This window comes from Anopheles merus, unplaced genomic scaffold (assembly GCF_017562075.2).
Source record: "Anopheles merus strain MAF unplaced genomic scaffold, AmerM5.1 LNR4000008, whole genome shotgun sequence".
In the NCBI taxonomy this organism is placed as follows: domain Eukaryota; kingdom Metazoa; phylum Arthropoda; class Insecta; order Diptera; family Culicidae; genus Anopheles; species Anopheles merus.
The window spans coordinates 339,409-411,497 of record NW_024427588.1 but is presented as its reverse complement, the minus strand read 5'-3'; the positions used below and the strand labels follow the sequence as shown (position 1 = coordinate 411,497).

The window sequence follows — 72,089 nt, the reverse complement described above, 5'->3', positions numbered from 1 at the left end:
ACCGGCTATACAAGAGAAACGAAAGCAGAAGAAAACGATCCTAGAACAGATGAAAAAGATGGATACCCAAAGCAAGCTCATCGAAGCTCTTCTGAAGAAACTGAAAGAACCAAATGGAAATTTGCAGAATAATAAGAATAACTCGACGAATGAAGCCGCTACACAAATAAAAAAACAAAACTCGATCCAATCCAACAATGTCGGCGAGAGCAACAACAATGCTGAAGCTACGGAAAACCCGGAATTGGACAACGAAACAAATGACCAAGAAACGATGTCTACATCCGACACAGAATCAGAAAATTCGGCCACATCCGTCATCTCAGCACAATCCCGCAAACGAAACCACAACCTGGAAAATGCCTCATCGGAAGAAGAATTAAGAAATGCAGTGAAAACATGGGATCCAACGAAATCGCAGTCATCTCGCCCATCGCTTCTCCCACTCTTCCCTCCGAACAAAGATCACCAACTGCCAAACCATCGAAGAAAAAACATCGCCGCTGAACTTATTCTCCTTTCCTCTTACCCTTATTGTTTACTGACTTAAACCATAATAATGCTCTCCACAACCAATAATACTAATGACACAAACAAACCATTTATATTAAACTGGAACATAAGAGGAATGAACACTAACCTCTACGAACTTCAACTACTAATTAACGAATACAAACCTGCCGTAATAACACATCAAGAAATTTGCGATCCACCAAATACCAACCACTCTCCACTTAACCTCTACAATTGGTCCTACAAGCTTTTTTCCAACTAACCCACATCACAGTGTTGCAATAGGTGTGCATAAATCTATTCCCTTCAAATTAATAAAAACTGACACAAATCTTTCCGCAATAGCAGTCAACATAAAGTCTCCCATAGACATGACCATCGTCTCACTGTACCTACCTCCTAGACCTACCTTTAACCAATCCGAACTTAACTCATTTCTTAACCTTTTTTCACATTCCTTGCTAATAGCAGGATACCTTAATGCAGAAGATAAGAACGTTAGAATCTCCCGAAATAACAGAAAATTTAATAAACTACATAACATTTTTACTAACCATAATCTGTCTTTCATTTCTAACGCAGTGCTCGAGAAGAAATGAAAAAGGAAAAACAAGAATCATGGAACCGATTCAAAGACAACATAAGTCTCGAAATGTCAGGAAAAGACATGTGGAGAAATGTTAATTGCTTAACAGAACGCAAGCAAGACACCGCTCATATCATCATCAAAACCGATGATGAAACAATAGTCCCAGTTGAGTCAACACCAGAGGTACTTGCCACTCATTTTGCCACCATACCCGCCACAAATATTTATTTGCCAGAATTTAAGACCATCAAAGCAAAAACCGAATCCATACAATTACATTTCAATAGCAGACCCAACATACATGACAATAGATCCTTTTCCATAGCCGAACTGAGTTATGCTCTTGCCAAGTGCAAAGGCAACTCAGCCGGACCAGATGACATTGGCTATCCACTGCTAAAAAACCTTCCTTCTGAAGGAAAATACCTGCTCTTAAAGCTATACAACTAAATCTGGCAGAGTGGCAAAATTCCTCCTCACTGGAAGAAAAGTCTAACAATACCCATCTTAAAGCACGATAATCCTGAACACAGCCCAAATAGCTACAGACCAATTAGTTTACTAAACTGCATCGGAAAAGTGTTGGAAAGAATGGTAAACCGACGTCTTACCCAAGAACTGGAAGGCAGGAAGCTCCTCAGCATTAATCAACATGCATTTAGATACGGATTAGGCACGGAAACTTACTTTGTGCAATTCGAAGAACAACTAGCCAAAGTAAAATCCGATAAACATCATGCCGACTGTGCTATCATCGACTTGGATAAAGCTTTCGATCGGACATGGAAGTACGCAATCATGCGCCAGCTAGCCAGATGGAATTTCGGAGGTAATATGATCACATTCCTCGATGATTTCCTCTCAGACCGTACCTTCGAGGTGCTGATTGGAGCGAAAAAATCTAGCACCAAAACACTCGAAAACGGAGTTCCTCAGGGAGCCATTCTTTCTCCGACATTATTTCTAATCAGCATTGAAAGTCTTCTCCACTCACTACTACCATCCATTACTCCATTGGTGTACGCTGATGATATCGTTCTGATATCGAGCAATGCAGATAATGGAGTTGCGCGATACAATCTGCAACAGGGACTGAATATCCTATGGGAATGGTCAAAGAACATCGGTTATGACATCGCTGCTGAAAAAAGCAACATACTTCATATCTGCAACTATCCACATCCAACGGTACCACTTTGCTTAAATCAAAAACCAATCCCAGACTGCAAAAAAGCAAGAATACTCGGTATTACAATAGACGAAAAACTCAAATTTCAAGCACACATTCAACAAGTAAAAACAACAGCCATAAAGAAAATAAACCTCTTTAAAATGCTCAGTACAGGGACACACAAAGCTTCAAAAGATACACTCATCTTCATTATAAATTACTGGTTGCTTCCAAAACTACTGTACGGAATAGAAATAGTATCAATTAAAAAGAAACAATTTGAAAAGGAAATAAGCCCCATCTACCATACTGTACTGAGATATGCCGTAGGCGCCTTCCACACCAGCCCCATCGTTTCCATACTGAATGAGAGTGGACTTCTTCCACTTAGCCATATAATTACAGCTAAATTAGCCGCAACAGCAACAAGAATAATGGAAATGAACATCCAAGCACCATCTTTCCTCCATAGAGCCAACTCCGTATTTTTATCTCTGACAAGCTGCAATATCCCGGACATCACCACACTATTACACCTCGGCACTCGGCCGTGGTACCATGAACCCCCACAGTAGAGGATTCCCTGGGCTCAGATCTGGAGAATGTCATCTTCACCGACAGTGCAAGTGTACTCTCAGCACTAGAACAAGGGTCTTGTAGAGACCCAAACATCAAAAAGCTCTACCAGATCACTAGCCCACACATCAACCAGGACCAGCAACTCACCATCTGCTGGATACCTGGTCCCACTGGAATAAAAGGCAACGAGACCGCCGACCGCCTCGCCAACAAAGGCAGAAGGAAAACATCCACCTTCAACACTGCACAGGCCAAGAGAGACGCAATAATCTTCATGAACGGAAAAATAAGAGAAGCATGGGAAAAGGAATGGTTTAAAACCAAGAACAACTTCCTTCGTCTAGTGAAAACAACATTTTCACCATGGCCATCAGCAATAAAACATCGAGACCAGAAGATTCTTACTCGAGTAAGAATAGGCCACACTAGACTGACCCACAGCTATCTCATCGAACGATCCAGCCCTCCTCTCTGCCAATTCTGCGGGACCACTATAACAGTCTTCCACCTTTTAACAGAATGCCACGGATACACACAACTTCGAATTACTTACAATCTTGACTTTAACATTGACTCAATATTATCAGCCAATCCACAGAAACAGGAAAATCTTCTTAAATTCCAAAAAATGTCCAATCTTTACCACCAAATGTAATAGTATAACTTTTTCTCACAAAGAGGCGAAAGAACTCCGTTGGAGCCAAAGCCTCTCAAAACTATTCAAACAACAACAACACATTCTTCCATCAGTGGTCAAGATGAAAGGACCATCGTGTCTAATCGGAAACCTTATAATTAAATTAAGGAGCATATAAATAAACCTCTAGTTATAAGCAAACATTAAATGTGACGTAGACGCAATTTCTCCTTGAACGTGGAAGTAGACATACTAAAATCGAACAAATCTAACACTTCATTGAACTCGAGGGACATACGTATAATGGGGTGTCCCTGGCTATGGTTGTGCGGGTACGCGGTACTCGGAGATGGAAATTAGATCTAAGAATCCGACAGGGAGCGAACAAATTGATGCTGGCTAGTAATGCCGGAGAATCGATCTCTCCGTTAAGGAGCCGGAATATAAAAAGGCATTGGGCGTTTTTGCGTCGAGAGCAGAGTGGTTCAAGTCCGAGAAGCAGACACCGCTGATGGTTGGAGGGCCGAGCATGGTGGGATTGCCATGAAAAGAGTCGAACCGCGTACCTGGTGATTCTCGGTTGACTTCGAAGCGATTAATGTCGCCAACGCCAAGCGGGCACCAGATCGGGCAGCAGTACTCCAGGCACGACCTTACGATGGCACAGAAGATCGACTTGACGCACATGGGATCGGTAAACTTAGACTGTTGGAGCCAAAGCCTCTCAAAACTATTCAAACAACAACAACACATTCTTCCATCAGTGGTCAAGATGAAAGGTTGCTATTTGAAAATTCCACAAAATCATCATGGGTCGCGGAAAGCACTGCACACCAGAGGAGCGAAAACACATTCAGGGGCTATATCGTGAGAACGTGCCAATCAAGACAATCTGCAAGGCGTTCGGCCGTTCGCGGACTTTTGTGGACAACGCCATTCGTAGCGAGGCTACGGGTAAATCGACAGGTCGTCCGAGAAAAACAACGGCCGACGTTGTCGCGCAGATTGTTGAGATGATCAGGGCGGATCCTTTCAAAACTTGCGCTCGTATCAAGCAGGAGCTTGGATTGCAAGTTTCGGTGAAAACGGTGTCTAGCCGTTTACACGCCGCTGGGTTCTGTGCCCGGAGACCGCGGAAGGTTCGTAAGCTGCTGCCGCACCACATAGAAGCGCGCATTCGGTTTGCCGAAGAACATTTAGCTGCATCCATCTTTTGGTGGAGCAAAATCATTTTTTCGGATGAGTCCAGAATCAATCTGGATGGTTCGGACGGCATTACATAGGTCTAGCGCCTTCCTAATCAGGCGTATCATCCGAAAAATACGATAAAAACCCTTAGTCACGGAGGCGGCCATGTAATGGTGTGGGGTTGCTTCTCCTGGCCCGGCCCGGGTCCTTTGTTCCGTATCAACGGGACACTGAACTCGCAAGGGTATAGAAAAATACTTAGTCGTAAGATGTTGCCATACGCCCGACAAAAAATCGGAGACGAAAAGCATTACATCTTTCAGCATGATAACGACTCTAAGCACACATCGCGAACAGTTAAATGTTATTTGGCAAACCAGGATGTGCAAGTTGTACCGTGGCCTGCGTTGAGTCCTGACCTCAACCCGATTGAAATTCTGTGGTCAACTCTCAAGCATCAGCTTAAGAACCAGCCTGCACGTTCAGCCGATGATCTATGGACACGCTGCGCGGATATGTGGAAACGCATACCCAGAAGCGAATGCCGTAACCTCATCGGCGATATGGCCAAACACTGTCAGGAAGTGATAGCGAATAACGGTCAACACATTGACCTTTAGAATGTGTTTTCGCTCTGTGGAACACCGCAACACCACCTCCCAACAACCACTTTAACAGTCCTTTTCAGGGCTACCAAATATTTCTGACAAGAACTATGTCTTTCGGTCACAGAAAAAAGTTCCTATTTTTGTGTCCACCAGTGTATCATGTATTGAGACCGACCATGACTGCTTCATAAAGAGGAATATAAGTTTTGTAGCCACCACGTTCTTGAAATACTTACTTGCTTTATTATTTGATTATTTGCTTTATTACTAATTTACAACAACACAATTATCGATAAGATACAAACGATCCTCTCAATACTATATCGGGATAAGAGGTGGGACTCATCATAATCATCATCACTTCTCAGTGTGCGGCAGTGGCGGATTTTCCTATTAGCGGACTGAGCGGGCGCGGGGGGCCCCGGCCTAAAGGGGGCCCCGAGCTAAACCTCCACATGTTAGTTCACTTTTATAAGCGATTGATTTTTTATTATTTATGCACAAATGGACGGAAAACTAAATCATTCTCAAAGTAGTACATTCTTACAAGTAAGAGTGTGGAATGTGTTGATAACGTTTATAGCAATTAAAAGTTGTTACGAATTTTGGAGATAATTTTTGAAGGCCAAAACATATTTTACATACTTTTGCTCTCTTCCATATTAAAAACAATACATCATCTCCTGATCTACTGAAGGACGAAAAGACTAAAAATACGTGCAGGATAATCATTGTCGGACGCTTGGATTTCAGGCACATTTTATTTATCTGTGAAACAGGAAACACACAAGTTTTGTTTAGTGGCTCATGTACATGAATGAGCAAACAAATGTATTGCAAACTCTGCTCTAAAAATACAAAAGTATAAGAAGTAAAATTCAGATTTTTTGTCAGGTTTTCCAGATATGCCATTATCTAGATATGCCTAGATCTGTACTGAAATTCGGAAAGTCTGGAGTTTTTATAACTACAGTTTATCATTTCATTGTTCATTGATTCATTTCAATATAAAAGACTCTTAGCTTAGTAAAACGACATTATGCATTCTTGTGTTGAAAAACTACTACATATAATGAAATGCTTCTTTACACCAAACACTAGTAACACTAGCATAGCTAGTATGTGAATATAGTTTTTATTTTTGCACTACCGGAAATAACGATGATGCACATCCTAAAAATATGCAAAATATGTTAGCTTGATTACACGAAGGCTATAGATGCTATTTGGGCCGGTCTGGTGGTACAGTCGTCAAATCGTACGACGTAACAACATGCCCGTCATGGGTTCAAGTCCCGAATAGACCGTGCCTCCATACGTAGGACTGACTATCCTGCTACGGTAACAAAAAGTCACTTAAAATCAAGCCCACTTCACTAGTGGGTACAGGCAGGCCTTGACCGACAACAGTTGTTATGCCAATGAGGAAAAAGATAGATGCTATTAAAATAATTAACTAACTGCCATAAAAAACGACAGAAGAAAATTAAACCCTAACGAAATCAGGATGACATGTTTGGTATTCGTAACAAGATATTAAAAAAATGCGATATAATTTTCTGGACTTTTAAGGAAACCAAGGGCCCTAATTCTATCCCCCGCTTAGGGCCCCGAGATGGATGAATCCGCCTCTGGTGTGCGGTGCACATTTCGCACGGTGCGCGCTCTACGCACTTTCAGCACAGTGCGAGCACACTCCGTACTTTTCGCACACTGCGCACAGTGCGAGCTCACTCAGCACTTTTTCGTGTACGTTCAACATACATTTGGCAATGTTGCATTGGGATTTTACGAATTGGAAATGAAGCTTTGGCTGGAAATACGCGATCCAAGATTTGTCATCCACGCGACCGACCAGAGTCAATTTTTAAATAAAAAATATTTAAAACTGCGATGAAAATAAAAGTTTTATGTTTTAAGATTAACCAATATCAAGGAAATTTAATTCTGAAACACAAGTATTATACATAGTTTATGGAAAATAGCCAATGAAAGTTCGAAAAACTCTTGAAGCTTTAAATTGGAGTAACATTTCCAAAAGTAGAAAATAAAACAATATGTAAAATATATTTAATTAAGTTAAACATATGACATGTATTTATTGTCTATGAAATCTACGTTTCTGGCCATTTTAAATCATAATTACATTTAGTTTAAAGGCTATTATAAGGGTGATGAATTAGATTAATAAATAAATGTACACAATGATTATAATTTCAATATCATAGTTATTATTAATTTATTTATTTCATATACATAACCGACGGACCATCGTGTCTAATCGGAAACCTTATAATTAAATTAAGGAGCATATAAATAAACCTCTAGTTATAAGCAAACATTAAATGTGACGTAGACGCAATTTCTCCTTGAACGTGGAAGTAGACATACTAAAATCGAACAAATCTAACACTTCATTGAACTCGAGGGACATACGTATAATGGGGTGTCCCTGGCTATGGTTGTGCGGGTACGCGGTACTCGGAGATGGAAATTAGATCTAAGAATCCGACAGGGAGCGAACAAATTGATGCTGGCTAGTAATGCCGGAGAATCGATCTCTCCGTTAAGGAGCCGGAATATAAAAAGGCATTGGGCGTTTTTGCGTCGAGAGCAGAGTGGTTCAAGTCCGAGAAGCAGACACCGCTGATGGTTGGAGGGCCGAGCATGGTGGGATTGCCATGGAAAGAGTCGAACCGCGTACCTGGTGATTCTCGGTTGACTTCGAAGCGATTAATGTCGCCAACGCCAAGCGGGCACCAGATCGGGCAGCAGTACTCCAGGCACGACCTTACGATGGCACAGAAGATCGACTTGACGCACATGGGATCGGTAAACTTAGACTGTAATTAGACCGTGTAGCTGATTTCCCTTCGCAGCACCCCCAGATCACGGATACATGTCGTGCCAACCAAAGCCGTGTTGAGCATAGTGTATGTAAACGAGATAGGGTCAGTGGTGGGTCAAGCCTCTCCGAGGCCCTAGGCGTTATGGTAGACGGGGCCTCTTCATCAAATCCATCGACGGGAGGGGGGGGGGGGGGGGGAGGTGAAATGTTGTACGAATCATACACTCCAAATTTTCTAAGTTTGCTGCAGTTACATTTTTTACTGAAAGCTATTGAGTAATACATGGTTTTGTCGTTTCACTGAATATCAGTAAAACAAATTACTGAAAATGCAGCTATTTATTCTGTAAAAACGACATGTAAGTCAGTCTCAGCCTCAAAAGGAAACATAATGCGGTGCCCGCTTACTCGTGATGAGCAAAAATTTGATTTGGTAACCGCTTACACACACCTCGATAAAATTTAAGGTGCGTATTCGGCTTGCGGGATTAATGTTTTGGTTGAGAAAAATCTTCACACCACTTTGCTGTTCTTGCTGAAATTTCGTGGCAACCGTGAGTGCATACCAAATCAATTAACTTATTTCGACAAAATACAGTTCACATCTGTATAAACTGCCATCCTGCGCATCAATAAAAACCCCAATTTCAATACTTTTTTTTCGCCAATTTTTAATCGATATCAATGACTCAAAACAATCAGTAATATCAGAAAGGCTTTGTGGTATGTTCAAATTTTGGGTACTGTGGATACTGTTTCGAAGCGGACTTTCGACACTTGATCGTCTAGGCGGTCATAAAAACCTTTAGGACGTTGGAGTTTAGAGGCCTTACCTTAGGTAGGAGGACATAAGTAAACTCCTCAAATGAGAAGTCGATAGATAATGGATGGGCTTAGTCCTATCTTGACAATCCGAACAAATCTGACCTGCCATGATCGGAGTTGGTTTTATTTATACTCAAAAAAAGTTAAGTTAGCTAGGTAAGTTAGGTTTCGCATTTTTAGTTCCGAGTTGTAAGTCGGAAAGTTATCGTTTTCGCTAAGCGTAACTAGTATTTTATTGACAAGAACGATGGTTCTAAACGATATTTGCTTTCCTACTTTACAGTTTCCAGCTCGTGTTTCATAGTACGGACGATTTGATTTAAAATCGTCATCGTGAGCATAGCATGAAAACAAAATTTTGCTTTTACGTTGGTGTTTACCTTTACAATGAATACTGAAGTACCGTCTTGCTTCGAATTACGGTCACTTCATTTTCAATCGGTCAGAGCGATAACTTCTTGCACGCGGAAAAACAATATTTTCATTCGAAAGTAGCTGGAAATACCCTGTATTGCAGTATGTTTGTCTCAATTGATCCGTGGACCACAGGTTACAGACCACTGCTTTAGATCAGCTGCTTTCTAAATGATCCAGCGTTGAGGGCCAGGAGAATGCATTTTTTACACATACTTTATTATATTATTACAGTTAATACACAAAATAACTGGTTTATCTCACTATATATAAAATCGAAAATCGCCACAATGACGTGAGAGTAAACATTCAGCGAGAGAGAGAGAGAGAATGAAAGCGATGAGAGTAGAGCTCTCTTAGCAACGCGCGTTGCTGCGAAAGGACTTGCTCCATGCACCACTGCTAGCCCGCGGGTAATGAGGGCAATGGTTACTTAGATTTTTTGTTTACACAAACCGATTTGAAATCACATGGTATTGGATATAATGATTTTTTTAATCATTGAAGACGCAAATTTGCCACTTGATAACAACGTGTCCCATCTCATACCCCTTCTCATTATAAATCAAGATATTCAAGACAATATTAAAAAAAAAAAACATGTTTGAAAACTATGCAAAATAGCTTAATTGTGAAATGGTTGATATTCCAATTAATTCAATCAATAATAAAGCCAGCCATACTCATTATTGGTGCTTAAGCACCTCGAATACTACATACACCGTCGTCATCGGCAGATAAGTGTGGTACAGAATATCCTGTAAAACCGGTTGCTACACCCAGGACGTCGAACATGTACACTCCTTCAAATCTTCTATTTGGCGTATAGTCCTTTGCGGACATGCCGGCCTGTATAGGCTTTCGAGACTTAATTCATTGCCACGTAGCCGGATAGTCAATCCTTGCTACGGGGGGACGGTCCATGGGCTTGAACCCATGACGGGCATGTTATTGGGTCGTTCGAGTTGACGACCACGTACCACCGGACCACGTACCCGCCCCAAATCTACTACTCCGCAATATTGGCTGAGTCGGGACAAGGAAAACGCACGACAATAAGAGGCGGATGTAGCCAATACACCCTAAGCGGCCTATGCTAAAAAGCCTTGCTGAAATTCCGAGCAAGAAAGCGGCGGATGTTGATGGCTTGAAAGATAAAATTGAATTTGTAACGATTTGCTCGCGTACGGGAAGAACTACTTATTTCAGGATGTCCTTCCGGAACAAAGCACTAAAGGGAGAGATGGTTCATTGCGTAACATGACAGCAACATACTGCGCGTTAGGTGAGACAACCGTGCGCACTGCATTTAGCCGGATCAGCATCAACTGCAGAATGATCCACAATGAAACTATGCTTACTGTAGCGTGCCCAAGAGGGCTGAAAAGGTTCTGACTTTCGGCCTCAGCACAATTTTTCGATCGAAAACATTCGATCGATCCGGCTGTCATTTTGGTGTCATTTGACACTCGTTTCGCCGCCAAGGTGTTCCTTTTACTGGTCATTTTGAAAACTGGTATACCATGACACTCACGAGCAAAATGAACTATGCTACAAAAATTCGATCGTTCCGCTTTGTATGGGGAAAAATCCGCGACGCATTGATCTGCGGAAATTTTCGAATATCAGAATAATTCCATAAATCAAGGTTGATGGTTTTGAAAAACGTTATATAAAAGCAAGTTGGTAAATGTTTTGGTTCTTTTTCAATATTTTGGGTGATAAAAAATAATTTATTAAATATTCAAAAAAATGGTTTGCCTACACTAAATACTGAACTCGACGGGAATCGACTTCATGTAGGATTATGAAAGAAATAGTTATACTGTCAGTTTTACGTGAGCGCTTATCGAATTTTTTTCAATCGGAAAATTGTGCTGAGGCCGTTTATCTATCTAGAGTGATAGCTATATCTACCATGTGAAGCTATCACCGTACTATGGTGTTGAGTAAGAACAACCACGTTATAATTAAGGACACGTCAAATTAGAAGCAAAATCTGAAAAATGTGGGGCGGGAAGTGTAAATAAAGTAGTTTTCAAGTAAACGCGGATTTAGTTAATTGATCAAGAAAGGCTATAACAGTGTTGAACCATTCTCTTCTATAACAGTATAGATATTAGAACTACACATTTGGAATGGTTATATGAGGGTATATGTTAACTGTTGAAATTTGATATTTGGCGCAACAATAACAATTGTCTCATACAAAAATACCAATTCCATTCAATACTTCAAAACAAGTTTCAGAATAATAAAACAAATTTTTGACGGTTTTGGAAACCTTTTTGAAATTTAAGACCGGGAAAATTTACATTGACAATGTTCTAAGCATCTATTACTTATTACCTAACGTATGAAACATAAGTCGAAAAAAATAGTAGACATGGAATCCGAACCATGTGCGATATCATATTTTTATAGTTCAATCTTACATTTATGGGCACAAAAAACACAAAATGGATTGAAGCAAAAGTGAGCATTTCAAATATCAATACGTTATTCAATGAACACGTTGTTGAGGTTACTACTAAAAAATAATAATCAAAAAACTATACATTTGTATCAACAGAGGTATGGAACGTATCAGTTTGAAAATTACAAAATTGCGTGACTTGGCACAAAGTAGCCTCATCGATATTTAACGGTTCTGCAAAGTACAGTAAGAACTGTCCAGGAAGTTACAAGGTTAACACATCTGTCACCACAAATGCTTTAACGCATAAGAACAAATAGGAGTTATGGTTGTTGCAACGTGTAGAGTTTGAAAATAATTCGAAATTTGAGGACATCCGGTAGATTTTACCGGGCCTTAACTAGTGATATTAAACAATGCGATTGGTCATATTGTTGTTTTTCTTAAAATATTATATCATCGAAGCAAGTTTCAAATTCATTTAATCAACTTACAAAAAAACTAAAATACTAAAATTGATTGTAAAGATTCTTTAATTAAGAGTCAGCAGCATAGTGTGCAAAAGTCATAAAAAGTTCTAAAGAATCAAGCAAAATCGCAATATCGCTTCCTAATGTACCCTTCCTTCCATGTTGCAATTTTTTCAGGATATATCTGAATAATTCAGAATATTTTTTTCTGCTTCTGATAGTAAAATGCTTCTGATAAATAAAATAAATATGCTTCTGATAGGTCTTGTAGTAATAGTAAATCTGATTGTAAACATAACCCCCGGGGGGAAAATGGGGGTATATTGGGTTGACAACACCAAATGGAAGGGGCCCCCAAATGGCCGAGGCAATGGAGATTGTTCTTCGTATTATGGATGTATATGGCTGTATGTAGATGCAGCTGTAACGGTTTTTGGTCTTGTTGTATTCGCAAAAATTTAAATGGTCGATAAAAACCATATATATTGTAAATGAACATGGTCCATAGGTTCCTTTTTTTGTTGTCTGTGTATGATGTGTGTCTTTTTTTTTGTCTGTGTATGATGTGTGCTTGTGGCTGTTGTAACGGGTTTTCTTTGTGGTTAAACGCAGCGTTCTGTTCTGTGTTCTGTGCATTGGATTTTAGCACCAAGTGTCTCTGCGTTTTTTTGGTGAGCTCGTGCACCGACCATCCACACCAAGACACCAAATGCACGGGACCCCTTATTGACGGGCCCCTAATTGACGGGGCCTCCTTACCGACGGGAGCCCTTACCGACGAGGCCCCTTCATCGAAGAGTTCACATAATTGTTGGGGCCCCGTAAACCACCTATGTGTTTTGGCTTTAATATAGCTGTAACGGTTTTTTATCTTGTCTTCACGCAAAAAGTTGTATGTAAATAGTGATAAAACATCATTTTAATATTAACATGGCCCAGTTCCTTTTTGGACACATGAATACCACCCCTTCCCGTTTTCCCCTATTTGTCAGTTGACCGCAAAAGTTGAGTAGGGCCCCGCGTGAAAATTTAAAGTTTTGCGTTAAAAGCAGGCACGCTCCACGATCTCAGGCTTGGGATGTGAATACCATTTTTCGCGTTAAAACAGCTGTCTGTTTTCGGCACACATCTGCAAAACAAGATAGCGGCCTCCAGCCAAGCACAGGCCCGTTTCATCCAAGCCAAATTGAAAAGCGCACACATCGATATTGATGGAATCGTTTCTCGAATGAAACCTCTACCCACTGGAGCACCGTTGCTTGCTTGATGTTTGTCAATTTTTCCTGCTAATTTTACCGCCTACGAGCCGGTGTATTGATATTGTGTTTCGGGGCCTTTAAATTTTTGTTTGGGTGTGTTGTATGCTTGTGTTGTGTAACGGGTTTTCGGTGGTAGTTAAACGCAGCGTTCTGTGCATTCCATTTTAGCAGCAAGTTGCTCTGCGTGGTTTTGGGTTTGGGTGTCTCGTGCACAGGCCACCCACACCAGCTCTGCCCAATACTTTGCGCCAATGATGATGAGGTATTGATTTGAGCTGTGCGCGCGTGTCGCAGCGTTCTTCGCTTGCGACTTTGGTGCAAGTATCGGCAGATTTCTTAGAAAATTTAATGTGCTGCTTTGAGTAGTATGGGCCCCCGGTTTTCTGCAGTTCGGGGCCCTCGACAAAATATAGTGAGTGAAACGATGGGAAGAATGAATTAATTAAATAAGTCTTTTTGAAATAGATGGTAAAAGTCCCATCCAGGGGAGTAGATTCGATACGAAGTCGAACATCCACAATGACGGGGCCCCCTAGATCGCCGAGGCCCCTGGCGGCCGCCCAGTCCGCCCACCGTTTAACGCGCCACTGTTCGTCAGATAAAATTATCGTAATTTACCAAAATGTTTTGTATTATACGAGTTCTTGTTATAAGAAATGAATATACCACCACTTGGAACTAGGAAATTTGTAAAAAGGAATGTTTAAACACGTTATATTACAATTTTTCTCTTGATCTGCCGAAAAATTGCAGGACAATATTTTTGTAATTCATCTAGCGATGGATAGCTTGGATTCCTTGAAAAAGATACGCAACAGGCTGCTAGACTTCCCCTACCTCAGTTAAAAAGTGTGATTGAGCGATATTTTCTAACAGACCTGCCCTTTGAGAACGCGACTAATGAAAAATTTGTTTTTCCTATTTTAATAATAAGGATAAAAGAAATTGCATGTGGCGTTAAAAGTACATTCATTAAACGTTTTTTTTTTTAATAAAAAAGAGTACAATGAAATATAACATCGCAAATTTGTAAATAAGAAACGATTCCAGATTTGAAGTGAGGAGCATAAAAAGTCAATTTGTTTAACAATAATGATTTAAAACAGTATACTATATAAATATTGGGGTATATTTTTCATTATCAATTAGGCGGCCCGGGAATCACTGAAAATCTGTACTTGCGGCCCTCTGATGAAATGAGTTTGACACAGCTGGTGTATATCATTCAGCAGAGCCCGTTACCCTATCCAGTGGCGCGTTAACACTTTGATCGCCAGCCTGACGTCACAGTTTTTGAGTGAGCACGTAGCGCATGGCGGCAAGAGAGCGATGAGTATGACAGTTTCTCGTGCGATTGTTATCACTCTTTTGTTTCATTGCGATAAGCGGCGTAGCACATGTCGTTCTCGTTCTCTCTTTCCTACCTCATTCGTTCTCAAGAGAATCACTGAGCGTCAGATGCAAAGCTGAACGGTGAGCAAAACCGTCATGCGAATTTATATGACACGGCGCTTAAAGTGTTAAACGGTGGGCGGACTGGGCGGCCGCCAGGGGCCCCGGCGATCTAGGGGGCCCCGTCATTGTGGATGTTCGACTTCATGTCGATTCTCGAACGATTCTACCCCCCCCCCCTTCTGAATGGGACTTTTACCATCTATTTCAAAAAGACCCATTTTTAATTAATTCATTTTTCCTATCGCTTCACTCACTGTATTTTGTCGAGGGCCCCGAACTGCAGAAAACCGGCGTCCCATACTACCAAAGCAGCACATTACATGTTCTAAGAAATCTGCCAATACTTGCATCAAAGTCGCAAGCGAAGAACGCTGCGACACGCGCGCACAGCTCTAATCAATACCTCATCATCGTTGGCGCAAAGTACCGACGAGAAGAAACAGGCAGAGCGAGAAACCGACAATTTTTGCTGGTTTGGGTGGTCTGTGCGCGAGACACCCAAACCCAAAACCACGCAGAGCAACTTGCTGCTAAAATAGAATGCACAGAACGCTGCGTTTAACTACCACCGAAAACCCGTTACACAACACAAGCATACAACACATCAAACAAAAATTTAAAGGCCCCGAAACACAATATCAATACACCGGCTCGTAGGCGGTAAAATTAGCAGGAAAAATTGACACCAAGCTCGCGTCGCTTTAAAAAGCCTACGAAGGTCGTTTGGTCTACAGTGCTTCAGTGGGTTGAGGTTTCTTTCGAGAAACAATTAAATCGATGTCATTGTGTGCGCTTTTGGCTGCGATGAACCGTCTTGTTCTTGTATACGGGGCCCCTGCTACCGCTTTGCGATTGTATGCTGAAAGCAATATACCCCCATTTTCCCTCCGGGTGTTATGTTTACAATCAGATTTACTATTACTACCAGACCTATCAGAAGCATATTTATTTTATTAATCAGAAGCATTTTACTATCAGAAGCAGAAAACATTTGCATTTTTAACATGTGCAATATTTTTACCTTAGTTGGAAGCGCAGAACGTTGCGTACATGCCCACAGCTCAAAACAATATCATCATTTCATCATCGTTGGCCCAAAGCGTTGGATCGAATGCATTGAACGCTACGCACGAATTGGGTAAAGCGAAAATCCGTTACAACAGCTGCCTCACGCAAACTACATGCACATACGACATTAAAAGGCTCCGAAACCGATCTCAACACAACGGTTCGTAGCCGTAGAAATTAGCAAGAAAAATTGACACCAAGCACGCTCTTTTTATCTGTTGATGTTTCATTCAAGAATCGATTCCGATGTCGATGTCTGCGCTTTTTAATTTGGCTTGTGTCTATGTTATCTCGCAAAAACTAAGAACTCGTGCCCCGGCTAACCTTTGGGGCCTTAGTCAAAATTGTGGACTGAACGAAGTGATGGTAGAAAGGCAAGCTGTTGAAGGGTTTGGGTCAAAATTGGAAGGGTCGACGGAAAGGAAATATCGATATGAATGATCGCGTAAAATTTGAACTAATTAAGCTGTCGGCAGCGGTCGGCAAAGTTCGGCCCGCCACAATATGCAGTCAGGTCCGGTCAGAAAATATTGGCGCGATTTTGAAAGATAGGAAGATCCTTTCATTAAAAATTAACTGAACATATTTTAATATGACAATTCATATCGTCGAACTCTTCCAAATTTGATCACCATAACATGGATTGTCGGACTAATCAATATGGCCAAATTTGAGGAGAAATTAGAAAATAGAAACGAATAATTCCATAAAAACCTGACTGTTGATTTTACGAGAACAATGATTACACACTATTGCTTTTTAAGGATGCAACGATTTTCTAGGAGTATTTTTTAAGGAAATGCGCTATCATTTTGTCTGACCTGGCTGAAGAATCTTTACAATCAATTTTAGTGATTGTAAGTTAATAAAACGAATTTGAAACTTGCTTGGATGATATAATAATTTAAGAAAAACAACAATATAACCAATCGCATTGTTTAATATCATAAACCAGTTATTTTGTGTATTAACTGTAATAATATAATAAAGTATGTGTAAAAAAATGCATTCTCCTGGCTCTCAACGCTCGATCATTTAGAAAGCAGCTTATCTAAAGCAGTGTCCTCCAACCTGAGGTCCGCGGATCAATTTAGACAAACATACTGCAATACAGGGTATTTCCAGTTAATTTCGAATGAAAATATTGTTTTCCCGCGTGCAAGAAGTTATCGCTCTGACCGATTGAAAATAAAGTGGCCGTAATTCGAAGCAAGACGGTACTTCAGTATTCATTGTAAAGGTAAACACCAACGTAAAAGCAAAATTTTGTTTTCATGTTATGCTCACGATCACCATTTTAAATCAAATCGTCCGTACTATGAAACACGAGCTGGAAACTGTAAAGTAGGAAAGAAAATATCGTTTAGAACCATCGTTCTTGTCAATAAAATACTAGTTACGCTTAGCGAAAACGATAACTCCGACTTACTCGGAACTAAAAATGCGATAACTTACCTAGCTAACTTAACTTTTTTTGAGTATAAATAAAACCAACTCCGATCATGGCAGGTCAGATTTGTTCGGATTGTCAGGATAGGACTAAGCCCATCCATCATCTATCGACTTCTCATTTGAGGAGTTTAATTATGTCCTCCTACCCAAGGTAAGCCCTCTAAACTCCAACGTCCTAAAGGTTTATATGATCGCCTAGACGATCAAGTGTCGAAAGTCCGCTTCGAAACAGTATCCACAGTACCCAAAATTTGAACATACCACAAAGCCTTTCTGATATTACTGATTGTTTAGTCATTGATATCGATTAAAAATTGGCGAAAAAAAGTATAGAAATTGGGGTTTTTATTGATGCGCAGGATGGCAGTCCATTCTGCTCATATTCATTTCTGTTTCATAAAGTTTTATACAGATGTGAACTGTATTTTGTCGAAACAAGTTTGTTGATTTGGTATGCACTCACGGTTACCACGAAATTTCAGCAAGAACAGCAAAGTGGTGTGAAGATTTTTCTCAACCAAAACGTTAATTTCGCAAACCGAATATGCACCTAAAATTTTATCGGGGTGTCTGTAAGTAACCGCTTACCCAAATCAAATTTTGTTCATCACGAGCAAGCGGGCATCGCATTATATTTTCTTTTGAGGCTGAAACTGACTTACATGTCGTTTTTACAGAATAAATAGCTGCATTTTCAGTAATTTGTTTTACTGATATTCAGTGAAACGACAAAACCATGTATTACTCAATAGCTTTCAGTAAAAAATGTAACTGCAGCAAACTAAGAAAATTTGGAGTGTATGATTCGTACAACATTTCACCTCTCCCCCCCCCCTCGATGGATTTGGTAAAGGGGCCCGTCTACCATAACGCCTAGGGCCTCGGAGAGGCTAGACCCGCCACTGCTGACGAAGATTCGTGGTGTGTGATCCCACAAAGATCAACAAATATTTTTTGGCGCTTGAGGCGTTTTAAATGATTCGCGAATTGAGGTATGGACTTTGTGAGCTAATCTATTAATAAGCTATGTATTGCAGGGCTTCGGCATTTAGATTATTTGAATCCTTAATCTAAATTCCTCTATCTTAAGCGTAATCATTTCATTTTGGTTTTGATTTTTGGGGAGGTTGGAAAGTACATTAATTCATCTTGTAGAATGGGGGTACGAATAATTTGAACTTGGTTACAATCGCTTTCAATGAGTCATAAACATTAGATATTAAGGCTGGAAATAGGCGAACCGAGATCGTCGCGGTACCGCGAAATTCGCGCCTTGTTTATAACAGTTGTAGAACAGTTGAGCTGTCAAATCTTCCGCGCCTCTATTCGCGCCTGCTGTTTCGCAGAGATACCCAACGTTGGTATTGCTGAGATTTTCGCGCTAGCGAGAACCGATTATTTTTACTTTTGCTGGTGGGCTTGTGTGAAAACTCATGTCAAGAAACGAGGTTTGTATTTTATTTTGCATGAACTATGTGAAATAAATAATTTGATTCGCAAGTTGATTAAAAAAATAATCTTAGCACATTCAATCGTCACCAGATCTCGGATGGTTCGATACACGAACCGCGATTATCTCACCTACCTGTCAGATTTTATAACAGAATTGACAGCTCAAGTCATACGCGTATTTCGCGGTACCACGACGACCTCGGTTCGTCTATTTCCAGCCGAACATTTTTATGGTGGCATGGTTATGAAAAAAAATAGAGGTGGATTCAATCGAACATCAAAAAATTTAACATTCTAAGGTCGCAGCCGTGCAGATCCGTACGGAACAATTCGGAGCCGACTGAAGCCTTCACTCGGCAGTCGGAGGCATTGAGATTGTCAAAATCGGTGAGACCGACCAGAGCCATTTCTGACTGCAAACTAGCCGTGCGACTACCGATGACTTCAACGGTTTCGAATGGCTCTGGACGGCTCTATAGACTTCGGACGGCAACGAGCGGATCTGTTGGTTTGATTTAACCGGAATCGGAGTCGGAATAGCTAAGATCGGAAATGGTTTTGAACCGTGGATGCGATTCCGATAATCTATCACTAGTTGTTGCGAAGTTTCCAAGTGTGTGTATCAAGTTATTTTCATTCCTATTTCGTTTCTAGACAGTTGACACAAATCTGTTTTTCCATATAAAATGTGCAATCGATTCTGCACAAAATTATGCTAATATTCATAATTTAATTGAAACATAATACGACTGAGTTTGCATTCGATATAATGTTTCTTAAGGGTCTCGGTTGTTCTGTACATACGTGTAGAATAAGTTTGTTAGATGTTATGGGTACATCAATGTTAATTTCGAAGAATATAGCGACAAAATGACTGTTCTTCTCTAAAAATTCGAATACACTTCGACAAATAGTAATAACAGATTTTTGATTTGCAGTGCTTTAAGCATTCTCAAAATATTCTTGCGGGCCGCATTCAAAATCGACGCGGGCCGCCAGTTTGACACACCTGATATACACTGACATTTATCAGCACACACTTGGAGGGCGTTTCTGCTGCACCAGCTGTCGAGATTCTCAAGGATCATTTGAAGGCGTACACAGTCACTGTCGTTTCTAACTGGAGCGAATATTTTTACGTCGTCGGCGTACATTAGGTGTTGGCCTGGCAGTAAAACAAAAGATAGATCATTTATATAGATGAGGAAGAGTAGCGGTCCCAAGTTACTCCCTTGAGGCACTCCGGAGGAGCTGGTGAAGGAGTGAGAGCGATGAGATCCTATGCTTATGTAGTACGAACGACCAGTTAAGTATGAACGCAGCCAGGTGATGTGCCAGTCCAGGAAACCGAGTTTTTTAGATTCGAGAGTAGAATATCATGAGAGATACTATCGAACGTAGCCCTGAAGTCGATATATACTGCATCAACTTGAGTACCACGATTCATGTTGTCGAAGCAGTAACCAACAAATTCAGCAAGATTTGTGGTGGAAGATCTCCTTGGGAGAAATCCATTCTGACTAGGGCTCATATAGTTTTGAACTGCTTGAGTAGCGGATTGTATAGAATGAGCTCAAACACCTTTGCACAAGCGCATAGGGAAACAATGCCACGATAATTGCAAGCATTAAATCGACTGCCCTTCTTATGAATAGGAACCATTCGCGCGTGTTTCCAGGACGCAGGATACGTGCCACGCATAAGGGAATCATTAATCGCATAAGGGTGCGAGTGATTGACGGCAGTGCTTCAAAATGTATGCGGGAATATTGTCAGGTCCAGATGATGTAGATGGTTTTATATCGCTGAGTGTGCGCGCAACTAGTGCTTCGTCAATTGTGGGTAAAATAAAGTCGATAGCATCCGATGGAGTATTGCGAGTGGCCTCAGCTAGTGTGTTAGGATTGTGAACAGGAAGGGTGAATGCATCAGCGAAACGATTGGCGAAAGTGTTGCAAATATCGGATGTATCGATACTAGTTTGGCCATTGTAGCTCATTGACGGAGGGATACTTCTTATATTGCGCCGTTTGTTCCAGAAGCTCCAGAACCGTGTCGGCTTAGAAAACAGCTGCCTTTCAGTACGGCGAATGAAGGAGCGGTAGAGCACACGATTTTGTCGACGATAATTGTTCAGTGCATCGAAAAATATTCTCCTATGTGTCGTGATCTGGCCAAGCCACCATCCTTTAAAGCAACCTTTCGGATTCAAGAAATTAAGGAACACACGGTGTCATGCTCTTCCGTTGATTAATCCAACACGACTGACGTTTATTCGCATTTCCTGTCATCTCGAATGATCTTTCACGCTCGTCCTATCTCTCTCTATCTATCACTTCCTTGTCTATCCTTAACCTTACACTATGCAGCGATGATCTCGTTCTACTGTAATCAGCGTAGGCTTTAGATTTTATTTTTTTAAACCGTCTTAAAGATGCATTAGACCAATCGGGGTCAGACTTTCGTCAAGCAACAGGAACGCAGGAGTTAATCGCTGAGCGCATAAAAACGCTAAAGAAATCGGTGGCTTCGTCGATAGTGGCAAAGTTGGAGCAGTCAAAATTGCGGTCAAACGACACAATAAGAGAATTCATACGTTCCACATTCGTTTTGAAGAAATTTCTATTGACTGTACTGCGAGTGTGACTGTTGGTGGTGTGGGATAATTGTGCTGGATAGTAAATCATCGTATCCAATGAAGGATGATGAAAGTCCTCACTGAGAAGTGGAATACTACAGTGTGTTACGTATGGGAGGGAGTTCACTAGAGCCGAAGTACCATTCACAGAGTGCAGAGGTGTGATTGAGTCATACAAAATATTGGTTGCGGCAAGGTTTGCGAAGACCAGATCCAATTGACGCCCAGATTGATTTGCAATACCACTCAACTGAAATAATCCGGTACTATTCAACCCATCGACGAAATCGGTATTAGCCACGGAATTGCATAAAGGTGCATAATGTATGACAGAATAACATGGAGAGCAATCAGTGGCTTCTGATGTATTAGTCAGCTCCCATCTGATATCAGGTTTATTGAAATCTCCGAAGACGTATAATAAATCGCTCTCTTTAATGCGGCTTGAAATTCCACGTACACTATCATTTAAAGCGTTCATCACTGCGGGGTCATTCGCATGACTAGGCGGAATGTAAACAACGCGATGCGATGTAAACAGAGACATCTGGCAGCAATGTTTTGATCCAAAGTTGGTCCAGTATGGTATTAGGCGATGCGATTTCACATGTCGGTATTGAAGAGGAACATGCAATTAAAACACCCCCACCGCGTGAGAGGGCACTGTTGGAAAGATTCCTATCGCACCTGTAGATATGATAATGATCGTCAGTGAGGAGCGAAGGAAGGTATGGATTGAGTAAGCCAAGTCTCGGTGAGAATGATAAAATCATATTCTGATTCTGATAGCGCCAGGCGAAGATTTGTAGTTTTCGTTAGAGTATCCTAAAAAATTGTGTGTGTTCTGTGGCCACCGTGTGTTCCAAGCGTAACGTTGTGCACCGATTTGTGTGCAACACAAAGTTCATTCGCGGCGCGTAGCGCTTCACAAAGCGACACATAGTATGTAACATAGTAACGCGTAACACAAAAAGTGCGGTCTGCGCGCGTCTTTCTCAAGCTCATTTGCGGCGCGTAGCTCTTTACAAGCGGCACATAGCGGCACATGTGTGTGTGTGTGTGCTCGAGAATAATCGTGTACCACTCAGTCCACAAAACGCGTGCCACCAAGTGTGTGATCTGTGCGCGTCATTTTCAAGCTAATTCGCGGCGCGTAGCGCTTCTCAAAGCGACACATAGTGTGTATGTGTGCGCTCTCGAATAATCGTGTACCACTCAGTGTACAAATCGCGTACCACAAAGTGTGTGTTCCCGTCCGGCAAAATGGGTGTATTTTTTGAGTGATTTGAGTGACGCTAGCGAAATACCCCCGCGGAAAAAAGTCGCTCACGATGAGTGACTGCATTCAATTTCCATGCGTTTCATGTTCCTTCCACCCGCTGCTACACCCCGCTTGTCAATCGAAATGATTCTTCACACAGCTTACTAACTCTTTCTAGTCTCACCACATAATTCAAAATCAAGAACGAGAGATTATTTTCAAGTTACGCACATTTTGTAAGTCATCTTCTCCTCTTTTAACCTTCATTTCTATAACTACCTATTCCGGATAGGTAATATATACAATAAGAGATTTTGGTTTAGATCAACTCGTTATTTTTGTAATGATATGTATAGCAATGGATAAACTTATATTTATAGAGCCTATTCCAAAAGGTGTCTAACTCCAAATATTTTTTCTAATTTCATATAAATTGAAATTTTTGCCCCGACAACTGGAACAACATGGTGGTCTATTAGTGGAAGTTGAACTATTTACTGCGCATTCAATTTACGTTACTAAAAGTCAAACATCATTAATTTATAACATAAAAAGAAGTATCGTTATTATTTATAATGATGTTAAATAATGTATTTTTTCACCAATAAAAATACGAATTCCTTTACAAAATGTAAAATCTACTCGCGTAGGTGGATAAATAAAATAAAATAAATAAATAATCATAAAGATAAGGGTGCATTTTTGGTCATAGAAACGAAGGTAATGATAACGTTTCTTGAAAAGGCGATTGAGGCCAATTGGCTCAAAGTCTCTATAAAAATAAAGAAAATAAAAATAACGTTTCTTTTGATTCATCGCTGTCATTTTTTTTTGCTCGGTATTCTGCTGTCAAGTTTTGAATCGCGTTTATAATACTTGTTTACATTTGACCGGTATGTTGGTGAATGGGAAAGATCTGCACATTTCTACATTATTTTCGTGAAAAACTAGTAGACATTAAACCTACGTTCGACAATGCAGCGACATGATGGAAATTATTATCGCGAGCGAAAGCGGGAGCTAGAAGAATTGGACCGAATATGCAATGAGCAACTTGCTAATGTTGATCTTGCCTCATCGAACATTCCATGGCCGGATCTCTTAGTAGGTGAGTGTGTGCCTTTTGTTTTGTAAATTGTATTATATATTTAATCGTCGTTTTCTTTTTAGAAAATCATCCAGCAGAAGTTCCAGAACTGTTGGCAGATTACACTTCTTTTGCATTCTCTTCTAGTGGTGAAGGTGTATACGACAGTTTCATCGACTATTTAGACGAGAGTGAAGTGGAAAAGGACGATGATTTAAGTTTTGTTCATAAGCTTTCTTTAAATGATGCCCTCAGACATCTAGCTATTATAAGTCGCCTGTCCCGTTTCACTATTAGAGCTATCCTTGCTATAATACGAAAACACTTTCAAGCTCCTGTTCCAAAATCATCACAAACATTGATGAAAACACCAATTCAAGTTGGCAAGCAAATTTTCCCAATAACCGGTGGGCAAATGTGGTACCGCGGAATATAATCAGTGCTACAAAACTATTTTGAGTAAGTATGCTTACATCCCTTGAGTGTATGTTTAATGTAATATTGATTATAAAATTCTTGCTTGCTTATAGGTATATTTGTCCAGATGTAGAACAAATCACAATCGATGTGTCCATTGATGGACTGCCACTATTTAGGAAAAGTCGGAAAAATTTAATTCCGATTCAAATAAGAGTGGTAGAATTGTCCAGCATCCCGGTATTTGTGGTCGGTGTTTTTGGTGGATCGTCAAAGCCGGGTTGTTTGGAAGAATTCCTGAATCCATTAGTGAAGGACATTAACAACCTCATGGACAATGGAATTAACATTGGCGATAAAATGTTTCCATTTTTCATGAGGGTTTTTGTTGCTGATGCACCAATGCGAGCATTTCTGAAAGGTTTGTAAGGCCGCAAATACACGACGCGCGTTTCCGCGGGCGCGTTTAAACGCGTATAACAGTTCCGCAGAGATATCCAGCTGGGTATCTCTGCGTTTCCGCGGTAGCGCGTTCGAATGACATTTCATTTCTATGGCTGGATTGTTATACGCGTTTCCGCGGGCGCGGAAACGCGCGTCGTGTATTTGCGGCCTAAGAATATGATGCCCAATTGTAAAAACTTGAATAATCTATCATAATAACTCATCATTTCCTTCATATCACCACAGCTACCATTAATTTTAATGGTAAACATGGATGCTTGTATTGCACAGCAGTCGGTATATCAGTACCTTCCAAAAGAGGTAAAGTTATGACTTTTAATACTGTCAATGCCACGCCGCGTACTAACGAGAGTTTTAGAGGTAGGGATTGTGTTGAACATCACACAGGAACGTCACCTTTGGAAAAAATTTATCGTTTTAATATGGTCAATGGCGTCCCTCCTAGTGACCGTCTTCATTTAATTGATGAAGGTGTTAGTAAAAAAATCGACGAGGGCATAATACATAATAAGTTTGGTGACATTCATTTTGTAGTTTGGACACCCCGACACAGGGAAGTCGTTTCTGCTTTTATTATGAAGACACGACTTCCTTCTGAAGTGCCCCGTAGAATGCGGCACTTAAAAGAACTTGCTTTGTGGAAGGCCACAGAATTTAGGATTTTTCTGCATTATATAAGTATTGTAGTGTTCAAAGATTTTATGCGAAGTGAGGCATATAATCATTATCTTTTTTATTTTTGTAGCATAACTATACTTAGTACTGTAGAATACAAACAACTTTGGCCTGTGGCGAAAAGAATGCTTGAAAAGTTTGTCAGACAGTTTAGTCACTTTTATGGTGCATCCAATGTTACAAGCAACGTCCATAACCTCCAACATGTTGCTGATGATGTTGAGGATTTAGGGCCGTTGGATTATTTTTCTGCATATGATTTTGAGAACAATATGCGATTCGTAAAACCATGCGTCAAATCGGGAACTAAAATTGTGGAACAGGTGGCTTCTAGATTAACAGAACAAAGTATTGTTCAAAAAGCCAGTCATCATACGGAAACGAATTATCCACATTTAAAGAAAAAATGACGTTTACAAGTAAGAGCCGATTACCAATTAGGACCCGAATTCAAAGATAGCTGGTTTCTTACACAAAACAAAAAAATTGTAAGATTTATAAAAGCTACCAAATCAACTACAAGCGATGCATTTAATATTTTAGGTGTAGAAGTTAGTTCTTGGGAGCAATATTTTGACATTTCATCAACAAATGCGGGGGTATTGGATTTCGATGTATCATCAATCAATTTAAATATCTTTAAAATTCATACAAATGTTCATACCACCCGTGTAGAGGTTTCTTCAAGTAATATTAAATGTAAATTAGTACCTATTTTTCTTCCTAGTCGTCCTCTTTCTCAGCTTCCTGTTGAACGCTCCCCACAACCCGATTCAATGGTACTGTTCCCTCTCCTACACACTTACTAATTAGTAATGCATTAGTTACCTAGAAGTATTTAATTTTAGGAGAACTTTAAAGCTAGAAGAGTATTGTAGGTTACTAAGTTCTTTTATAAGTAAATATAAAATGAAAGATATGGTTATGAAATTTGTTTGTGATAAAAAAGTGTATAATAAACAGACACTTACGTACTTCCAAAATTTTGCTAGTTTAATATTGAATCGAGATTTTTAAAGGGACGCATCCTCAGGACCATCTTCTTATTGGTTTAAATACCTACGTCGTCATGCCGGCATCCTACGACTTTCCAGACTTTTTCAGTATCACGCAGCCGGATAATCTGTCCTTGCTACGATGGAACTGTACCACTGCGCATTCCCAATTTTCGAGCATGGAGTGTGAAAGTGAAAGATGAACCACTAGCTTAATGAGTTGTACAACAAACTGTAGTTTCTGATACTGGCAATGGTCGGCAAGACGTAATGGCCGGGATATGTTATGAGAATACCTGACACATTCCCCACTGTGCGCAGGAGAGCACAATTATTTCGATGGCAAGATAAGGTGTACCAGAACCTGTTGGTGATCAGATCTTTTTTCATGCCAATCTCCTAGAAGCTAAAAATAATACTTTTGTTTATTATATTAAAGTAATACATGTTTCACAAATTCATATTGTTTTATTCAAATTCAGACGTTCTTCGAACCTCAATAATTCACTAATCCTTCACCGCACTGATAACATGAAAACCTCATACTATTTTGTAGAACTATTAATCACTGCCTTTCTTTTATGTTCGGCATGAACTACACTTTTTCTTATCCCTTTAATATTACATGCACTTTTCCCATTGTAAAGCTTATCTTTCAAATGTTTTTCAATAGTTGCCTGGTCAATATTTCCACCAACAACCTTCAGTATTTTTACAACGTTTGGATATTTTTTCAAACCCAACTTAGGTTTATATCCTTTTTTAACAGCCCCAGCCCAGCTACAACTCGCAAAAAAAGGTCTTGAAAACATTTTTCCCAAAGCGTCATGAATTCGTTGCTTTTCTTTGGTAGCAGTAATCTCGCCGGTAATCCAACGTACCATTGTTTTGAAGTTTTCCGAGAGAGAGAGATTATTTTCCAACGCATCCAGCTCTTCCTTGCACACCAATTCTGATGCGAGGAAAACTGGTCGCTGCATTGCTGAAGGCTGGTGTGCAATGGATGCAGTGACGACAGGCTGTTCCAGCTCTTTCCGGCACATTTTCTTAAGCTGCAGTTTTACATCTACTACTGCAGTGGTAAGTTTATGCGTTTGACGAAGATTCTGCTCGATTCGCTGATCACATATCCCGATTGCATCAAGAATTTATTGTGTTTCCATGATTTGATATCTAAAAAATATGTATTAAAATTGCAAACATATGCGTTATATACATTGAAGACAATAATTCTTTTTCGATTTACTCACAGTTAGATGCAATAATTTTGCAAATACAAATCCGCTAGCGCTAGATTCTGAGCCAGCAAAAATATACACCTCTCTTCTTTGAATTTCAATGTTGTCATTTATTGTCAAATCAATTTGACATATCGATATGAACAACTTTTGACAGCGCTGTCACGCGACCACATTGTTTACACACCGGCAGATGAGCAAACAGCAAGCAACACACTCTTATAATTAATTTGTTTTTTCAGTGCGAATCGATTAAAACAATGCTGCTAATAGCTGAGGTAAGTCGAACTAGTACTGTGGCAACCTTATACATCACCATCATCAATCAAAACTGATTGTAATACAAGCAATACTGCGGCATTCTGTGTACGGCATCATTGTATTGAAATGGTGTTCGTTCTACAATAATTTCCATTTTCTGTTTTGTTTTCGTTTCAGGAGGTGTATTACAACAACAAAAACAAAGCATGATAGAACAATAAAAGGACTGCGGATAGAATTGTACATCGAAGTGTATATTTATTCATTATATGATGACATTGTAGGGCGAGAAGAAAGGGAAGCGAAAATGAATGGTGGGAGGGGAAGACAGGTAGGTGCGGTGAGGAGAAACGAGTGAGAGGGCACTCAAAAAGCACTCAAAATCACTCACGAGAGATTTCATTTCCCTTAACAAGTATAGTGTTGTTAAGGGACTTCTTAAGGGACTTGTTAAGGGAGTTCTTTGCAGCGGGGACAGTCCCGTCCGCCAAAATGAGTGTATTTTTTGAGTGTTTTGAGTACCGCCATCCGTTAGCAGTTACTCTTAGAGGAATGAGTTACACCCTCGCGCGAGCCCTCCCCCTCCCCAACCGTAACGCACGGTGCGCTCTGCAGTTCTCAATGTGTTCGTGTTCTTTCCAGTCATGCTACCAACACATCCAAAGATATTTGTTTCTTTCGTTTCTCGTTTTCTTTCATGCATTGCCACGATCGCAAATACGCCCTTATTCTAACAACAAACACAAACAAGGTCATTTTTTTATTTCATTAAACACTTTATTGAAACATAAAGTACACTTTCACAACACATTTAGAATCCTTCATACTCACGAATGGCGTCATACTGTAAAGTACCGGGTCGAGCCATGCTGCGGGAAACTTGTCGACAATCTGCGTTGCCTCTGTTCAGCAAATTCTTACCTGTCGATCCACGCACTGCATGTGCGTCTGTGCACATTGTTTGTTCGCTGCACACTTCACCAAAACAAACCAGCGCACGAGACTTTGAACGAAATGCGCATCAGCGCACAAACACTGCGCGCGGGACTTAGCACAAAACGCGCACAACCATCTCCGACAAAGCGTCGCGCTGTACTGGTGGTTTTGTACGCGTAAGAGGGGGGACATCAGAGCGATGGTTCGATGCTGTAGTGTAAGCGAGACAACACGATGTGACGAGCAGCTCCAAGTTGTTGAGCTCGCTGAAAGAAGACACACACGCATTCACAGACGGCTCGTCAAAGCACGGTATTTGTATTGGTGTTAGTGAAGCGCGCGTGTAAAACAGAATGCGAACTCTCATCGCAGCGCGTTTCTCCTTGCTTCCTCAAGCTTCCCCATACCCGTTGGCCTGAATCACTCAAAATTTGGGGTCTCATTGTTTGCGTGGTATGGCTGTCACTCAGAGAACAAGGCAAAATGAGCAACGATCCGTGACGTCACGCGCATTGCTTTACAGCGGCCCTGCAGTATGTTTCGGTCTGGTTCAAACCCCAAATCCCGGCATTATAAACCTCCCATATGGATGCTGTCAAAATGAAAAATACAAAAGAAATTCGTGTGTGTACATTTTATTGAAAAGCTATTGTGCGTTGGCGTCATATCGTTGTTCCTCCTTCTGTTGAATAAATCGGCTGATATATCAACAACATCGCTGAGTTAAAACCCGTTCTGCAACAACCTGTAAGTACACCAAACCCATTTATAATCGTAACTATACTTAAACAATAAAAGGAATATAAAAATTCATAATTGCAGATGAAAAATGAATCGTCAGCACACCGAAGCTTCTTCTGTCTGCTGTTGCGGGGCTGCAGGAAAGCAATGCAAATGCGCAGAGATTGCCCTGCAAAACAGCAAACTGATTCATACCCTGAGCCAAATCGTTGTTGACGTTAAAATGCAAAACGACGAGATTATTAAGTGGCAGCGTCAACACGAGCAAAATCCTGTTCCGCAAGAAACGCCCGAAATTACACAACATACGCAAGAAAGTGTTGTGGATAGACGTGCCGAACCCTGGATTCGCCGTAGCAGTTGCGCTGCTGCTGGTCGACATCCAGGAATCGACACTGCGCTCACACACACTACCACGCCGCACTTAGCGATGCGCGCTAAGTGTGTGCATAGCGCACATAACCCGAAAGAGTGTGTAACAGGCTACAGGCTTATTTATTATTTTAATTCGTGCAATAAACGTGGTAATAGTTCCGAAACATAAAAGAAAGTGAGGAAATTATTGCGTTGATTGCATCTAAAACTGAGTTAGGTGATTTCGAGCAGAATCTAGGTTCAGAGGATCAGTTTGAGGAGGTGAAGCGTAAATTGCGGGCCAAAATGAAAGCAACAGAAACAAAAGCGCGACTTCACGAGTCCTTATCTTATTTTCAATAGATTATTTTTGGTTGAATGTAGCTGGTGCGGAAGAGGAGGTAATGTAGCCAAAAGTAGCCTTACAAAAATATGTAAATTTATTGCGTTTATTTGCAGGTGTGAGAAATGTAGGTAGCCGAAAAGTTGATTTTGCGTAACTTGAGAATTTTTTTCAACAGGACTACAAAATGCAAAAAACAGTGCCAATGTATCTGGCTCATTCACACGAAAGAGCAAAGGAGGTCTAAAGAAATAACTAAATTAGATACTTTAAATCAGTTTTTTTATATGTTAGAAGACTATATGGCGTTGTGGCTGTGAACTTATAATGACGGAAATAATAAACCAATAAATGAAGTTGTTGGTTTAGTACAACTTTATTCACGCACTTATACGATTATACCGCACCGTACAATTAAATTTTCTCGCACCCGCACCGTACACCGTTTAAAGGATAATTAAGAAGAGAGCGATCATCCGATCGGACACCTGTTTTTATGCGTGGCGCTCTCACGCACCTTGCTTTGCTTGGCCCTACGCTTGGTGTACTACGCTTCGTGTGCTACACTTCGTGTGCTAGGCTTCGTGTGCTACGCTCTAATTCTCGTTGCTAACGGTTTGTAACGCTTCCGTTATCCTATCGCTATCTTTATTGCTGATTAACCTTTGAGGTCGGAGTCACGATAGCGATAGATGTGCTGCTGGGGACACGAACCTCCAAGCATAGTAATTATGTCATATTGCCACCAGCGATCACACCACAAAGTTATAAAACACATCGCTTATAAAGTGTTGTAGAGAAAGAACCCGAAAGAAATGATAATTACTGACTCAGATACATATTTTAGTTTCACTCCTATGTTACATTTTAATTCAACGCTTTGTCTAATGTCTTCGGACTCAATAGCCTCGCTACCTAGGCTTAATGCAAGATTGTCAAGAAAGGCAAGTGCCACTGCAAGCTATATCGTAAAAGAAACGATCAGGCTGGGGCATGCTAGCAAAAGAACCATACTGTTTAAAATATGATATGCCTTTTTGTGTATTAATTAAATGTATTGATGTAAGCGTAGTCTTACCATAAGCATATATTCCGTTGGATTGGCTCGGAATCACTACCACCCTATGTCGTCAACAATAGCGGGTTTCTAGCCTACGAAGATTCCAACCAAGGACATCCAATGGCCCATATTAATGCTCTGTAAGCCAAGAATCTGTCGTAATTGGATTGATGCCAAGGTATTACCATAAATCACATAATTTATGAATAACTAATATAGAACATTAATGGTAACTTGTACATAAGTCGTATACTTACTTGCTTACTTTTGTATCATGCGTTAATCAAGTTCGAGGTGTATAAGAGCTTCATTAACCGCTTTTAATCAAAGAATCGCTAATGAGGACGTGTGGCCACAGCTAGCTCGACCATTTACTTTTACACAAATCAAACCGCTATGCCATCAGTGTAATGGCACCGTAGTTCACGTTCTACTTTAGGTCGTTGGCCGCTTGGCGCAGCAATATGAAGCCTTGCGCGGTATATTTCGTGCTGGGTCCGGCTAGTTGATAGTTGGCCCATGCACGACCATCCTTCAGAGCAAATAAGCAGCGGGAAAAGACCGCTCCATCAATTCGTATCACCAAAACGGCATGGCGCAGGGCGGCAATCCCCGACAACTTGCCCGCACCCTTCTAGCTATGTCACTAATTAGCTTCAGTAACTATCCCTCATCGTCGCGGTCCTCGATCAGGAACGAATCTAGCACGTCCTTGTTCCACACGTCGAACTCATGTGCCATCTACTTCTGTATCTTGCCGAACGCCAGCATCAGGTGGCGCACTTCGCAGATCAGTTGCATGTTATCTATCGTACTCTATACCGTTGTGTACCACTTTCACAAACCGCCGGGGACCGGCACCGCCTATGCCGATTCGTTCACGATACGGATCACCGTTAGATTTGGCGCATATAGCGTCCCAGGAGAAAGGTCACATACATTACAAACCATTCAATTAAAATACAAGATCAACCCACCAGGAACATATCCTTTATCCGCGGAAAAGGTGTCCGGGTTTGGGAAGGGGGGTAACGAGCCCCTTCTTCTGCACCCCTTCACAGCTGCAGAGGGTATCGACTATTCATTATCCCCGCAAGGAACGGTTATATTGCACAAATCACACCCTAAAATGGAACAATGATCGTAATTTCACATAAACATACCTTACCTAGCGGCGGCGTCGTGCGGGAAGGTTAGAAATTTCATTCGGCTTTATTCCATGCTCCAAGCATTTTTTTTTTCGCTTCTACTTACTTACTTATCCGGCACTACAACCGCTTTGCGGTCTTGGCCTGCCTCAGGAGTGTCCGAAACCGCTCACGGTCTCGCGCCTTCGTCTGCCAGTCCGTTATCCCGGCCTTAATGGCGGACGCCTCCACGCCATCTTGCCACCTCAATTTGGGCCTACCACGCCTCCTCTGTCCTTGTGGACGGCTTAAAAAGACTTTACGGGCTGGGTCGTCCGTTTCCATGCGTATAACATGGCCAGCCCACCGGAGCCTGGCGAGCTTTATACGCGACAGTGAGGTCGCCGTACATCTCGTATAGCTCGTCATTATAGCGGCTCCTCCATTGTCCTTCCACACATACGGGGCCAAGTATCCTTCTGAGCATCTTCCTCTCGAACGCGGCTAAGAGGGTTTCGTCAGATTTGGACAGTGTCCATGTCTCAGAGGCGTATGTGAGTACTGGTACTATATAGGTACTATATAGTCCCAGCTTCGTCCGTCGCGACAGGTTCTTTGAGGTGAACTGCTTTTTCAGGCTGTAGAATGACCGGTTGGCAGCCAGCATCCTTGCGCGCAACTCAGCTTCCATGCTGTTGTCGTTGCTGACCTTTGACCCAAGATAGGTGAATTGTGGGACGACTTCAAAAGTGCGTTCACCTATCTGAACGTCACGCCTACGTAGATTCTGATTATTTGTTGGTGGGCCCGCTGATGTTGCCACCATCAGTTTGGTCTTTGCCTCGTTTATCTGCAATCCGAGGTTCTCTGCCGCCTGCTCGATCCCTTGGTAGGCTTCTGCTACATAGGAGAGCCGCAGACCAATGATGTCTATATCATCAGCGTATGCCAAGATCTGGGTTGACTTATAGAAGATGGTTCCCGTAGTCTCCACCCTCGAGTCACGGATGGCCCTCTCTAGCGCCAGGTTGAATAAGAGACAAGCAAGCCCGTCCCCCTGGCGCAGACCCTTGGTGGTAGCAAAAGGTCCTGAGAGTTTTCCATCCACCCTCACCTGGCATGTGACGTTGGTCATAGTCATTCTAACTAGCCTTATCAGTTTGGCCGGGATTCCAAAAGAGCCCATAGCGTCATAAAGTTTTACCCTGGCTATGCTATCATATGCGGCTTTGAAGTCAATGAAGAGATGGTATGTGTCGTGTCTGTATTCAGCCATCTTCTCCAAGATCTGCCGCATGGTGAAGATCTGATCAGTGGTTGATTTTCCGTTTCGGAATCCTCTTTGATAGTTTCCGACTATCTCTTCGACGTGCGGGACAAGGCGATCCTGAAGGATCAGGGAGAATATTTTATAGGCGGTATTCAACACCGTAATACCCCTGTAGTTGTTGCAGTCCAACCTATCTCCCTTCTTGTATATGGGGTAGATGATGCCGAGATTCCAATCACAAGGCATCGATTCGCTATCCCACACCTCAGTAACAATTTGATGAATCTCGTTTTCTAGTCGTGCACCTCCATTCTTGACCAGTTCAGCTGCAATTCCGTCGGTTCCGGGTGCCTTGTTATTTTTCAGCCGACGGATAGCCTTTCGTGTTTCTTCTATGCTAAGTGGCAGTAGCATGTCACCATCTGCTAGTGGCGCTTCTAGCTGTTCGCTAAACTGGTCATTGAGTAGTTCATCAAAGTACTGAGCCCACCGCGAGAGGACCTCTGGCTGGTTACTGACCAGATCTCCATCCTTGTTGCGACAGCAGGTTACCTTAGGTACAACGTTGTTTCGGTGACCTGCTATCGCTTGGTAAAACTTTCGTGTCGGTCCGTACGCCTCTCTGGTTTGCTCGAGTTCCCGCATGTTTTGCTCTTCCAAAGCATGCTTCTTGGAGCGGTGAACTCTTTTCTCTTCGCGTCTGAGCCGTGAATATTCCTCTGCGCATGCCCGCGTTCTATGCCGTTGCTGCATTGCTCGGTATGCAGTATTCTTACGTTCGGTCACTTGTCTGCATTCATCGTCGAACCAGCCAGATTTGGTGTTGCCACGACGTGGTGGGAGTATATTTCTTGCACAGTTTATTATTTTTGTTTTTAGAGCGTTCCACCTCTCGCTCGTAGTTTCATAACTGTTTTCTGGTAGTAGAGACTCGTCTAAAGCGGCTTTGAATTCCTGTTGGACAGTAATGTCCCTTAGAGAGTCCGTGTTGAGCCGAGGCTGCGTGTTTTCTCCACCCCCATTGGCGCGGGGGCGGGCGATTCTACAACGTATCACTAAGCCAACCAAGTAGTGATCGGAATCGATATTGGCTCCTCGATATGTTCTGACATTTAACAGACTCGACTGTCGTCGGCGGCTTATTAACACGTGGTCGATCTGGTTGAAGGATTCGCCATCCGGGTGCGCCCACGTCATTTTGTGGATGTCCCTCCGCGCAAATTTGGTACTTCCTACAACCAGATTGTTCGCTGCGGCGAACTGGACCAATATACTACCATTATCGTTACTGTGCTTATGCCGGTCTCATGGTACAGTCGTCAACTCGTACGACTTAACAACATGCCCGTCATGGGATCAAGCCCCAAATAGACCGTGCCGCCATACGTAGGACTGACTATCCTGCTATGGGGGGAAATCAATAAGTCACTGAAAGCCAACCCCACAAGTGTGTTGGCAGGCCTTGACCGGCATCGGTTGTTGAGCCAAAGAAGAAGAAGCTTATGCAGACTGTGACAGCCAGTGTATTGGCGGTACATTGGCTCCCTACCGACTTTTGCGTTGAAGTCCCCCAGGATGATTTTGAGGTCATGCCTGGGGCTCGCATCTACGATTCTAGAGAGGCGGCCGTAAAAAAGGTCCTTCTCCTCTTCCTCTTTATCTTCGGTAGGGGCGTGAACGTTTATGAGGCTTATATTAAAGAATTTGCCTCGCATGCGCAGGGTGCATAGCCTATCGTTTATAGCCTTGAAATCCATGATTGCGGGTTTCAACCGGGGACCTACGGCGAAACCCGTTCCGAGCACGCGGTGGCGGTCGTGGCAGCTGTAGTAAATGTCGTAGCAATGCTTACCACGCCTGTTGTGCACACCGTTCCATAGCCACCGAATCACTTGTAAAGCTACGAGGTCCATGCTCCGTGTGGCTAGGGCATCATCAAGTTTTTTCAAGGCTTCGGCTTCGCTTAGAGTGCGTACGTTCCATGAGCCCATTTTTAGAGTAGTCCGGGGGCATTGCGTAGGGTCGATATCGTTGAATCCGTTTCGTAACTTCCTGTTGCTTTCCGTAGTCGATTGTTCCATGGGACTGGGTGACTGGCCCCGCGCCCACGTGACCGTTTTGTTTAGCGTCGGGTTGCCCCCCCGACGTTCAGGCAACCGGTTTCCCGGGATACCCACCCCCCTCCTGGTTCGCCATATGCCACCATCCGCCCAAGGGGTTGGGTCAAGCCCGTGTACCCAAGCTTGGATATGTGATGACACATGTTACCACTCTGCACGACGAGGACGTGTCGGAATAGGAGTTGGATGGGAGAGCCTGTATTATCCCTCAAAGGGGCTTCGGATCCCATCCCATTACAGAGCATTTTTTTCGCTTCTACCACAACTAAATCATACTTCCGTGGTTGATTTTATGTTTATTCTACAAAACAAAACGTTTCTAATGATAAATATCATATAATTTGCATAAAATACTTACAAAATCACCGCACACGCAAACACTTGCTGTTTACATTTTGGCTTCACTCTCATTTGACATGTCAAAAATTTGCAAGCCCCAAAGCGTGGATCAAAAAGGAGGGTGGGAGGGGAGAGAAGGTGATGAGATCGGAGCGGCACGAAATGGCCGTTGCTAAAACCGCATGCTCAGAACGCTAAGTCCCAGAAGAGGGAGATCGAGCTACGAATGTGACAGAGAGGCCAATTCCCAACGGGACAAAAGTAGAAAGCTTGGAGCAAAATAATCGTTTGTCTCCCTCTATCCTCTACACCGCGCTTGCTTGCATTCATGCGCGAGCGCTCGAGTATATTCTCTCAGAACTGAGTATTCGCAGTTCAACCCGAGCAGTGAGAATGTATGTGTTAATGTGTAGCGAAATTTGTCTCTGTATCTCATTCCCCCACCCCCAAAAAACCACGTTCACTCTCCGCGCACTCTTACAATTTTGGCGCGCACGCTACGTACAACACAATACAAAAGGTCATTTTAACCGCGCGCACTGATCAAAGTCGCGATGGTTCAATCGGAACGCCGACGCTCCAAGTCAGAGATTTGGTCTTAAGAAATAAGTTTTTCTGACCAAATCGACAACACACACGCGAAGACACACATCGTCACATCGACCATAATAGATGTGTGGTGCGAGTGAGAAGGGGGAGGGGCGTAGAACAAAAACGTAAGCTTGAGCGTCCACGCAAACAATGAGACCCCAAATTTTGAGTGATTCAGGCCGACGGGTATGAGGAAGCTTGAGGAAGCAAGGAGAAACGCGCTGCGATGAGAGTTCGCATTCTGTTTTACACGCGCGCTTCACTAACACCTATACAAATACCGTGCTTTGACGAGCCGTCTGTGAATGTGTATGTGTCTTTCAGCGAGCTCAACAACTTGGAGCTGCTCGTCACATCGTGTTATCTCGCTTACACGACAGCATCGAACCATCGCTCCGTGTGTTCCCCCTCCTACGCGTACAAAACCACCAGTACAGCGCGACGCTTTGTCGGAGATGGTTGTGCGCGTTTTGTTTTAAGTCCCGCGCGCAGTGTTTGTGCGCTGATGCGCATTTCGTTCAAAGTCTCGTGCGCTGGTTTATTATGGTGAAGTGTGCAGCGAACAAACAATGAGCACAGACGCACATGCAGTGCGTGGATCGACAGGTAAGAATTTGCTGAACAGAGGCAACGCAGATTGTCGACAAGTTTCCCGCAGCATGGCTCGACCCGGTACTTTACAGTACGACGCCATTCGTGAGTATGAAGGATTCTAAATGTGTTGTGAAAGTGTAATTTATGTTTCAATAAAGTGTTTAATGAAATAAAAAATGACCGTGTTTGTGTTTGTGTTTGTTGTTAGAATAAGTGCGTATTTGCGATCGCGGCAATGCATGAAAGAAAACGAGAAACGAAAGAAACAAATATCTTTGGATGTGTTGGTAGCATGGCTCGAAAGAACACAAACACTTTGAGAACTGCAGACCTGCACCGTGCGTTACGGTTGGGGAGGGGGAGGGCTCGCGCGAGGGTGTAACTCATTCCTCTAAGAGTAACTGCTAAGGGGGACGGTACTCAAATCACTCAAAAATATACTCATTTTGCAGGACGGGGTGAGTCGTCGCGTGTGTGTGTGTGTGTACACGCGAGAACTCATTTTTTGCTCTTTCCTGGAACCCAAATGTTCTACATTCTTCTGATTTTAAGCAACCAAAGTAGAACGGGAAGTAGAAGGCTACTTCATATTCTACTTTCATTACTACTTTCGAGCGTTTTGACTCGCTTGGGTCGCTGCGTATTTTTTGTTATCTAAAGCTAAACAAAAAAAACAAACACACGTAGATCTTTTTTTCATCACTTTGTGGCGACCACGTTATAGCCTCACCACAGTCCGGAGCTGACGTCAACCGTCAATTCAAAATATCGGGCACTCTAATTCGAACACCCTAATTCAAGCACCCTATTTCGAGCAACCTTATTCGAGCACCCTAATTCGAGCAATAGTTACCAACTTAGCCAGACTAAACTATTTCCCGTTAAAAAAGATTATAAAAAGCCGTCGTTCCCACCACGCGCTCTCTTCTCTTTTCGTTCTCATCCGCTAGTGGACGTGCTCCCGTAACTGCGTAACGCTTGATCTAAAAATTGTATTTTGTGACATCTTGGGAATCCAAATAAAAAAGTGGTCTACCCACGAGGTAGCCAAAACTGGTGACCCCGACGTGATTCCCGAGATTCCCGATCGACAGATTCATCATCGGCCCGCTTTCGCCTTTTCCCCGCTACGCGTTTCCCGTTCGCCCCGATCCGACAACGCCGCGAGTAAAACGGTACGTGTAGTGTGTGTATCAAGCGTCGCCGAGTGTCGTACCTTTTTTTTTTTTTTTTTTTTTCGCAAGAACAAAAACCGTGTTCGAGCGAGTTTCCGCGTGTGCATAATATGTCGCGAGTGCCCTTCACGCCCGCGTGTACATAAGTGTCGCGAGTGCCCTACACGCCCGCGTGTGCATAATCGTCGCGAGTGCCCTACACGCCCATGTGTGCGTAATCGTCGCGTGTGTTCGTCACGTCCGCGTGTGCGTAAGTGTCGCGAGTGTCCCGTCCCGAGTGCATTGTTCTCCATACGCACCGACGTGTTTCCCTTGCATCGTGCACCCGCATCGCTACAGAGGATCGAGCCGCGGGTTACATCGCCGTCCCCAAAGAGAAGGAAGAGCAACGATTCCAGCGTTCCAGCCCGGACAAAAGAAAGCGCTCCTTGTAAAGCCGTTGACTGCCGCCATTTTGCACGTTCGACGCCATTGACAGCCGCCATTTTTGAAATGGACCTGCACAATTTGCCTGCATACTTTTGTGCACTGGAGCATTGGTTCGCCGCGACCGGAATCACCACCAAAATGGACCATAAGCGCTACCACGTATTGATGGCCCAAATTCCTCTTCGAGTGTATAACGAGATCCAGCCGATAATCGAGAATGTACCTGCGACGGAACGGTACGATTACATCAAGCGGAACATCCTTCAGCATTTCGGGGAATCCCAGCGTAGCCGCCTTCATCGTCTCCTATACGGCATGGACTTAGGGGACCGCAAGCCCTCCCAGCTGCTAGCTGAAATGCACCGAGCCTCCAGCGACACGTTGGCCAGTACGCTCCTCACCGACCTTTGGATCAACAAGCTTCCGCTACATGTGCAATCGGCCGTCGTTGCTGCACCCGGAAGTGTAACTGAGAAAGCTGCCGTCGCCGATACTATGGTGGAATGCCTGTCCGCATCCAACAACACCTGTGTGCACCATGCCGTAGCCGGGGTGCGCACCACATCCAACGATTTCGAGCAACGTATTTCGCGCCAGGTGGACGAACTCACACAGCAACTTAACGACTTCATCACAGAGTGTCGTAACCGTGACCAACGCCAAAGTCGGCCGCGCTCACGTCCACCAGTGGCATCTCGTGTCGGTACAGAACCATCTGAAGGAGAGTGCTACTACCATCGACGTTACGGGACAGCCGCCCGGACCTGCCGCCAGCCCTGTTCGTTTCCAGCCCCTGTCAGCCAGCGCGTCGGCCAGCCGTCGTCTTCAGCCTGAGGATACGCTGGAGATATCGGATCGCAGGTGGCTACCATCTCACCTGTGAGCAGTCGGTTGATGGTGATCGACCGACGAACCAACCAGCGTTATTTGATCGATACTGGTGCCGATGTCTCCGTGTTACCGAAGCCAGCCAACTACAACCCCCCGACGCCGTCCACCATGCGACTGTTTGCAGCCAACGGTACTCCGATCATGGTATTTGGTGAGTCCCTCCGTATACTTGATTTTAGTTTACGCCGCCCCTTTGTGTGGAATTTTATTATCGCGGACGTAAGCTCTGCTATCATTGGAGCGGACTTTCTTCGCCATTACCATCTTCTAGTAGACCTTCGACAGCGCTGTTTGGTGGATGCCCAAACCAACCTACGTGTGCCAGGACTTCCGGATACCACTCGACAAACCGCCGTCAAGGTGTGCGACGCAAATTCACCGATGGCCGACCTGCTGAACGAGTTTCCTACACTCATTACAAACTCACCGGGTGTGCGGATGCAATCCGAGGTGGTACATCGTATCGAAACAACGGGTCCTCCAACTTTCGCCCGTTCGCGTCGTCTTCCACCCGACAAGTACCAAGCAGCCAAAGAAGAATTCGACTCCCTCGTGCAGCTAGGAATTTGCAGACCGTCCAGTAGCAGTTGGGCCAGCCCGCTGCATATGGTAAAAAAGGCTGATGGTTCCTGGCGTCCGTGCGGTGATTATCGGTCCCTCAACGCGCGTACCACCCCTGACCGGTATCCATTGCCTTATCTACAAGACTTCACCATGCAACTGGGAGGAAAAACCGTTTTCTCAAAGGTGGATCTACAGAAAGCCTACCACCAGATCTCCATCCATCCAGAGGACATCCCGAAGACAGCGATCATCACTCCTTTCGGCCTATTTGAGTACGTGACGATGCCCTTCGGATTACGCAATGCGGCGCAGACGTTCCAACGGCTAATCCACGATGTGCTACGCGGCTTGAACTTTGTGTTTCCCTATATCGACGACATCATAGTGGCCTCGAAGACACCAGAAGAACATCGCGAACACCTGCGACTGCTATTTGCTCGCCTCACGCAGCACGGTTTGACCATCAACCTTGCGAAGTGCGAGTTTGCCCAGCCTGAGATCTCCTTCCTGGGACACCGTGTTACGTCTGAAGGCATCCTACCACTGGAAGAGAAAGTAGACACCATACGTCAGTTCCCGAAACCAAACACTGTCATGGAGCTTAAGCGATTTTTGGCGATGATCAACTTCTACAGGCGCTTCATCCCCCACGCGCTGCGAGCACAAGGACCGCTCCTGGAGATGATTCCCGGCAACAAACGGCGAGATAAGTCATCGCTGACCTGGACCCCAGCTACCGACACGGCCTTTGAGGACTGCAAACGTCAACTTGCACAGGCTACCATGCTGGTACACCCTGTACCATCCGCCGAACTATCACTGTGGTGTGATGCTTCCGATTTCGCTGCCGGCGCCGCCTTACACCAGGTCATCGACGGGCAGATGCAGCCGCTCGGTTTCTTCTCCCGAAAGTTCGACAACGCACAGCACCGATATTCCACGTACGATCGCGAACTAGCAGCTGTTTACTTGGCCGTCCGGTATTTTCGCCATCAGTTGGAAGGACGATCTTTCCATATTTACACGGATCATAAACCTCTGGTTTATGCTTTCCGCCAGTCGCTGGATAAGGCCTCTCCTAGACAAGCACGGCACCTTGACTTTATTGGCCAGTTCACCACCGACATCCGGCATATTGAAGGCCAGGAAAACGTCACTGCCGACTTGCTGTCCCGAATCGAGCCCATCCAGTCATCAACATCCATCGACTACGAGAAATTGGCCGAAGACCAGACCCGAGATCCCGAGCTCGCCGACATACTCAGTGGGAAAACAAGGACGGATCTGGTCCTTCAACGAGTTCCAATACCTGGCAGCAGCATGGCTTTGTACTGCGATTGCCCCGCCGGCATCATTCGTCCGTATGTCACGAAACCGTTTCGTCAACAACTACTACGCGCGGTTCATCAGATGAGTCATCCCGGAGCGAAAACTACCACAAAGCTGATGACGGAGAGATTCGTCTGGCTGAATATCCGCCGAGATACGCGAGATTTCGTCCGCCACTGCTTAGCGTGTCAGGCTACGAAGGTGCAACGCCATACCCGCAGCCCTCTAGGACGCTACCCGGTACCGGATGCTAGGTTCGCACACATCAACCTGGACCTGGTTGGACCGTTCCCAATCAGCAATGGACATCGTTACTGCCTCACCATCATCGATCGCTTCACACGCTGGCCAGAAGCTATTCCCATCCCTGACATAACATCAACGACTGTAGCCGCAGCCCTACTCAGTGGATGGATAGCTCGCTTTGGCGTTCCATCGTTCATCACCACGGATCAAGGCAGGCAGTTCGAGTCGACGCTTTTCGCAGAGCTGAACCAGTTACTGGGCATCAAACATCTACGCACAACGGCTTATCATCCGCAGGCCAACGGCTTGATAGAACGATGGCACCGTACGCTGAAGGCAGCTATTTGTACCAAAAACACCGCTCATTGGACCGACCACCTTCCCATCATACTCCTTGGATTGCGCACAGCGTACAAAGACGACATCAAAGCTTCGCCAGCAGAGCTGGTTTATGGAAGCACGCTAAAGATCCCAGCGGAGTTTTTTAATAGCAGCCCGATGACCAGCCTGTCAGACACCACCGAGTTCACCAAGTCGCTTAAGTATGCCATGAACACCATTCGCCCAACACAAACGGCCTGGCATGACAAAGCAACACCCTTCGTCCATTCGGATCTTCGGACATGCAGCCACGTCTTCGTCCGGAATGACACCGTCCGCCCAGCCCTTACCCCGCCGTACCAAGGGCCTTACAAGGTGCTTAGGCGTAGTGACAAGTCATTCGAAGTCCTGATCAACGAGAGGGCAACTAACATCTCTATTGACCGCCTGAAACCGTGCTACTCACTCCAGCAACCCGAGCCAGTGACACAGCTTACGCCACCATCTGCAGCAGAGTATACGCCACCACCACCAGCGCTACCACCACCAGCTTCACCACCATCAGCGCCACCACCACCAGCTTCACCACCACCGACAGAGCCGTCACCTCCGAACGACTTCTCGACCGGAGTTACGCGTTCACAGCGACGTGTCATCATCCCCGTTCGTTACCGGTAACTCCAGTCTAGCAGGGAAGCACTGTGGCGACCACGTTATAGCCTCACCACAGTCCGGAGCTGACGTCAACCGTCAATTCAAAATATCGGGCACTCTAATTCGAACACCCTAATTCAAGCACCCTATTTCGAGCAACCTTATTCGAGCACCCTAATTCGAGCAATAGTTACCAACTTACCCGCTGCGCAAATTCGAGCAGTTTCCAGCGCTGGAAATGTACCAAAATCTGCGCTGGCCAGCGCAGATTTTGGCTGGTCTCCCGCGCTGGACTTCAGCGATTCCTGCGCTGGGTCGAGCAAGTTTAGCGCCATCTGTTGGCGAAATGAACGAACTATTTATGGCGGCGGAGCAAAAAAAAAAACGGTCAAAAAATTTAAAAATATTGGCGCCCATTTTCTCGTCCGCTTCTTCTCCCTCCCTCGCCCTACCTTGCCTTACTTGCGCTTCTGCCCGTGCCTTCCGCCACCAGCTGATTGGCTGTTGCGGTGTATGCGTTGATACTCATATGTGCATTGCGGTTGTGTATTGTTATTGGTGGGTGTTAGCATTTATTAATTTGTGTATGACCTTTGAGGCGCTGTGGGAGAAGCTGGATTGGGATTCAAAGTGTTATCGGTGTATTGATGGTTTATTTTATTTCGTGCCGCTGCTGATGAGACTATTCGATGCCCCTGCCAACTGAGGGTGAAGAAGCCTATTTAAAACAAGCGTAGGAGAACGTCTAACACTAATCTAATATTTTTTAATTTGAACATGTTTGATGCTTCAACGACCTTCTAAGCATCATGTAGCACAATGTATAGTGGCTATAAATTTTTTTTTAATGTGCCGAAATCTGTCTCGAGTTTTTGGGTCTCGTTACAAACACACACACAGCGCGGGGAAAGTGACCGTTCACTCTATCATGTCGCGATCCCCCACCCCGCCCGGCGCTAGGGATGAGGATGCGCTACAAGAAACCTGAACCAGCCGTTCTACCGATAAGGTAGCCGTAATCGATCATGCGTGGAGGGGGGGGGGTGGTCTAGTGGGGGGGGGGAGTGCGTGCTTGCGCGACTTCGGGGGTGCGTGCTCGCGAGCGTGCTTTCGTGGGTGCGTGCTGGCGTGCGCGCTTTCATGCTCGCGGGCGCGCGTACGTGCGTGTGTGTGTGCGTGCGTGCGTGCTGGCGTACGCGCGTTCATGCATGTGCGCGCGCGCGTATGTGTGTGTGTGTGTGTTATGTGTGTGCGAGTTTGCGCGCGCGTATTTGTGTGGAGTTTGCGCGCGCGTGTTTGTGTGTGAGTTTGCGCGCGCGTGTTTGTGTGTTTGTGTGCGTGCGTTTGGAAACCTCAAAACTATTTGATTCTGATGCGTACATTTTCATCCGCTGCGGCTACAAAGTCCATGCATTTTCGATCTCGCTACCTGAGAGACAACACAACCATTGGGATTGGCATCTTTGCGATCGGCTCTGCTGTTGGGGGTATTGGGGTATTGGGGGTAAAAAGACACACGATCTAAGCAAACGTGCGTGTGATATATTGCACATTTATTTCTAATTCAGCTAGCGGACGCAACTGGAAACAAAACTTGAATTGAATTCATACAAAAGAGGATTCTGGATTTGTTTATTACGGTGCGCATATGGTGCTGCACCAGTCCGTCCAGGATCGGGCGTCTTGTTGGCTTGTCGGTATCGTGACGCCGATTGACCAGCAATGCCTTGGAATGGGTTCGGATCGGTAGGTTCATGTTTTGGTCGAGTGCATTCCGTGTATTTGCCTCGTCACAGCGGTAGTCCGGCAGCAACAAAGTCAAGACAAACTCTTACCCGGGTGTGGACTGCTACGCTAAGTTCTTTTATTATTATTATTATTATTATTATTATTATTATTATTATTATTATTATTATTATTATTATTATTATTATTATTATTGGCGTAATAGCCAACGCGATCATGCCGGCCTTTTCAGGACTTGAGTACCACGTAGCCGGATAGTCAGCCCTTGCTACGGCGGACGGTTCATACGCGATTAGAACCCACGACGGACATGCAGATGTGCGGAATGATGGCGGTGTCGCGGGCCCGCTCCTATCCAGCGTGCAACTTGCATACTGCCACACTGTCTCCTGCTCGATGCATACGCTGCAGGCAGGGGGAAGAATGCACCTCCACGATAAAAAAACACGGCCATGTACCAGCGGCAGACCTAACGATAGGCGGACTAGGCGGTCGCCGAAGATCTCTAGTCTGTAGTATGCCGTATGTCTACAAGTGGACAGATTATTAGCGACAAGGGCCCCCGGAAAGATGGTCTTTTCTCCGTGGCTGGAGAAAACCATTTGCACCTCCCCTCCCCCCATGGCGACTACAATTTTAGGGCCTGTGACCGATGATCGTAGGGGTCCCATGGCCACCCCCCTTCCCGCCGGCAATTTAAGTATACTGTTCAATCTCCCAACAGCTGTGTGCCACTACCCCCTCCTCCCTGTCATCAGTTACCATTGACAGGGGCCTCAATTCGTCTTTCCGCCTTTCATGAACACCTTCCTTTCTTTGACCGATGACATTTCGGAAAAAACACATTTGGCGACAGTTTTGCACACATACGCACGCTCATACCCTTGCGCAGACGGCTCAGCATATCTGTGTAATCTACAACATACGAAAGCAAAAGCTTAGTGTAATAAAATTATGCTTAATGCTTAACACGTTCAGATCGATGGCAGGCCCCACTGTCTCCCAGTGAACTTTCCAGCCTGCGTTCTAGGTGCTGGTGGAAAGGAAAGTTGATGAAAATCAGCGCCGGGATGAACGTGTTAATGCGAATTAGGATTCAGCGCGTTTCACAGCAAACCCTCCAGCGTTAGCTAGCGATTCCTTAGTCATTTTTACATTGCAGCAATTGAACTTATTGCGCTTTTTTTGTTTGATTTGTGAAAATGCAACTTCATCGCCGCAATGTTTGTTAACGGCTTTTTTGATCGCCACAGCAACTCATGAGCATTGACCACACGCGAGAAAGAGATAGCGCTATGGTGGGAAAAAGCACGGACGACGGCTGACAGCGATTGGCCGTCTGACGCACCAACACATCCAAACCTTCGATAGCGCGCTCAGGCGAGGGGTATGAGGCGGAGCCAGGGACGGGTAGCTCGACGAGCTGCTTGACAAATTTGCCGTTGGAGAGAAAAGGAAGGCATGATAAAATTCTCCGAACGCCATAATTTCTTCCGTCGCTTTGCGCAGCGGGTAGCCAGACTAAACTATTTCCCGTTAAAAAAGATTATAAAAAGCCGTCGTTCCCACCACGCGCTCTCTTCTCTTTTCGTTCTCATCCGCTAGTGGACGTGCTCCCGTAACTGCGTAACGCTTGATCTAAAAATTGTATTTTGTGACATCTTGGGAATCCAAATAAAAAAGTGGTCTACCCACGAGGTAGCCAAAACTTTATTGAAACATTTACATAACTTTACACGACTTCACACATTTACATAACTTTATACACAATATTTAACTAAAATAAAATCGATCGCTCCATCGATGCAAACGTTGAAGTGGCCAAATATCTGTGTGGATCCTGTTGCACACGCTGATTGCTGTAAAAAAGGTATGAAATGAAGTTGCGCGATGTACATAACATGCATGACGAAACATTTGCGCAACTTCATTTCCATGCGCACAACACTTGTACACTTGAAGACTTTACAAAATTATAAAACCAAGCGTCCAGGACTGATCGCACTGGCGGAAAGTAAACGCACACATTTACACACTTGTATCTGAATTAGTGTTAAAAATGTGTAGAAACCAAAACGTGCTCTCGCATCCTTGTATTTCACACCGTTTCTCCGCTTAACTCTAGGTTTTTACGCACACCATGATAAAATATCCCGCTCTTTGTTTGTAGGATAATGAAACGCTGGCATCGCTCTCTTGTTTTGTACTGTGTTCTCCGCAGAAAGCCTATGCAGAATGCCGGCGCGCATTGTAAAATATTGCAATAATTTTCAATTTTGCTTTACCGGATCAAGGCAGATCAAGGTTAGGGAAATATGTGAGGGAGTACGTTTTACGAAAGTAAATAAAAAATAAAATAAACTGTAGGCGCCCAGTAGTCGAAGGATCACGAAAACCTACACCCACAAAAAAAAAAAAAAAAAACAAAAAACGGTCTCCGTTTGAGTCAGGTAATGCAAATGACCTTCGTTCAAGTACGGTATATCAAACCAGAGATAAATCGAGTGCTCTAACACGGATCATAATAGACAATGTGTCGCCGACAGCGGTAATTAGGCTGCGCCAAAAGGGTATGCAATCTGCATCACAACCAACAACAACAACAAATGTCAACAGCGTAGGACATAGGATCAAGGGCCAAAGGCTTACCAACCAACAACAACAACAAATGTCAATAGCGTAGGGCGTAGGGCCAAAGGGCCAAGGGCTTAGCGATCGCTAGAGCAGCATGTACCAGCAGGATGCATACCTTTCTTGGAAAATTTGTAAAAACAAGGTTTTAAATCCCCAGGGGTAAAAATAAATGAATTATATTAACTGGAGAAAACAAAATGAGCATTTTTGATACTTTTTCTCAAGCAGTTGAGACACATAATCGGCACTGTAGTCTGCTTTCCGTAACGGCTTACTAACAGTTCTCGAGTTTGTTTTTCAGCAAAGCATGGTTACTAGCATCGAAGACGTTCTTGTAAGTGCCGTTACATCCAACGCGTTCGGCCCCATCGCTCCCGTTCGTTGGCCTGGCGAGCGATCATTGCCCTATCCTGCCGAACTGCTGTCACTAACACATCAACACGCTGGCAGGACTGTCAGCGGTGAGTGACTGCATAAACGGCGATCGCAAGTTCGGCAGGTCGGATCACAACATCTCCCCCTTTTTAGTATAGCCGATATCCGTCGAGCTTACGCGGAGGTCTTCTAAGCCTAAAAGATCGGCGTGGCGGTTGTATCGGCTGTCTGATGCTGGTCTCTGATGCAGATGGTAGAAGCTGTACAATCTGCTGCGTTGGGGACCTATTGGAAGAAAAACGATGTGATGTGCTGGACGGATCGTTGTTCCGTTTCACGTGTCGGTGCCCACGGTGTCGGTGCCACTTCCGTAAGAATGTCAAGCGGCAGCTGATGCTGAGTTGAGTCGCCGGCAAGATGTCCTCGGCCACTCGATGTACGTGCGCGCATTTGATTGGCATGTCGACGATGAGTGCGATGTCCATCGGTGATAATCTCGTACATTACGCTTCCGATCGGTTTGGATACCATTCCGGAAATCCACTGCCAAGCATTGCGCGAATAATGTTTCATGTAGACAGCATCTCCAGGAAGAAACTGCCTAGCTGCTGACGGTTGCTGAGCGCGTTGTTCGACTTCGGTCTGTGTTGTTGTTGTTGTTGGGCGTATCAGATCTAAGGGAATTCTAATGTTTCGATTAAATAAAACTTCAGCTGTCGTGCGTTGGTTAAGTGCAGGGTGCGGAGTTGAGCGATACGTTTGCAGGAAGGTGTCGAGAGCCGTTTCAATGGATATAGCTTCTGATTGGATTTTCTTCAGGGCTCGTTTCATAGTATCTACAAAGCGCTCTGCTTGCCCATTAGACGGGGGCGAAACGCCGGTGTTTTAATATGCTCAATGCCACTTTGCTTGCAGTAATCTTTAAACGCGTCGCTAGTAAATTGGGCTCCGTTATCGCTGACTAGTTTTTCAGGCATGCCAAATCGTGCAAACATGTGAAACGATTAAACTATTTTTTAGGAAACGCACAGCACTACTTCTATTATTAAATAAATTAAATATTCCTACTGCAACACTTTATTTAACATCCACTTAAATCCACCACCAGAATGAGAATGAGTCCACGAAAAATGTTCGTCTTCCTCAACCGCCATCGCTCCGCCGAACCTCCGATCCTCGAACCCCGTACAGGAGCCGTCGATTTTGATAAGGCCGCGTCTACACGTATCTTATCGATTTCTACATCTAAACGAAGCTTATCTGATCGATATTTTCTTATCGTAGCGGCCGAGGTCGCTACATGTCACAACGCTTTTTTTTTGTAACGAAAGCAAGCAAATTTTAATCGGTTGATTTTTTTCAAGTATGTTTCTATCTTGTTGGTGTGCAATTGCTCTTTCATTTCCGTTCCGGCTTTCATCCTCGTGCTCAGCTCTCGACTAACGTGTTGATACATTTTCGTAATCGTATCATCCTCGTGGCTTATTATCATCTCTCGCAACCTAAGTATACAGATCGAACAACTGAGTTCGCTGTTCTTATTGTTTCGTCTTATTTTTTTTTAGGTGCTGTTCTAATAATTGCCCGTCTTGTGCTTGTGTGCCTGTGTGCCCGCCTTAACCTTTGTGTGGTACAATCTCTGGGGGAGCATTCGATCAACCTCGTTATTATCGTAACAAGACCATCCGCTCAACCGCGCCAGCTATGCCTAATGAATCAACTCGAGTTTTTATATATAACTTTGTAACTCGAGTTTTTATGCTTCGGTGCCTTTCGTTATCTAGGCGTTCTGTGTAATGTGCAATCCGTGGACAGTGTAGGCGATATATTTATGTGTAGGTACCTAAAGTGCTACAGCCAGTCTTTTTTTTACGCAAATTTTTAAATACACAAATTTCCACATGGATATATTTAAAAACTATATAATAAGGTTAAATAATAATTCGCGATTTTCAATGCTTTCCTGTTATATAAACTTACCTTACTATATGAGTGTTAAAATATATCCATTTACATGTTATCGTAATGCTAAAATTACTATGATAGAATGCCTAGCTATTCCCTATTCTTCATCTGCTCCATTGTTACCTTAATCTACCCTATCTTTACTTAAATCTAGCACAAGGCATTTCCTCCTTGCGATTGCCTTATCCCGGGAATACTCGGGTGCAAACCTGTTTGATTAAATCACTCGTTGAACCTTTTTAATCGGTTATTATGTATCTTTTCTGACTTCTTTCCATTTTTATTGACACACGTTAGCTCACTGGGAATGTCTACGACCTCATATGGTCCTCTCCATATCCCTTGTATCTTTTGCCCTACACCTGTCTGAATATTCCTGACTAACATCATCTCTCCCCACATAGGTTGCCATTCAATTGCGTTTCGGTCATATTTTTGTTTCCGTTTTTCTTTTGATTCAATCAAGTTTTTTCTTGCTATCTCGTGTATCTCTGTAAGTTTTGTTTTCATTTCTTGGCTAAAGTCGGTATACGTTCTTTTGCAACCCCTTTCCTTGTATATCGATGAAGGCAACCTAGCTTTTCTACCAAAGACTAATTTGTATGGAGTAAATCCCGTTGAAGAGTTTGTAGTAGTATTATATTCCATGGCAAAATATGATAAAAACCTATCCCATATTTCATATTTTTTCCAACAAACTGTCTCAAATATATTTTTAGCTCCCTATTCGCTCTTTCCACTATGTTTCTTTGGAGATGATACGCAGAAGTATTGATTTTTTTAATCTTTAAGAGTGAACAAACATCTTTCATAACTTGGCTCATGAAATTAGTCCCTTGATCCGTGACTAATTCGTTAGGAACATCCGTAAAACAAACAACATTTTCTACAAATTTTTCTGCTACAGTTGTGGCTTCTTGATTTGCCATAGGTGTCACTATAAGGTATCTCGTTAGATCATCTTGCATAACTAGCCCATACTTATTTCCCTTCACCGATTCAGGTAGTATCACAATATCCATATATATCGTTTGAAAAGGAAACGTTGATGTGGTTGTAATATTCATAGGGATTTTGTTATACCTCCCAATTTTGTTCAGTTGACAAGACTTGCAACTTCTAACGTATCCTTCTATATCCCCATCCATTCCTGACCAAAAGAATAGCTCTTTGATTCTTTTTTTCATCCTTCTCACACCTACATGTCCACCTAATGGTGCATCATGAAATTCTTTTAGAACTGTTTCAATTTCACCTCTTTCAACTTCTATCCTCTCTGAATCCTTAATGTAATTTTTAAATTTGGCTTGGACTATGTTTTTTGTTTGTTCCAACTTTTGTTTTCTTTCTATTCCCCTGTCGCTAGTTTCATTTTCTACCTCTATTTTTAATAGATTCTCCCAGTGTTCTTCTAGTGGGGTATGATCTAGGAGTTCTATTTTCTGTTCTTGTTTGGGTTTAGAAAATTGTATTTTTTTCTCTTGTTGTCTTCTGACCACAGCGACCGTATTACTGATTTTGCCTGTTTGTTCTTCGGTTTGCTTTATCTCTGGGAGGCTTGATAGAAAATCAGCAACCATCCAGCATTCTTCTTCCCTTTCTTATACCTTATTTCGCACTCTAGGCCTTGGAGTCTTAATCGTAAACGGGACAAGATTGGGGAATTTTCTTTAAGCCGCCATATCGACACTAATGTTCTATGGTCGGAATATATAATAAATTTCTGGCCATAAATGTAATGCTTAAAGTGTTCAACTGCCCAAACAATTGCTAGCAATTCCTTTTCTATTGGATGATACCGTTTTTCAGCCCCTATAAGGGATCTACTTGCATAGGCAATTGGACATTCTATCGTTTTTTCATTAGATAGCACCGCCCGAAGGGCGTAATCACTTGCGTCAGTAGTAATGACGAAAATGTCTGTAAAATTTGGTCTCAATAACAAAGGTTCAGAAATGAGATATTGTTTATGTGTCTTAAAGGCTTCATCACACTTTTCATCCCATATAAAATTAATATTTTTCTTTAAGAGTTCGTGCAACGGTTTACGGATTTCAGAAACATTTGGAATGAATTTCGCATAAAAATTGATAGTTCCCAAAAATGAACGTAACTGTTTAAGGGTTTTGGGTGTTGGCATTTCTAATATTGCCTTAATATTTGCTCGGGTGGGTTTGATTCCGGATTCATTTACAGTGTGACCCAGATATGTTATTTCCTTATGCAGGAGTTTGCATTTTAAAGGTTCTATTTTGAGGTTATGTTGTTTTCAATCCATCCAAAACTTTAATCAGGTTTTTAATGTGTTCTTCTCTTGATTCACCAAACACCACTATATCATCTAAATATACGAACGCTTTAACCGGTTGAATAGTATAAAGTACCGTATTCATGAGCTTTTGGAACATGGAGGGACTGTTTTTGAGACCCATCGGCATTCTTAAAAATTCGTAATGCCCCTTTGACGTAGAAAAAGCTGTTTTTGGCGCATCTTTAGGAGCAATTGGTATTTGAAAAAATCCGGATTTTAAATCAATTGTTGAAAAGTATTTACTATTACCAATGTTATCCATTATTTCCTCTATACGAGGTATTGGATACATAAAGGGTTTTATAATCAGATTTAGTGCGCGAAAATCAAGAACAATGCGATATTTTTTTTCCCCATCAATATCCGATTTCTTCGGTATGCACATCACGGGCGCATTCCAAGGGCTTTTGCTTGGTCCTATGATATTTTGCTTTAACATTTCTTCAATATGTTCATCCATAATATTATTTACTGCTACTGGAAATCGGTATTGCCTTTTATAAATCGGAATATTAGAACTTGTTTCTATTTCGTGCATTGCTGCTTGGGTATAGGTTAAATGATCCCCAGGCAAGTAGAAAATATCGTTGTATTTACTAATTATTTGTTTAATACTGTTCTCCATTGAGATATCTAAATGATTTAAAATTATCCTTTTCATTAATTCTGCCAGTCGTTCTGATCCGACTAATTTCCCTCGTTTGATCGTATCGTATAAATCGCAATCTGCCTGTTGTTTTTCGACACATGGGAGCAATTCAAAATTTCCCTCTTGAATGTTACTGTCATTCTCCTTTTGATGACTAACAGTATCTTGCAACATATTTTTTTCCATCCAATTCCTCCTTCTCTCCTTTTGTATATACTTTCTTCTTCAGAGTAATTGTCTGGAAGCCTTTCCCAATGACAATTGTGTACTTTTTCAAAAATTCTGCCCCTGTTATACCAGGGACGCTAAGTGTTTCAATTATGTAAAATTTTGCGCGGTATAACGATTTTCCAATCAATAAATCAACAAACATCGAACCCATAGTGTCGGATAAAGTTCCATTAAAGCTAGATAATTTTACCTTATCACTGTAATCTATCTGACCAAGCTGTTTTGCTGAATTAAAACTCAAGGCATTAAAACACGCTCCCGAATCAATTAGATATTCAATTGTTGTTGTATGCGAATGACGCGATACAATTTTGACCATTAGTTTACCATCTTTTGTAGCCTCTATATCAAGAGTCTCGTGTTCTCCCTTGATGCTACTATTTGATGTTTGTTCTGTATGTTCCACAATTTTACAAGTTTGATCAAAGAAAAAAAAAATATTTTGATCGTTGGGAACACTGGTATTTTTATTTTGATTAACCCGTGTTCCTTGCTCTAGTTTTTTGGACGCGTTTTTGCATTAAATGGTTGGTGGTTATATGTGTTAGCATGCAAGTTGTGTTGATCAGACCCGTGTGGAAAATTATGTGAATGTGTTGAATACTGTGTGTTATTGTGTCTATATGGTGTGAAATATCTTCTAGGACGTGAATTATTATGATTAAAGTTAGAAGAATTTGAATTGTATGTGGTGCTATTGTGTTGCGGTTGCCCAAAATTATTTACTCCTGAATGATTAATACTACTGTTAATAGTGTCACAGCGTAATCTACTATTATTGTTGAATTCTACATGGTTTCCAAATCCATTTTGCGTGGTTTGGCTATTTAAATTTGTATCATTATCGGTATTTGGGCATATATTTGTTAATAAGGTATTGTTGGCATTTGTTTCAAAAATGTGCAAGCGGTTCAATCTTTGCTCAATTTTTCGGATATGTTCGAGTTGTATTACTTCCTCCTGGAGATATTCTAAAAGCTCATCAAAACTAAGGTGTTTATTAGTTCTGGCAAGCGTTTTTAATTCCGGATTTCTCAATCCTGCCAAAAAGTGTATTTTTAGATTTTTTTGAGCATAAGAATCTTCCGTATTTGCTGCATCATTGCTGATAATACACTCTTTTAGCTTGATTGCCCTTTCCTTGTAGTCCGAGAAAGGTTCATTGACCTCTTGCCGCAGCGTCTCGACTTGTTGGAAAATGGCTTCCAAGCTAAACTTTTCACTGAACACTTTTATCAGATTCGCTTTTACATTGGCCCAATTGTCATCTTTAATGCGGTTAAAGTAACTAGCCGCATTTCCCTTCAACTTGAACATCACCGTTCGTATCAAATCTTCTTCCAATTCTCCTTCCGGAATGTGATTCGCAAAATACTCAATTTGGTATAAGAAACCGTCTAGATCTTTTGCCGCTCCGTTATATTCCGGTATGCACAGCATTGCCCTTTCGATCGGAAATTCATAAGCCATATTTGAATTCGTACCGTTTAAAGCTCTTTCAATTTCGACACTTTGGTTTAATAACTCTGCTTTGAGGATCTGAAGGCGTTCCTTGTAGCTGTATTGGCGATTTATGTAAGATTCACTAACTGCTGTTGAGTTTAAGTTTTGTGTTGGTTCGAATACACAAATTTCCGACCTATTACCCGTATTAATTTGAACCGCTCTATTTCTTAGTGCCAACAGTTTATTGTTCATCACCTTAAGTAATATATATGTATATAATGCTAAGATATAACGTATTGAAACAATATAATTTTACTATAATAATAAAACCAACTGTGTATATGTATATATATATATATATATATATATATATATATATATATATATATATATATATATATATATATATATATATATATATATATATTATTGAACCCTTTTTCAAATAAACCACGAAAAGGGGTTTGAAAAGAACTTATGTGTATTATTAATTTATCACTAAATAGCACCATCGCCACTTACCGAAACCATCACCACTTACCAAAAGAAAATTTCACTAACTAATCCAATTTTAGTTCACCATCCAGATTAGACGTTATGTGCGCAAAAATATTTGTGCTTTTCCGCTGTCACCAGATGAAACGACTAAACTACTTTTTCGGAAACGCACAGCACTACTTCTATTATTAAATAAATTAAATATTCCTACTGCAACACTTTATTTAACATCCACTTAAATCCACCACCAGAATGAGAATGAGTCCACGAAAAATGTTCGTCTTCCTCAACCGCCATCGCTCCGCCGAACCTCCGATCCTCGAATCCCGCACAGGAGCCGTCGATTTTGATAAGGCCGCGTCTACACGTATCTTATCGATTTCTACATCTAAACGAAGCTTATCTGATCGATATTTTCTTATCGTAGCGGCCGAGGTCGCTACACATCCCGCTGTGCAAAGCGACGGAAGGCGTTATGGCGTTCTGATAATTGTATCATGCCTTCCTTTTCTCTCCAACGGCAAATTTGTCAAGCAGCTCGTCGAGCTACCCGTCCCTGGCTCCGCCTCGTACCCCTCGCCTGAGCGCGCTGCCGAAGGTTTGAATGTGTTGGTGCGTCAGACGGCCAATCGCTGTCAGCCGTCGTCCGTGCTTTTTCCAACCATAGCGCTATCTCTTTCTCGCGTGTGGTCAATGCTCATGAGTTGCTGTGGCGCTCAAAAAAGCCGTTAACAAACATTGCGGCGATGAAGTTGCATTTTCACAAATCAAACCAAAAAAGCGCAATAAGTTCAATTGCTGCAATATAAAAATGACTAAGGAATCGCTAGCTAACGCTGGAGGGTTTGCTGTGAAACGCGCTGAATCCTAATTCGCATTAACACATTCAACCCGGCGCTGATTTTCATCAACTTTCCGTTCCGCCAGCATCAAAAACGCAAGCTGATAGTGAAACTAGCATACTGGAAAGTTCACTGGTAGTCCCAGGGACATGTCATCGCGCTGAACGTGTTAAGCATTAAGCATAACTTTGTTACCCTAAGCTTTTGCATTCGTATGCTGTAGATTACATAAATATGGGGTGTGGGTGTGAGCGTGCGTGTGTGTGCAACACTTTCGCCTAATGTGTTTTCTTGCGGAATGTTATGATCCATCGGTCAAAGAAAGGAAGGTGTTCATGAAAGGCGGAAAGACGAATTGAGGCCCCTGTCAATGGTAACTGATAACCGGGAGCAGGGTGTACTGGCACACAGTTGTTGGAAGATTGAACGGTATACTTAAATTGCCGGCAGATGGGAGCGGGGTGGGGGGGGGATTGCCGTCATGGGGAGGGGAGAGACAAATGGTTCTCCAGCCACGGGGCCCCAACGACCATCTTTCCGGCGGCCCTTGTCGCTAATACTCTGTCCACTTGTAAACATACGGCATACTCCAGACTACAGATCTTCGGCGACCGCCTAGTCCGCTTACCGTTAGATCTGCCGCTGGTTCATGACGGTGTTTTTTATCGTGGAGGTGCATTCTTCCCCCTGCCTGCAGCGTATGCATCGGGCAGGAGACAGTGTGGCAGTATGCAAGTTGCCCGCTGGATAAGAGCGGTCGCGCGGCAACGCCATCATTCCGCACATCTGCATGCCCGTCGTGGGTTCTAACCGCGTATGAACCGTCCGCCGTAGCAAGAACTGACTATCCGGCTACGTGGTACTCAAGTCCTGAAAAGACCGGCATGATCGCGTAGGCCATTACACCAATAATAAGAATAATAATAAGAAGAAGAACTTAGCATAGCAGTCCACACTCGGGGATGGTTTTTGTTTTGACTTTGGTGCTGCCGGGTCTACCGCTGTTGCGCGACAAATGCACGGAATGCACTCGACCAAAACATGAACCTACCAATCCGAACCCATTCCAAGGCATTGCCGGTCAATCGGCGTCATGATAACTACTCCAAACAAACAAGCCACCAGATTCTGGACGGACAGGTGCAGCACCATACGCTCACCGTAATAAACAAATCCAGAATCCTCTTTTGTATGGATTCAATTCAAAATGTTGTTTCCACTTGCGTCCGCTAGCTGAATTGGAAATAAATGTGCAACATATCACACGCACGTTTGCTTAGATCGTGTGTCTTTTTGATACCCCCAACAGCAGAGCCGATCGCAAAGCTACCAATGCCAATGGTTGTGTTGTCTCTCAGGTAGCGAGATCGAAAATGCGTGGTATTTTGTAGACGCAGCGGATGAAAATGTACGCATCAGAATCAAATAGTTTTGGGGTTTCCAAACGCACGCACACACACAAACACGCGCGCTTAAACTCACACACAAACACGCACGCGCAAACTCACACACTCACACACACACACACACACACACATGCACGCGAGCACGCACACACACACGCACGCACACATGCACGTACGCGCACACATGCGCACGAAAGCGCGAACGCAAGCACGCACCCACGAAACCGCGAACGCAAGCACGCATCCCCCCCCTCCCACCACCTCGCACGCACGAGCACGGCTACCTTGTCGGTAGAACGGCTTGTTCAGCTATCTTGTAGCGCATCCTCATCCAAAGCGCCGGGCGGGGTGGGGGATCGCGACATGATAGAGTGAACGGTCACTTTCCCCGCGCTGTGTGTGTGCGTGTGTGTATCGAGACCCGAAAACTCGAGACAGATTTAGGCAAATTAAAAAAAAAATTATAACCACTATACACTGTGCTACATGATGCATAGAAGGTCGTTGAAGCATCAAACATGTTCAAATTAAAAAAATATTAGATTAGTGTTAGACGTTCTCCTACGCTTGTTTTAAATAGGCTTCGTCACCCTCGATTGCCACGGGCATCGAATGGTCTCATCAGCAGCGGCACGAAATAAAATAAACCATCAATACACCGATAACACTTTAAATCCCAAACCAGCTTCTCCCACAGTGTCTCAAGGTCACACACAAATTAATAAATGCTAACACCCACCAATAACAATACACAACCGCAATGCACATATATGAATCAACGCATACACCGCAACAGCCAATCAGCTGGCGGCGGAAGGCACGGGCAGAAGCGCAAGTAAGGCAGGGCAGGGTGAGGGAGGGAGAAGAAGCGGACGAAAAAATGGGCCCCAATATTTTAAATTTTTTACCGTTTTTTTTGCTCCGCCGCCATAAATAGTTCGTCTATTTCGCCAACAGATGGCGCTAAACTTGCTCGACCCAGCGCAGGAATCGCTGAAGTCCAGCGCGGGAGACCAGCCAAAATCTGCGCTGGCCAGCGCAGATTTTGGTACATTTCCTGCGCTGGAAACTGCTCGAATTTGCGCAGCGGGATGCTTCGCAGAATCGATATAGCTGTATTGGTTGTGGTGATTGTCTTCGTAACTTCAGGCCACTTTGAGAATGCGTCTACCACGATCAAAAAATAAGCTCCATCTACTAGTCCTGCATAGTCTATATGCACTCTTTCCCTCGGTTTGGTGGACTTTGGCCAAAACTTTGGTTCTAGTAGAAGCGGTGATTTTGCGACTGCCATGCATGATGTACAGCTGGAAACGCAGTCGGCTATATCCTCATCAATAGATGGCCAGTAAAAATAGCTGCGAGCGACGGACTTCATGCGTTGAATCGCTGGATGTCCTCTATGAAGTTGATTCAAGCACCGCATGCGTAGGTTTCTGGGGATTATTACTCTCTCTCTAAAAAGAACACAATCACCTACGGTCGACAGGTCATCCTTTCTATTATAGAAGCGTGCTAACTCCATTCCATATGACGAGTCAGACGGCCAGCCTTCTTGGATGTATTTGTGCACCTTCCATAGTAGGGAATCTGTCCATTTCCCTTCCTCTTTATCTCTGAAATTGAGAGGGAATGTATTAATCGTGTTGAGAACTACGGGCCTTACATCCTCTTCTAGCTGGAGGCTGGCGATGACGTATTCCGTCTCCGGTTTATCGTGATTTCTTATGAGCCTTGATAGCATGTCAGCATTTCCAAAGTTTCCAGTGGGGACGTACTCAATCGAAAAGTCGTATAACTGCAGTGTTTAGTTTTTTTAGTTTAGTTTATTTTATTAATCGATGGACTATGAAGCCCTCTTGAGTCAAAATTTGTTTACAATACACATTAGATAACGAACAGAATATTTATATATTGTTATTGTTGAACGCATTCCGAACACTTAAAAGTGAAGTCAGTTCCGTTATCATCATTCCAGGCTCATAAATATCGTCATCTGAATTTAATAGATGGCACATACTAAGAAGGGGGTTGCGAGAGCCGAATGTTGTTCGGGTTTCAGCGACTGCCAGCATTGGTCGGCGACGGAGTTCTCTGGCAGGAACATAGAGGTGAGTCCTTGAAAGCAGCTCGAGACAGTCGATGGTTCCGTTTAAGATTCCCGTGATAAATGCCAGTCTGGCGTGCTCAACACGTTCGGCGAGAGGCGGGATCCCAAGCAGCAAACACCTAGTCCTGTAGTCGAGAGGACGCGGCCAATCACGAAGGGCGAAGCGCGTTGCCTTCCGTTGGATGGACTCTAGCCACGCAAGTGCCCGAGTAGATGCTGGCCACCAAACACTGCTAGCATATTTCAGCAATGGTCTGATAAGTGCGCAGTACAGTGTCTTGAAACACATAGGACCACGAAGCTCGCGCGTCATGTTTATGACCAAGCCAAGAAGCCGATTGCCACTAGCGACTACTTGGTCTATCTGTTCTTCGAAGGAGAGTTTAGCATCTAGGAGGACTCCTAGATCCCTTACACAGTTCACTCTTTCGAGGTTCTGACCATCAAGCGTATAATTAAACAGCGCTGGAGCTCTTGAACGGCCGAATGAGATTATGGCGCATTTATCGATACAGACGCTTAGTGCGTTACGCTTGCACCAGGAGACAAATTCAGTCAAAGTGGCTTGAAGTTGAAGATGGTCCTCGGGCTCACGGATTTCAATGAGATGGCCGAATGAGATTATGGCGCATTTATCGATACAGACGCTTAGTGTGTTACGCATGCACCAGGAGACAAATTCAGTCAAAGTGGCTTGAAGTTGAAGATGGTCCTCGGGCTCACGGATTTCACGATAGATTTTAGCATCATCTGCGTAGAGTAGGCAACTATTATCCGGGAGTACCGTGCACAAGTCATTTATGTAGAGCAGAAACAACAGAGGCCCCAGGTTGCTGCCCTGGGGTACGCCGGAAGAGGCACCGATAGATCTAGATTTGTGGGAGCCCATTCTAACTGCATATGAACGACCACATAAATACGATTTCATCCACTTTACCAGGGGTGGTGATAATCGGAGTCTATCAAATTTTGCCAGAAGAATGTTGTGGGACACACTGTCAAAAGCCGCCTTAATGTCCGTGTAAAAGTGTTAGCGCAAAGCATTTCAGTCTATTCGCCGTGAATACTGGGATGCCTTTCTTTGAGTCGAAGATGCGTATTAAAGAACGGTGGTCGGTTTGGAGCCTGAAAGAACGACCATAAAGCATCTTGTGAAATTTAGTTACGGCAAATACAATGGCCAACCCTTCGCGATCTATTTGACTGTATTTTTCCTCAGTTGTTGTCAAAGCACGTGACGCATGTTGAACGACCTTTATAGAGCCATCGCAAAACTTGTGAGAAATGGTGGCTCCTAGTCCCACTGATGATGCATCCGCTGCCACAATTATCTTCGCGGTGAGGTCGTAGTGGGTGAGGAGATCAGATGATAGGATTTCTTTAAAATATTTTAATGCCTTTTCACACTGCATATTCCAAGAGAATTTTGTGTCACTTTTCAGCAAATTATCAAGCGGATACTTCTATTCGCGCTTTTTGGCACAAACTTTCCGTAAAAATTTACTGCTCCCAGGAAAGAGCGCACGCCTTTGATATCAGTAGGTGCGGGAAGATTTTTTATTGCCTCGATTTTCACATGATTCGGTCGGATACCGTGACGGTCGATTACGTGTCCAAGGTAATCGATTTGCCTCATCTTCAACGAGCATTAGTCCGCTCGGACGGAAAAACCAAATTGTTCGAGGCGTTGAAAAAGTTTCGTTAGATTTTCGTCATGCTCTTCCTCTGTTTTTCCCCCGACAACCACGTCATCCATATAGCCAGATGTTCCCTGCAATCCTGCCAGCATTCTTTCTATAATCTGCTGGAACGCGACTGGGGCTACTTTTATGCCTGGAAAAAGGCGGTTATAATGGTATAAACCTCTATGGGTGTTAATGGTAAGCAATGGACGATATTGTTCGTGAACCTCGACCTGGAGGAAGGCGTCTGACAGGTCTACTTTGCTGAACCAACTACTGTGCGCAAGTTTGGAAAAAATATCTTCGGGCAATGGCAATGGATATTCGAGTGGCTGAAGCGCATCGTTTAAGCCAGTCGAGTAGTCGCCACAGATGCGGATGTTGTATGGATGAATGTACAACTACGATCGGGGCTGCCCATTCGGAAAAGTCTACGCGCGTGATTATATTCGATTGTTCCATCCTATCCAGCTCTTTGTTGACCGTCTCAATCATGACATAAGCGACAGGCCTTTTTGGAAAAAACACGGGTCGAGCGTCTTCCTTCAACTGCAAGTGGATGCGGCTTTTAGTGCATAGCCCCGTACCGCTAAAAACTGTTGGAAATTTAGCTTGGAGACCCTTGATGTAGCCACTTGACGATACCATTTTGCAGTGGCTATCCATTGGTAGCGAACTGAGACCAAATTGATCGATGAGATCAGACCCCAACAACAAAATGTTTGCTCGCGTCACCCGAATGACAGCTTCCTTCGTTTTACCTGCCATTTCAATGCTGGTTTCGAATTCACCGTCGAGTTGAAGCTCCTCACCCGATGCTGCCCTAGCGTTGACCTCTGCCGGAACTAACGATAGTTTGCCCAGTTGTTGCCACAACGAGCGACTGATGACTGTTATGTCCGACCCAGTGTCCAGCTGCAAGCTCACGTGTTGACCACACATGGTCAGGTTGACGTATTTTCGTCTGTTGTTAACCCAGCAAATATTTACAGTTTCAACACGTGATGTTACCTGCCGGTGCTTTCGAAAGTTGCGCTATCGTCTTCTAGGTCCTGATGTGCGGCAAAACCCTTCCCGATGACCGATTTTTCCGCAATCGAAGCACTTATGCGATTTGAACTTGCAGTCTCTGGACCAATGAAGCTCACCGCATAACCAGCAGGGTTTCGATGGTTTCGCCGATGCTCCGGAATCACTTGATTTCTGCTTTCGGAAATTAGCTGGTTGCGTGCCCGATTGATGGTACCGCTGGTTCGACTGCATACATGCACCGTGCACTGCAAGGACCCGTTCACGCGACTCCGTTCCAATCATCGTGCTGTCATCCTTCAGGCTCTTTATCCGCTGACACTCTGCTGTAAGATCCTCCAAAGTAACGTCACTTCGTTCCTCGATGCGTGCGAGAAGTCGTGTGCGGATGTCTGAATCAGCCTCATCCTTTAATCCACACACAAACGTCAAACACTTAAACTGATTCTCACTCATGGACAAAAACTGGTAGTCGACGCACGATCGGTTCACGCGGCAGATGAAAGTGAGTATATCTTCAGATTACGCTTTTGTCAGCTTCATGCATTAATATCGTTTGCTGACAAGCGACTCAGCCCTTCCGAAAAGCGAACCCAATATGCTGACTGTATCAATGTAAAACTCGATACGATACGATATGTAAAACTCATATCGCGCGGTACTCGAGGAAGGATAAAGCTGGTATACCGTGAATGCTCTGTCGTGCCCAGCTTACGCACGAGTAAACGAACTTTCGCCGCGTCGTCGAGTCGGGAGGCGTCCTGCTTAAACAAGTCGTCATAACGTGAAAACCAAGCAGAAAACGTAACGTCCGACTCGGCCTCGTACCGAAACTCGGAAATTCTGCTCGCCAAAGCATCCATGGTAAGCTCGGGCTGCTGCTGCGGGACGAAAGACTGCTGCTGCGAATGCTGCTGGGGCTGCGACGTTTGCGGGAGCGGGTGCAATTGCATTAATTGCGACATCATTTGCTGCTGTTGGGTCATTTGCTGCTGTTGGGCCATCTGCTGCTGCATTAATTGCAGCATTTGGTAGATCATCACGCCGTCCGGGGACGATCCTGCTTCCTGAGATGACGCTCCTTCTGGATGCATTGATGGCGTTGGTGATATGCTTGTTGAAGTTTACAATTGATTTAAGTATGCTATGAGATACTGGTGTACAATTGATCATAGTACTCTATGAAATAGTGTTAACAGAATGTAGTTAATAAAATGTTCATTCCTCTTTCAACCATCAACCAGTAAAGGTGTTTTAGCTCTGTTAATAGGTTATGGGCCCAGTATAACCCAGTATAACCCAGTATAACCCAGGATAACCCAATTCAAGCCTAGAAGATTCTTTAAGCCATTCGAATAAATCCTCACGATGGGAGACGAAGAGAAGTTCCTCAAGATCAAGCCTTTCGATGGAACGGGTTTCAATAATTGGAAGTTCAGGATATTGGCGTTCCTGGAACAGTTGGAAATCGCGCACTGTGTCGAGAAGGAAGCGGAGGAGGAAGACTTCTGGGAAATCGTGCATGAGGATACAGCGGCTGTAAAGAAGGAGAAGGAGGAGCAGAAGGCGTTCCGAAAGAAACAGGACAACAAGTGTCGTTCGGTCCTGATCGGAGCTGTCGCCGATAGTCACCTGGAATACATAAAGGACAAGAGGAGTCCGAAGGAAATTTGGGATGGACTGAATGAAGTTTTCGAACGGAAGAGCTTGACCAATCGGTTCATGCTTAAGCGAAAACTTCTGGAGATGAAGCATGACGAATCTTCAAGTCTGGAATCTCACTTCCTTTGTTTCGATAAACTGATTCGAGAGCTCAAGTCGACCGGTGCGAAAATGGACGAGGAGGACATTGTGTGTCACCTAATGCTGACCATGCCGGTTTCATACGAGTCTGTGAACACAGCAATGGAAGCAGTATCAGAGAAACTGACCCTGGAATTTGTGAAAAGCAAGTATTTGGATGTCGAATCGAAACGGAGAGGAAGAAGTTCGAGCATTCAAAATTCAGAAGAAGTTGCTTTTGCTGGAAAGACCAGAGGAAAATTTCGTCTGAAGTGCTTCAACTGTGGTGGATTCGGGCACAAGAGAGCTGACTGTCCGAAAAACGAACATCGTGAAGAGCATGCAGAAAATTTTAAAAAAAGAAAACCTATGAAGGCCAATGCTGCTACGACATCTGTATCGTTTGTGACAGGATCAGAGTCGACGTTGAATGAAAAATTGCAACGGTGGTATCTGGATAGTGGAGCTTCAGATCATATGGTGAATCGAAAAGAACTATTCAAAAACCTGGAAATGCTAGATGAGCCCGTCTGCATAGCAACTGCGAAGAAAGGCGTCAACCTGGTTGCTAAACAACGCGGAGAGATCAACGTTTACTCGTTTGTTGATGGTAAGAAAATTGAAATCCGCATGGAAAACGTTCTTTTTGTTCCAGAGCTGACGCTGAATTTGATGTCTTTACGTCGGCTGGAAAATTCGGAAAAGAAGGTGGTTTTCCATAAAGGTAAAGTAACCGTTGAAGATGCTGATCAAGGTGTCGTTGCTACCGGTAAGCAGGTTGGTGTGCTGTACGCGATGGACTTTCATTACCTAGCAACACCAAATGCTGCTATGGTAACGGGAAAGGTTTCCATGGAGTTGCAGCTGTGGCATCAACGTTTCGGACACATTGGGAATAGAAATCTGATGAAGCTAATCGACAAGAAAATGGTAGATGGATTGGATCTAGAAGGCAGCGAAAATTATGAAAGCTCGAAATCAGTGATATGTGAACCATGCTTGGCTGGAAAACAAACTCGAGAACCATTTGTAAGTCGCGAAGGAAAGCGGACTACACGTCCGTTAGAGTTAGTGCATAGCGACGTCTGTGGTCCCATCTCACCTTCGACGTGGGACGGTATGCGGTACTTCATCACTTTCACGGACGACTTCAGTCATCAGACAGTTGTTTATCTGATGAAGTCGAAGGATGAAGCTGTCGATTATTTGGAGACGTACGAAGCTATGGCTACTGCACATTTCCAAACCAAGATGTGTCGTTTTCGCTGTGATAATGGAGGCGAGTATAACTGCAAGAAAATGAAATCTTTCTGTCGGCAACGTGGCATCAGGCTCGAGATGACGGTTCCGTATACACCGGAGCAAAATGGATTGAGTGAACGGATGAATAGAACCATTGTCGAAAAAGTACGTGCGATGTTAGCTGGAAGTAACGTATCGGAAAATTTGTGGGGTGAAGCAGTATATGCGGCAGTATACCTAATCAACCGCAGCCCGACTGTTGCCCTGGATGGAAATCGCACACCTTTTGAAGTCTGGAATGCAAGGAAGCCAAATGTAAGTAACCTTCGCATTTTTGGTTCAGAATGTTTCGTTCATATCCCCAAGCAAAAACGCAAGAAGCTGGATGTGAAATCCGAGAAGGCGATTTTTGTTGGCTACGCTCCAAATGGGTATCGCGTTTGGAACGGAAAGAAGGTGTTTGTTGCAAGAGATATAGTTTTCAACGAATGCATAAACAGAGACGTTTCATCTGATAACATGAAAATTGAAAAAGATGAACAAGTTGTACTTTATGAACGAGTCCAACCACCAGAATTAGTTCAGGCAGTGAACTGTAACAACGGTGTACAATCAGAACACAACGATGTATTATCAGAACACAACGATGTATTATCAGAAAACAACGATGATGTGGAAGCTACTTCGGATGAAGATCTGGATAGTACGTTGGTTGACGAAACTGCTGAAGGTATTTGCAAAGAAAACGGTGTACGTCGAAGTGCTAGAAATCGTGTACCTCCTGACTGGCACAAGGACTACAATATTTCAGCATTTGCGTTGAGTGCTGAAGAGTATGTAGACAGCATTCCAAGTGATATAGACGAATTGAAAAAGCGAGATGATTGGTCACTTTGGGAGAAAGCAATCGAGGCCGAATTGGAATCGCTGAAGAAGAATCAAACGTGGACCCTTACAGAACTACCTGCTGGTCGACGCCCTGTCGGCAATAAATGGGTGTTCACTATCAAGTGTGATGGTGAAGGAAAAATTGACCGGTACAAAGCTCGACTTGTTGCGAAGGGGTTTACGCAGATGAAAGGATTTGATTATTCGGAAACATATTCTCCTGTGGCGAAGATGACGACCTTGAGAATATTGTTGGCCCTGGCAAATCAGCGAAATCTACATGTTCATCAAATGGATGTGAAGACTGCGTTCCTGAATGGCGGCCTGACCGAAGAAATTTATATGAGGCAACCGTCTGGCTTTGAGGCGGGAGATGGACTGGTCTGCAAACTGAACAAAGCCATTTATGGATTGAAACAAGCGTCTCGGAGCTGGAATTTGCGATTCCATACGTTTATCACTAGCATTAGTTTTGAACGAAGTGGACATGATCAGTGTCTTTACTACTGGTCAAAAGGAGAGGTAATCATTTATCTAGTTATATATGTAGATGACATCCTGATTGTTGGAAACTCGATAACGGCGATAAAATGTTTGAAGGAAAAGCTATCCAAAGAATTTGAAATGAAGGACCTAGCTGAAGTGCGTTGTTTTTTGGGATTAAACATCAATCGAAATAGAACAACTGGAGTTATGACGATCGACCAGAAGCAATACGTGAAGAAAATCTTACAACGATTTGGGATGACCGATTGTAAACCTTCTGGAATTCCCATGGATCCACATTTAAAGCTGCTTAAGTGTGAAGATCCAACATATTTCACGAAGAAGCCGTATAAGGAATTGATTGGATGCTTAATGTATCTAATGGTTACATCGAGACCAGATATCTGCGCAGCGGTATGTTATTTTGCTAGTTTTCAGTGTTGTGCCACTGAAGAACATTGGACACATCTGAAGCGCATTTTGAGGTATCTTCAAGCTACCGTCGATTACAGTTTGGTGTTTCGGAAGTCAACAGATCAGGAAATACTTTCTGTATATGCTGATGCAGATTGGGGAAATGACCCAAATGACCGGCGATCTGTTTCAGGATACGTGTTGAAACTGCAAGATGCAACGATTTCGTGGGCTACAAGAAAACAAACCTCTGTAGCACTATCGACTACTGAGGCAGAATTGATGGCTCTTTGTCAAGCTAGCTGTGAAGCTGTATGGGTGGTAAACCTTTTGAAAACGCTCAATGTTACTGTTCCTTTACCAGTGACTATGTATGAAGATAACCGCTTTCTAACCGAAGCACCGTTTTCTTTGGTGCTCATCCTGCGCTTCTTGGGCGGTGGACGGTTAATTTTCACACGCACATACACTTACACTTTCACAGATTAAAAATTGTCGCTTTATAAACAAAATGTCCGAATTTACTCGTCGCCACTTTTGTGTTGTAACGGGGGTTTTGTGATATTTAATGTTCGGTATTAATAGCTACATATATTGCACACGCATTTATAATTTATCAATTAATATAACTGTATTATTAAGAACTTGAATTAAGAATCGATTGCTTACACCGAGGACGTTCTTGTAAGTGCCGTTACATCCAACGCGTTCGGCCCCATCGCTCCCGTTCGTTGACCTGGCGAGCGATCATTGCCCTATCCTGCCGAACCGCTCTCACTAACACATCAACACGCTGGCAGGACTGTCAGCGGTGAGTGACTGCAATAATGGCAAGAAGATTCGTCAAGCTTCATCTCCAAAAGTATTCGCTTTAGCATGAACTGGTTCGTCAACCCGTTCGAAAATATCATTTAGTCCATCCCAAATTTCCTTCGGACTCCTCTTGTCTTTTATGTATTCCAGGTGACTATCATCGACAGCTCCGATTAGGACCAAACGACACGAATTGTTTCTTTCGGAACGCCTTCTGTTTTTGCTATGCAATTTCCAAATACGTATGGTACGCCAATATCCTGAATTTCCAATTGTTGAAACCCATGCCGCCGAAAGGATTGATCTTGAGCGATTTCTCGTCGTCTCCCATCATGATGAATTTGTGGAATAGCTTACAGAATTTTCTAGGCTTGGGTTACATTGGGTTATTATGGGCCTATAACCTTTTGGGCCGGTCTGGTGGTACAGTCGTCAACTCGAACGACTTAACAACATGCCCGTCATGGGTTCAAGCCCCGAATAGACCGTGCCCCCATACGTAGGACTGACTATCCTGCTATGGTAACAATAAGTCACTGAAAGCCAAGCCCACTTCACCAGTGGGTACAGGCAGGCCTTGACCGCCAGCGGTTGTTGTGCCAAAAAGAAGAAGAAGAAATAACCTTTTAACAGAGCTAAAACACCTTCACTATATATGGTGGTTGAAAGAGAAATAAACATTTTATTAACAGTATTTCATAGGCTACTACGATCAAATACACAACAGTATTTCAAAGTATACTAAGATCAATTGTACACTTCAATATGGCCATTGGGCGCACCAACACATCTGAACCTGCAACAGCCTTGTCAAAGTCAAAGTCACTTTGTAACTACATTACTCTCGATTTTTTTTTGAGTTGTTATGGGTTTTTATAGTGAAATAAAATGTATTGATGGTAAATAAGGCGCAAATAAACCAAATTTTGTTAAAAGGCAGTTGTAGCTGCATTTGCATCGTTTGACTCCATATGAATTATAACTTTTTTTTTATTATTGCATTAAGGATTACATCAATTAATCAATTTCATTTAGTAATAAACATTTTATATTTAATAAGTCAAAAGTGTGTAACATGAAACCAAATATACAAGAATACAATGAAACGATTTAAAATTCAACCCAATATATGCGAATTTCACGCAATTTATGATCACTAAACGATACTAACATACCTCCATCAGTTTACACTGAAATTATTTTTTCTTTCAACTTTTTCATGGAATCAAAAGTAAAACTTTTTTTGTATTTGTTGTATCTATGTTGTGTTACTATTTAAATATATAACCTAATAAAAATAAGAATCTTGCTGCACTGTTTTTAAACAATGAAAAGGATAAAGAGTGATTTAAAGCGAATATTTTTCGATGCAACTTAATGTTTTGTTTTGTTTTTGTATTCAAAACTAAAAAAATGTTGCTAAATAAGAATATTTGTGTAGGGCTCATTAACCAATAAAATGAAACTACCCCAGAGGTAATACTCTTAACATTTATGTAAAAAAGTAATGCATATGTATAAAATATTATTTAATACTGCAAATCCAATATGTGTGACAAATTTCTATTTGCTTGCAGTTCTTCCTAAGCCATACGTGAGATTTAATTTTGAATAAAGGTAAAACAATTTCATTTTTTATGGTGGGCAACCAACTCCAATCCTGTTTGTCAGTTCATCATGTAGTTATTTAAAAATATCTAGAATAAATACTGATCAAGAATGTTTACGGATTAGGCACATTCAGTTATTCAAGGTATAAAAACACTTTAAAATAATCTTATGAATACAAACAATGTGGATGTAAAGTAAAAATATTGTCGATTAAAGCAATGATACACAACCTAAAAAATTTGTGCGTAAATTGAAGACAAAATAATCACCAAAGAATTGTTTTTTTTTTGAGAAAGGAAAAAAAATACATTTAAAAATATTACGAAGCTGAATAAATCAATAATAAATATATATGGTGTAATCGATTTACTTTCAAATTTTAACAACGACCAGCCAGTGAATATTTTTTAAGCTACGATTTTAAATTTAATTTCCTCATAAACTTCATTAAACTTTTAACATGTTAAAATTTGGTGAAATTCAGCATGAACAAAATATTCCGAAAGAAAAAATGTGAAGGCCGTGAATGCATCCACTGGATGCAAAGTATCAAATTAACGACAAAGTCATTTATATAAAAATTATCGAACAATTTAATCACCTTAAAACATACAACTGTTTACGCATTTATTTATTATCAGCAAGGAAGCTTTGCAATACAATACTTAATTGAATACTAAATGACATAATGAAAGTAATAGAAGCTTAATTGTTCGTAAATTTTTAATATTCTTAACAAGATGGGATGATCACGTTGATTACAACAAAAACATATCACTAAAACCTTTACTAGTACTGAGTAAATGCATACAAAATATTTTGAAGGGTAGGAAAATTTAATAAATTTGGTATTCTTCTTTCGTTCAAAATAAATTTAATGTTAGTTATAGGCGTTTACGGCTAGATGATCAGAAATCAAATCTACAAATAAACATGTATGTAAAACATCGTGGTAATATTGTGAGTATACTTATTTCATTTAAATGTCTTTATCATAGTTCTGAGGTCATAAAAATCTGCAAAATTCTCCGTCATGCGTTAACATTTAACTCATATCTTGAATTAGACAATCGAAGTCATACTCGAAGAGTTCTGATTTTTATTCAAACTTAAAATTATTTGCTGGTTTTAAATTCTTCATTCATTGAATTTTTATCACTTCAATGAGTCACTCATAGGTATCGTTTTAAGATGATGAATTCCAAATGGACGAAGTAATCTTTCACTATGCACAACATGTACAACACCAGGAGAGTCTACCATATCTACACTAGTTTCCTTGTCAATCCATTTACGTTGCTGATGTCTTCGAACACACCAACAACACCAACCTATGATGATTAGCACTAAGGATCCAATAGCCCCACTTGCTATGCTAGCTGTTTCTAGCATAACTCTTGGACGAGTAGCTACAAAAAGAACATATATACATGTAATATAATTCGTAAATTAAACATCACATTGCAAAAATACTTACGCAAATATGAACCATCAAGATCTTTATATTCGCAACGCGGTCCCATATAACCATCAGCACATCTAAAATTTCAAAAGAGTTATATATTATAGGCCGGTCTCGTGGTACAGTTGTCAACTCGTATGTGCGTGCAATACAGGGTTTCGAATCATATAAGGGGATAGTTCAATCACTTAGGGGAATGTTGCAAATTGGTAGGGAAATGTTGCATGCAAGCTGTGGAAGTTTGCAATCATATAGGGGAGTTTTGTAATCCACTAGGTGAATTTTGCAAGCGTACTGTGGATCTGTCATCAGACTGTGGGTGCCGCTGTAAATACTTCTAAATATTTTCGTAAATTTTACTAACTTATCATGTTTAATTATGGCTCCGTAGCAGGATTTATTTAGTTTATCATGTGTACAGCTGAATCCCACACGAAAACAACTCCAAATTACGTTTTTAAAAAAAACATCATCGGTATATTCAAAGCTTTTACACTTGCACTCACAATCTGATGACAGCTCCACAGTATGCTTGCAAAATTCTTTCAGTCAATTGCAACACTCCCCTATATGCTTGCACACTTCCACAGCTTACTTACAACATTCCCCTACCGATTTGCAACTTTCCTCTAAGTGATTGAACTATTCCCTTATATGATACGAAACCCTGTATGTCTCGTTTTGTACGCGATTTGAAACATCGCGACACATGTGTTGTGTCAAATACTGTACAAAATGAGACATATTGCACGCATATATGCCATCGTGTGAACATAACTATAGATGCTGAAATATTAATTAAACATAATTTGCCCATGGTGGAAGAATTGCACAAAATAAAATGTCTGTAAAATGTAAGACGATCAAATTGCCTTGTTAACCGACCCATATCCTACAGGGAAATATTGAATAGCTTTCAGTGAATATTTTTCGTACGGTCCATCGGCTCCATAACCAGAATTTTTGCTTACAATCTTTTGTCAGACCGAAGGAAAAATTATTTAGGTTAAAACCAAGGTGGCTAGTTTGACTTCAAGTAGGTTTTTAGCCCTGATTATGGTAGCCATGATGTATGGAGATGTATATGGAGATTAACAAATAGGGCGTTTTGGTTACTAAAACAGCGCTCTAGAATCTATCGTATACGACAAACAACAACCGACAAGACAAACGTATGGTACTCTATGGAGGAGCCCAAAACCAGTGCTACAAAATGTCACTGTCAATGTAATAAAAAAAATCTGACTTAAACAAAATCCATATCAGCGTCACGTACTCAATGGTGATATTCAGAGGTGATACTCAGAACGGTTGGTGTGACCAATACATGCTCATGACATGTTTGCGACCATCGCTTGGCCAGTCACTATGTCACGATTTTTTTGCAGTTATCAGTTTTGCA

General features: G+C 42.8%; 2 protein-coding genes and 1 long non-coding RNA gene across 18 annotated transcripts in view; 1 reads left to right on the top strand and 2 right to left on the bottom strand.

Moving 5' to 3' along the window:
* Positions 1 to 30,853: 30,853 nt before the first annotated feature.
* Positions 30,854 to 32,698, bottom strand: LOC121600848. Its single transcript, XR_006005880.1, has 3 exons — positions 31,673 to 32,698; positions 31,434 to 31,568; positions 30,854 to 31,351 (listed from the first exon to the last, which is right to left on the bottom strand). It is a non-coding gene; the product is annotated as an uncharacterized LOC121600848 (long non-coding RNA).
* Positions 32,699 to 39,198: 6,500 nt separating this feature from the next.
* Positions 39,199 to 39,894, top strand: LOC121600846. Its single transcript, XM_041929633.1, has one exon. It carries the CDS (start codon positions 39,199 to 39,201, stop codon positions 39,892 to 39,894), a length of 696 nt encoding a protein of 231 aa, XP_041785567.1.
* Positions 39,895 to 70,301: 30,407 nt separating this feature from the next.
* LOC121600838 (protein spitz-like) overlaps positions 70,302 to 72,089 on the bottom strand; it is an 82,194-nt gene continuing 80,406 nt past the window's right edge. For all 16 annotated transcript variants that reach the window (XM_041929620.1, XM_041929615.1, XM_041929619.1 and 13 more), the window contains 2 exons: positions 70,703 to 70,764; positions 70,302 to 70,634 (listed from right to left, as the gene is read on the bottom strand). In XM_041929620.1, coding sequence (XP_041785554.1) covers positions 70,381 to 70,634; positions 70,703 to 70,764 — 316 coding nt within the window. In that variant the 3' untranslated portion in view covers positions 70,302 to 70,380. The remainder of the gene's footprint in view (positions 70,635 to 70,702; positions 70,765 to 72,089) is intronic.

Coding starts and splice junctions, on each gene's coding strand:
- LOC121600846 (XM_041929633.1), top strand. CDS start 39,199: ATGGACCATAAGCGCTACCACGTATTGATGGCCCAAATTCCTCTTCGA.